Consider the following 72,089-nt stretch of genomic DNA (forward strand, 5'->3'; position numbering starts at 1 on the left):
TTGAGAAACGACTACTTAACCACGTTTTAACGCTTTCCATACTTGGTATATCATTTCCAAATAAAAGTATATCATCGACATACAAAATAAGGAACATGACTATACTCCCACTAGCCCATTTATACACACACGCCTCATCACCGTTTTGGACGAAACCAAACGCTTTGATTTCTTCATTAAAACGATGATTCCACATCCGTGATGCTTGTTTCAACCCGTAGATTGATTTCCTTAACTTACATACTTTGTCAGGATTAGATGGATCGACAAAACCTTCAGGCTGAACCATATGGACATCTTCCTCAAGATATCCATTAAGAAAAGCGGTCTTGACATCCATCTGCCATATCTCATAATCAAAATGAGCTGCAATGGCAAATAATATCCTGATCGACTTAAGCATCGCGACCGGCGAGAAGGTTTCATCATAATCAATCCCTTGAGTTTGCGTGAAACCTTTTGCTACAAGTCGTGCTTTGTAAGTATCTAAATTTCCATGCATATCGGTCTTCTTCTTGAAGACCCACTTACATCCAACCAGTTTGGAGTTAAGTGGACGATCAACCAATTCCCAAACTTGGTTATCCTGCATGGATTGCATCTCGGCGCTCATGGCTTCAAGCCACTTGTCACAATCAGGTTGTGACATAGCATCTTTGTAGGAGATCGGTTCATCCGAATCGACCAAGTAGCAATCATCCACGAGAAATCCATATTTCTTGGGAGGTCGACTAATCCTACTAGATCTGCGAGCAACGTGTGTATGATCAACCATTTGATCACCTTCAACATCCTCGTGTTGAAAACTAGTATCGACCAACTGTGTATCATCCAGTGATTCTTGAACCTCTTCAAGTTCCACTCTCTTTTCACTAGGTCCTTCCATAAGGAACTTAGTTTCTAAGAAGTATCCTTTGCGTGAAACAAACACCTTTTGTTCACTAGGATCATAGAATATATATCCTATATCATCCTTTGGGTATCCTATGAAGATACACCTGATGGATCGAGCCTCAAGCTTATTTGGGGTGTCACGTTTAACATAAACTATGCATCCCCATACCCTTAAATATGAAAAGGATGGAACCTTTCCATGCCACACTTCATAGGGTATTCGATCCACCTTTTTGGTCGGGGCCATATTCAAAATACGAGCCGCTGTAAGTAGCGCATATCCCCAAAATGATGGCGGTAGTGAGCTTCGTGCCATCATTGATCGAACCATGTCCAACAGTGTTCTATTCCTCCTCTCGGATACTCCGTTATGTTGAGGAGTTCCAGGAGGAGTGAATTGTGAAATAATTCCACAATCTCTAAGATGACATTGAAAAGCATCACTTAGGTATTCGCCTCCTCTATCGGAGCGGAGTACCTTGATTGTTCGGTCGAGCTGATTTTGTACTTCATTTTGAAATTCCTTGAACATTTCAAAGGCTTCATGTTTGTGTTTCATTAGATACACATACCCATATCGACTAAAATCGTCGGTAAAGGTAATGAAGTACCTTTCACTATTCCTACTAGTGGGCTTGAGAGGTCCGCATACATCCGTATGTATGATACCTAACAAGTCCTTAGCCCTTTCATTTGTACCTTTAAAAGGTTCTTTGGTCATCTTGCCTTGAATACAAGATTCACACTCATCAAACGAACCTAACTCATTTGTTTTCAAAAGACCATTCTTTTGAAGAGTATTTACACGATTCTTGTTTATGTGTCCAAGACGACAATGCCAAATGTAGGAATCACTCAAATCCTTTTTGAGTCTTTTAGTAGAAGTTTGATATAATGAGCTATTTGAGGTATTGTCATGAACCAATTCATAAATACCGTTGTTTGGTACAGCTTTAAAATAAAAGATACCATTAGATGATACATGCATTTCTGATTTTACAAATTTAAAGTCAAAGTTACATTGTCTAAGAAGGTGCACGGAAATAATGTTCCTAGTCAAACTAGGAGCATACAAAACATTTCTCAAAACAACTTCCAAACCACTTGGAAGCGATAAAGTGAAGTCTCCTCTAGCGACCACGTGCACCCTTGCACCGTTGCCCATGAAAAGACTCACTTCGCCCTTCTTTAAGTCTTCATTCCTTTTGAACCCCTGCAACCAATTGCAAATATGAGTTCCACATCCGGTATCCAATACCCATGTGTTAGAAGAAATAAGATTTAGCTCAATATTAATCATAAAGACATTACCCGAGGCATGCCCCGCATTCCTCTTGTCTCTTAGCTCTTTTAGGTAGACCGGGCAATTGCGTTTCCAATGTCCGGTCTCCCCACAACCAAAACAAGGATCATCCTTATGACCCCTCGGTTCCACAACCTTTTGTTTCTTTGCCATAACCGGTGATTTGCCCTTACCCTTAAGATGCACAGGAGGACCCTTTCTTTTTGCTACCTTAGCCTTAGGATTGGGTTGAGATCGATTCTTGGATCTACCTTCATTGATCGCAAACACGGGTAAAACCCTTTTACCCATGCTCGCCTCGGCTGTTTTAAGCATTGAGTGAAGTTCTCCAATGTTTTTGTCCCACCCGTTCATGTTATAATTTAACACGAAAGTGTCGAACCTTTTCGACAAAGAGTTAAGGATCAAATCCGTTGCTAACTCTTTTGAGATGGGACAATTGAGCTTGGCGAGGCGATCAATGTAACTTTTCATCTTAAGCACATAAGTTGAAACTGGTTGATTATCATCCATTCTACATGCATGCAAGGCTCGAACCGTTTCGAACCTTTCAACTCTTGATTGCTTAAGGAACATTTCCTTAAGTTGAGTAATCATGTCGTACGCATTATGGTTTTCGAAATCCTTTTGGATTTCGGGAACCATAGTCGCCAACATGAGGCATGACACTTGAATGGAATCTTCCGTGTGTTGGACCCAATTCATATATTCGACCTCACTTCCCTCTTCCGGTTCATTGGGGATAGGTGTTTCCAAAACATGATATAATTTTTCTTGTTTTAGAACAATCCTTAAATTTCGGAACCAATCCGAAAAGTTATTGTGGTTAAGACGGTCTTTAGCGAGAATCAAATCGGAGAGATACATTTTGGACGTTAGGGATTATGTTGTCGTCGACGTGTGCGGCCATCTGCAGAATTTTAATTAAGTTCATTTTAGTGTTTTACCTTTTTAATTATTAATACCCTTCTATATATACCAAATATAATTAATAATTAAAATCTAGAATCCAACGATAAACCCGACTCCGGTTAGGTGACCTTTTTCCCATTGTTGGTTTATCAAGGTAGTTATTCATAACAATTGCAAACCCTTTTGCAACCTCTAGATTTTATGGGACCGGTTCGAAATCATATTTCGTGTCGGCATGTTTATCCCATCAACACCTATTAGACCCCATTCTTGGGTGACCCTCTTCACATGGTTCTAATTTAAGTCGTCCTACTTGTATCAACTTGTAATATCAACATATAAATGGTTAGGTGACCTTTTTCCCATTTATATGCCAATATTACCTCAACATATTAATTTACTCTACGCGGTTAGGTGACCTTTTTCCCACTAAGAGCTTACTAATATGTTAAGCGTTATACAAAAGGATGGTGTTTAACTTGTTATCCTTAATTTTAAAAGGGATTTTTAGTTTTAACAATTCTAGTTGTAAAACTTTAAATCATGTTCTAACATGCATTTAGTAACATGATTATTTTGAAACCATTTTCAAAATTCTAATTTATAATAAAACCATTTTATTATGGGCGTGAGACGGCTAGTTAATAAATCCATTTTATTAAACTATGTGTCACGTAATTACCGATAATTATTAGAACCCGTTCTATGCTTTGTTAATTAATTCTATGTGACGAAGTTGATATCCTAATATCTAGCAACCACATAATCAAACAATCAATTAACAAGCATACATAATTATACTAGACACGAGCCACTAAGTTAGACCACACTTGTTAGCCGAAACAAGTGTGTGTCTTAGGTCCGATCCTAAGGGACACATGACACATGGATGTTGTAGCTCCCACTCGATCCCGCATCCAAATGCTTCGAGCATCTTCTTCAACCCCGTTGTGATCCATTGGGCTTGAACTTGGGCCTTAGCTTCCATAAGCTTCCATTTGGGCTCAATGGGTGGGCTTAGGTCCTTTTGGGCTTGAATCCCCTTAATGGGCTTGTGAGACCCATTATCACCATACCCGGCCCAATAAGGCCCAAACTTCCAATTTTGCAATCTTCTTTAAATTTACAAAACAAATGTCCTAATACATTTTTTTCTATAAAATAAAGATATTACAAATAAACTATTTATTACATACCCATATGAATAAATAATTACAAAACTGCCCCTAATTAATTATTACAAACCGAAACTTTGAATAATTAATAACAATCACAACAAACATCCATTTGGTCTACGGCTCGGTCTAGTTTTAACAAACATAACCCGTTATGTCTTAGGAACCCGTTCCAAAAAACCCTCGACCTTATCGGGCCTAGCCCAACCCATTTGGGCTTGACCCAATAACTAGATTATGGGCTTCGGCCCACATGTGCAAAACACATGGGCTTCGGCCCAATAGAAAGTCTCATGGGCTTCGGCCCATTTAACCAAAATGGGCTTCGGCCCATTTCACTTTCTCCCCTTTTTTTTCGGTTAGCCCATTAACCAAAACAAGTGGGCTTCGGCCCAATTTCACCCGAATTGGGCTTCGGCCCATTTACTCGGTTTTATATACTTTTTTTTTTTTTTTTGAACAAAGCCAAAAAAATATAACAAGATTAAATACAAAAATCATGCATGTTAATTTTTGTATAAAATCTTTCAAGGGGAAAAATATAAAACCGAAAACCCGAAGCTTAGTTTCCCGTATCCCGGCTCTTGATGCCATTTGTTGGGTTTCTATGGATAATTTATACTTAATTAACCATTTAACTAGTCACAATTAAGGCGGAAGCGTGATATTTACAAACTAAACATATGTATCCATGTGTTTATATATGTATATATTACAAGTTTATATAAGATATGTTCATGAACAACCTAGTTTATTCATGTCATAAGATTACCAATAATCTATTTATTAGAAACCCGAAGCAAGGATCAAATGATACGGAAAAACTAAACTATCAAAGCTATAAACACTTACATTCTTAACCTTTTAAGAGTGTAGTTGATGTTGAAGAAGATGATGATGTTGATGCTAGACTTTCAAAGGGAAAATCCTCAAACGGAATATACCCCGAGCCTCCAACACACACCGAGCTATGTTAGGGAGCTTGAACACGAAAAACCGAGACCCGAGCCTCTTCTTTTGATCTTGGCCGAAAAACAAGAACAAAGAAACGGAAAGAGTTGTGTGTGTTATTTGTTACTTGAAAGTTTTTTTGATGATTATAAAATCTTCCAATCAATATCATATATTGTGTTAGGTTTTTAGTCAAGTAACAAACACTCAACCTTTTACCAAATCCATGACAAAACTTGACCAAAACCTTGGGGTGTGGGGCCCACCCAAAACCGGCCCCAATATATATATATATATATATATATATATATATATATATATATATATATTTTATTTATTTTATACATTATAAAATATATAAACACCCCATCTTTTATAAACCATTTTATAAAAGAACACATAGTTAAATAATCATTCCAATAATAATTATTTGAATAAATAAATTAACCAATTAATTTATTTAACACTTTCAAGTAGGTATTCAGAAACCCGATTTTCTGAATGTATCGTGTTCTGTATTTGTCTCATAGATCTTATCTTAACAAATACATTATTGGTGTGTGTCTAACTCGTTATTGGGTATGACCCGACTTGGATCAAACACAACTAGCCACATTAACCTAATTATGTGTCTCGGGCATACGGTATTCCAACAGAATCCACAATTCAAGACACGATGCCCCGTATTATGTCCACTAAAATGTCCACCACATGGTGATGAATGAGCATGATATAGGACACTCTTGACTTCCTCCTCCGGAATGCACCTTCTCATCACTTGATCAGCACCCACCCGAAACAGGTCCGGGTCTTCCCAAACGTAGTACGTTACTTGTGATAAGAAGTGTTGCTTATTCTTCATCTTGGGCCAAAATTAAGGAACTGTATCTAGAACAAGAAAATTAAGAATACCATTATAGTAAGGTAAATTTGAAACAAAAAACAGTTGTTCATCCAGAAATGACTCACTGATGGCCCTAGCTTCTTCTTCCTCCTCTCCAATTAATTTGGAAAAATGGTCTACAACCACATTCTTGCTCCCTTTCTTGTCCCGAATCTCCACATCAAACTCTTGAAGTAGCAAAATTCATCTGATCAAGCACGACTTTGCATCCTTCTTTGCCATCAAATATTTCACAACACTATAATATGAAAACACAACAACTTTGCTTCCCCAAATATAAGATCGAAATTTATCCAATGCATATACTACCGCTAGCAACTCCTTTTCCGTGGTGGTTTAATCAATTTGAGCATCGGAAAGAGTTTTGCTCGCGTAGTATAAGGCAACGGGTTTCTTATCCACCCATTGACCCAAAACAGCCCCGACAGCGTAGTCACTCGCGTCACACATAATTTCAAACGGAAGTGACCAATCGGGTGACATCAAGATCGGGGCTTCAACCAATTTGTTTTTAAGCACATTAAAAGCATTTAAGCAATCTTCATCAAAAACAAATGGTACATCTTTTAATAACATATTACACAACGGTTTTGTAATGACACTAAAAATTTTTATAAACCGTTTGTAAAACCCGGCATGTCCGAAAAAATGATCGGATTCCCTTAACATTAGTAGGAGGTGGAAAATGAGATATAACATTAACCTTAGCCCGGTCAACCTCAATCCCCCTACTCGAGATGACATGCCCCAAAACCATTCCCTCTTGCACCATAAAATGGCTCTTTTCCCAAGTTAAGACCAAATTCGTTTCCACACATCTTTTTAAAACTTTTGATAATTTAGTTAAGCGTGATTCAAAAGATGAGCCGAAAATATAAAAATCATCCATAAAAATTTCAAGTGAATCCTCGACCATATATGAAAAGATACTCATCATCCACCTTTGAAAGGTGGCTTGGGCATTACACAAGCCCAAAGGCATTCACCTAAATGGGAAAGTACCATATGGACACGTGAAATTGGTCTTATGTTGGTCATCAGGGTGAATAGAAATTTGATTGTACCCCGAATAGCCATCTAGAAAGCAATAAAATTTCTGACCTGATAATTTTTCGATGATTTGGTCAATGAACGGTAGAGGAAAATGGTCTTTGGATGTCACGGCATTCAACTTCCGGTAATCAACACAAAATCGCCACCCGGTTATCGGTCCGGTAGCAATTTCTTCACCTCTCTCATTACGGGTTCTCTGAATACCCGCCTTCTTCGGAACCGTTTGTGTTGGACTCACCCAAGTACTATCCAAAATCGGGAAAATAATTCCCACATCCAACCATTTCAAGACTTCTTTCTTCACAACTTCCAGCATGTTTGAATTTAACCGTCTTTGTGCATCATGTGTGGGTTTCACCTCGGGATCTGTGATACTCTTATGCATCACGATAGAGGGACTAATTCCCCTCAAGTCTGGAATCGTCCACCCAAGTTCTACCTTATGTTCTTTCAGCACTACCATCAATGCCATTCATTGTTCTTCTTCTAAATTTGAGGCGATGATGGCGGGTAACGTATCATTTTCTCCCAAAACACATATTTGAGGTGTTTTGGGAGTTCCTTCAACTCGACTACCTGAGTACTCTCAAGTAGAGGTGCACAAATCGGTTTTTTTGAAAAAACCGGTTCGGTTTTTAACCGGACCGGTTTTTTTTATCCAGAAAAAAACCGGTTCGGTTAATAACCGGACCGGTTATTAACCGGTTATTATTGCTGAAAACTCAAACCGGCCAAACCGGTTTGGACCGGTTTAGAAACCGGTTAGAACCGGTTATTAAACCGGTTTTTTTATAACCGGTTTTTAAAAACCGGTCTAACCGGTTAACCGGTTTTTTTTTTTTTTTTTTTTTTTTTTTTTTTTTTTTTGCTTTAGGGTTTAGGGTTTCGTTGTTAGCATTCTTTGCTTGGAAGATTAAAAACACATAACTTTCATTTATAGCTTTTACATTAAAAATACAAACATTAAATCGTTATCGCATATTCGTAACTCAAAAATACAAACATTAAAGAATGTTTAGACACGATTACATTAACAAGTTGATGTTTGTTACTCATTTTCTTCGCTACCCGATCCCGAGCTATTCCTTAGGTAATCGTCGTACGCGGCTTCTTCATCGGTCATTGGTTGAGTGTGTCCTTGATTGACCTCGTCTTCATACAAGGCCGCCTCATAGTCCATTTCCCCCTCGAGTGAGCGTTGATGTTGTGCCCTGTCTAAAGAGTCCAAGTAATCCTTGTAGCAAATCGACATCTCTACAGCTGGTGGAGTGAGTCGAGTCCTCCTAATCGATATAACCCTGCCAGAAACAGAAAAAGCAGACTCCGAAGCTACCGTGGAAGCTTGGACCGTTAGTAAATCTTTGGCCATGGCGGCGAGGATCGGAAACTCATCCTCCTTACCTCTCCACCAAGCCAGCAAATCAAGACTTCTAAATTCATCCGGAGTCATGTGTTTCACAAAGTTGGTACCACCATACCTTCCAAGTTCACTGCTTGGGGTGTTTACCCTTTGACGTTTACCGGCGTCTTCCCAAATCATGTAGTACATCCCCATTTCAAGGTCGGTTTGGGATTGGGATTGGGCAACAGCTCTTAACGAGTCATGAATTTGGGAAGACGACCCGTATCTTGTAAGGTAAACATCATACATGTTTGCCAAGGTGGTGTTGAAATCATTCTTTAAAGTTTGGCTATAATAGGGGTTTTGATCGTCGTTTAACCCTAGCTCATCACAAATTTTTTCTATTAAAGCTTCAACACCACCAACATTGATGCAAGGGTTTAACGCAGCAGCACAGGTCAAAACAGCGGGTAGTTCTTGAAAATATTTTTTAAATTTTTCTTTCATTTTTACACCCATATCAAAATAAGGTGCACCCCTACAATGAAGGTCACTCAACTTTGTGCACATGACAGCAATTTTTGGTAAAGCAATGGGGCTTGTTGGATAGTAAACCCCGGATAAACTACTTGTGCAAGATTTAAAAATTTGAAGAACCTCCGTAACGATCTCAATCAATAACCAGTTTCTAGGATCGTACGGTGCACATTTACCCCTATTTGACAAAATTTGATGAAACGCAATTAACGATTGTTTTTGTTGGATGGCTTTCTCAAACATTTCACAAGTCGAGTTCCATCTTGTTGGACAATCCCAGTTAGGCCCCAACCATTGACAGTTAGCTTCTTCACAAAATTTTTTGTATCTTGAAAATGTTGAATTGTTGCTAAAAACATCTCGTAACATTCTTTTAAAATTGTTTCTTTGCGTTTCGATCACGTTTAACCCATCTTGCACGGCCAAGTTGATAATATGTGCAATGCATCGGCTATGAAAAAACGCTCCATCACAGATAGGTTTATACTTTAATTTTAAATGGCCAACCGCGGCCGTATTGTTGGACGCGTTATCAAACGATATTGAAAAGATTTTATCTTCAATCTTGTATTGTCGAATGACTTTATCCAAGAGTTTAAAAATATTTCTACCCGTGTGCGGGTAATCAAACAATTGAAACGCAACGGTTCGTTTCATCATTTGCCACGACCGGGGGTCAACCCAATGAGCCGTCACACAAATGTATGAGTCGGGCGAACCATTAGGTACCGACCACACATCCGTGGTTAAGTTCACACCAGTTTGTAAGTTTGAAAAGTATGAAATTAGTTCGGATTTAGCGTTTTTCCATGCTTTAAGCATATCTCTTCTAAGGGTCGAACGACTTACGTGTTGGTAGCGTGGTTGAACATACGTTTGCATCATCTGCGTGAATTGAGGGTTGTCGAAGTGGTTGAAAGGAAGTGATTGTTGAATCACAAAGTTGCCAAACTGTTGACGTACCGCTTCAAGGTCGTACGTAAACACCGTTCCTTGATTCGTCATCTCCGGCTGCGAACTACTTCCGGATTCGTCCTTCAAGACCTTGCAAGAGGGCTTTTCTACATGAGCTCTTAAACTGGAGTTTGCTTCTTTGTTATAAAACTTCAAACAATGTTTGCATCTAGCTTTTTGGGTTCCGTTAGACATTTCGCATAGGTCGAAATGTTGCCAAATATCTTGGTTTCGTTTCGTGGGGATGACCCGAACGACGGTTTCTCCCGTGTTCGAGGCACCCATGTTGACCGATGAAGCAGCACTTTGGGAGGCCATGATAATCGACTACGAATTAAGAGTGGTATACTCGAGTATGAAATAAACGACTACGAAAGAAGAGCGTTTGGAGTTGTATAATCGCGTATGAAATAAACGTTTAGAGCTTTTGGAGTTGTATAATCAAGTGTGATCTAACCAATACCCAACCTAAACTATATATAGATGTTTGTGGGGGTAAAATGGTAAAAAAACCAAAAAAAAAACGGCTAAAAAACGGTCAAAAACACAAAAAAAACGGCTATAAGGCCGTTTGGTAACGTTCGAAAACCGGTTAAACCGGTTAACCGGTTATTAAAAAACCGGTTAACCGGTTTTTTTTATAACGGTAATAACCGGTTATTTTAAAAACCGGTTAACCGGTTTTTTAATAACCGGTTATTAAAAAAAACCGGTTTTTTTTATAACCGGTTATAAAACCGGTTTTGGGTCCAAAACTTATAACCGATACGTAAACCGGTTACGTAAACCGGTCAAACCGGTTTTTAAAAAAACCGGTTTTTAAAAAACCGGTTTTCGGTTAAACCGGCCAAACCGGTTCCGTAACCGGTTTTTTTGACCACCTCTACTCTCAAGTGAAGGTCTCAATTTGGAGTCATTAGTGTTTGGTAGGTTCTCCACCTGTTGAGACCATGGTGGTTTTCCCATACTTGCAGCATAAACTTCAACTACTATTTCCTCTTCCTTCAACTGATGTGTATGCTCTACTGCTGACCTACAACAAATAACACACTCCTCTGTGGCATCTTCCTCATTTTCATGAGGATTCAACCCGTCAGTGATTTCAGCTGCGAAGCATTCATCACTCACCAGAGGGTTAGAAATGTTTGAAAACATTTAATCGAAGATTTTTATTCCCGAAAGCCATGTCAACTACCCTGGTTCTACAGTTTATTAAAGCATTTGAAATTGCCAAAAATTCCCTATCGAGAATCACGTTCGGTTGCCATTTTGGGTCAACTTTAACATAGTCTAGAACTAGAAAGTCAACCAGGTAATAATAATCCCCGATCATAACAATTACATCAGTAACAATTCCCCTAGGAAGCTTAAGTGTCAAATCAGCCAACACCACGATGGTGTCAGCTTTTCTAAGTGGCGAAAATCATATTGGTCATATAAGCTTCCCGGGAGAATACTCACCCCGACTCCAAGATCCAATAACGCCCTCGGCATTTTAAAATCGCCCACTTGAATGGGTATTATCGGCGTTTCCGGGTCTTCTAGCTTGGGTGGGAGGATTCCTGTCAAAACTGAACTCACATTAGCCGTTAAATCGACCTGTTTGGGCATCTTATGAGTTCTCTTTTGAGTACAGAAGTCCTTCAAATACTTAGCATATGGGGGACTTGTTTAATAGTATCAGTTAGGGGTAAATTAAATTTTACTTGTTTAAAGACTTCCCACATTTCCTCCTGTTGTGGGCCCCTCTTTTTCAGTGATGATGTTGCGTGTTTCACCAATGCCCTAGGAAATGGAACGGTTTTACCCGTGGGACCCGTCTCCTTGGCGTTCGATGTTTCTTTTTCCTTTACCGGTTCATTTAATTTTTTATTAATAGATTTTTTCGGTGTATTTATTAGTGCAGTTTCCACCTCATCATCACTGTTCGCATTTTCCCCCAAATCTTCCACCATTCCTTCAACAAAGAAGGATGGTGAATTTACCCCGTTATCATAAACCTTACCATTCCTAAGGGTACTTACCTGGTTAATGTGGGTATTCTTCCCACTTGAAGAACTGTTGAAGAACTGTTGTTCTGATGGCTAGGATTCTTCAAAGTGTCACTCGGTAACATGGATTGATTTCGCTTTAGGCTCGCCATTTCTTCAGCTAATTTACTCACCTGTTTATCTCTCGCAGCATTTGCTTTCTCTTGAAGCTCCAACCTCTGATTCAATGCCTTATTCTGGATCTCTTGATCTGCCTTCATTTGCTTCAAAAAATCCATAACATCTTTCATAGACTCGTCTTTGTTACCCGAACAATATCCTTGTCCCTGCTGATAGTTCCTTTGATAACCTTTGTTATAACCCCAGAGGAATCGCTCTGATTGTACCCACTCTAACTGCTACCCGAGCTATTACCATACTGCTTCTGGTTCAGCTGATAGCCTGTCTTCTAATAATAACCCTGAAAACTCGGGTTTTGTTGCGTGTTCGGATTTCCGTAACTGAAGTTTGGATGATTTCTGAGGCCCGGATGATAAGTGTTTGAACTCATATTATTGTATTTCCTTTCACCCTGCACACAATTGACCTCTTCTTCTTCAGTTTCTTCATCTTGCACAACCCCACAACTCGCAACCTCGTGTCCTAATTCACCACAACCTTCACATACCGGATATGTTTTTCCCGAATATCCGGCTCCTTGTACACCTGCAACCAACAAACTATCCATCTTCTTTTCCAGTCTATCCATTCTATCATCTAAACCATGACTGTCTACTGCTTTTACTACCGACATTTTTAATATCATGTTCGACTGTGCTTGTCTCTTTGAACTACTCGCATGTCTCTCCAAATGTCTCCAATCCTTGTTTTCGCCATTTGCAAGAAAAGATCCATTCGTGGTGGCTTGGAGGTCACGAACATCATCATTTGAGAGACTATCGTGGAATGCCTTTATCAATTCCCAAAAGGCGATCCATGATGCAGACAAGTCCTCAGCAACCTTTTAAACCTTTGGAATGATTCATAAAAAGTTTCACAGGTGATTTGCTGAAACTTTCGAATGTTGTTGCGGGCCTCTGTGGTTCTCTACGGAGTATAATACTCATTTAAAAATTGTTGCGCCAAGTCTCCCTAAGTGAAAATACTAGCTGATGGCAACGATAGAAACCACTGTTTTGCCACATCTTTCAAACTAAACTGGAAGACTACCATCTTTACCTCTTCTCCAGTAAAGCCTTGGCTTGAGATGAGTGTGCATATCGAGTTGAAGTCACTCAAGTGTAGGTATGGTTCTTATGTAGCCTTTCCATGAAATGTAGGTAACCCCATCAAACTATTCCGCCTTACCGAAAAAGTTCTTCCACGTCTGACTGGAATGATGATCGGTAGAGGATTCGTAGCCACTTATGGAATGAAGTGACTTTGAACGCCTCTGACTGGTGGTGGAACAAATGCCCTTGGAACTCCTTTATCAAAATCATAGTACGGTTGTTCATGGTTTGGTGGCCATCTTGGAGCTCGATCTCTCGGATTTTCTGGATTATTCTGTCTAATCTCTTGGTCATGACGGAGATCTTGTTGCTGATATTGACCCCCTTGTTCATCTCTAAGCTCATCCTCATCCTCAGAATCAAAACCAAAATCATCCCCTATCTGCCAATCTTCCATCCGTGCACGAGCACGATTAATCTCGCGTCTTTCCTCTCTCAAATCAGGTTGTCTTTGACGGTTTACTGGGGTGGATCTGATTGACAAGTTGTCATCCATGTTAAACTGCCTCCTGGGGTTACGGTTACCATCTCTTTGGGTGAACAGATTGCAGTTTCTGTTACGGTTAACGTTATGGTTTTGTGGAACTAGTTACTCTTGGTTATTTGGTTGGTAAATATTCGGGTTCGTTCTGTTTCGGGTACTCATAGACTCTTCATTTGGTGTTATGATTTTAGGTATTTGGTTTAGTATGGGTTTTAGAGCTGCTTGGTTTTGTCTTGTTGTTTTCTCGATTTCGGGGTAAAACTGAAGCGGCTCTTTCTCACAGGAATATCTCGTCTGCATCAACTTTTAAGGTTATCTGCACAGTCAAAAACACTAGCACCCCGTGTAAAATCAACGAAGAAATAATTAAAAACAAAAATTAAAAACTAAGTTAAACTAGCACTTTGCGCTTCGAGTCCCCGGCAACGGCGCCATTTTGATGTAGATGTCGTGATCTATTCAAAAACAGGTATTTATAAGACTTAAATACCTATAACTAGTATGGGTAAGTAAGGTCGTCTCCGCAGGGAATCAATGGAAAGTGTAAGTAAAGTTCATAATTATTAATTAATTAACTACGGTGGACAAATGATGTCAAGCGGTTTATAAAAGAGTTGATTTATATGAACACACGATTATAAGTTAAAGGTTGTAAACAATTATGGGAAAACTATTCACTTCAGGTTCAGGTAATGTGATGACCGACTTATCACAGATTCATAGGAATTAATTGCGCGATAATTACTAAACCTAACAGTTGGGTTGGAGGACAAACAATAACCTAACCGAATTGTTGACACAACTGAACCCCGGCTTACTCAATTACCAGTTAAGGTATGAAAACCAGTTTTAAGTAATGACTAAGGATTACTGGTTCAATGACATAAGAGGTAACCCTACATGTGATGAGCACAGCCAGAAAAGTGATGCAAAGTTTGATAATCAAAACCATAAACTGTTTAAACAATCAATGCTAATATAAAAAACATTAAAGACATTAAATTAAGTTTATAATCATTCAAAACATAGAATTTGATCAAAGTTAGTTTACACAAAACCTAGCCTAAAGTGAATATAGTGGTTTAGCGTGACATTGACATCACAAAGGATTCACTTATCTGATGAGAGGACGAAAGCATGCGATGAACAGACGAGCCGGAGGCTTCGGGATGGGGGAAAATCGTCCTAGGGCTTGTACTTGGTTGCTAAAATGAAGGTTATCTCGAATGGGGGCTCAAAACTCAATATATTAAAGTTACGTTTAATTTTCCCGTCTAAAGGACTTTAGCGCGGCGCTAACGTCCAGGGGTGAGACCTTAGCGCCACGCTAAGGTCTACTTTCCTGATGTGAGACTTTAGAGTAGCTCTAAGGTCCCTTAGCGTCGCGCTAAGGGTGTCTGACACATCCTCTTCATTTTTCTTCTATTATTTTGCATAGGAAAGTGTGCCAATCATCATGAGTCTTCTATATCTTCGTTCCAAGCCCGTAATTCATCCCGATAAGCATCCTTAACGTCAAGTATCCTGAAACACATAAACACGCTTGAAGTACCAAAGTTCACTTATTATTGAAACTAAAAGTAAACAAATAATATCATATTATACATGACTTTTACCCGACCATCAACGAACGTAATGAAAACCTACCAAACGTCAATCTTATTTTATTTTGTTTAGTTCCGGTACCATAATGAAGGTGACGAAACCAACTGAATTCGCGTAGACTCGCCGCCTCAACGATTGTGACTTTGGCTTTACCAAAGCGCGAGTTTTCGACCCCAATCTCGCTCCCCGATTGGTCATTGGTACCTAAAAAAAACTTTCTTTTTTTTATATCTACTACCGTAACGAACATAATCGAACCCGACAGTATTTGTGTCGAGTTACCGCCTCAAGCCCAAGACCGACAATGCTTGGATTTTACCACCTGCAAGGTTTGCCGACCCAATAAATATCGTTATAAATATTTTGTTTTTATATATGATAGTCTTTTTATATGTTAATTTGACGAATTAAAATTTTAGGTTTTAACGCTAAATTTTACCAATGGTTTCTATACCATAACGAATGAAACCGATATTGGCCGAATTCACGTCGACTCACCGTCGTAAAGCTCGGGTTTTACCAATGCCCGGCTATCAACGCTGAGGTTTTGTCCGCTGCTCACCGCAACACGCCGAAATTTTTTTATTTTTATTTTTTGTTTCATTTAGTACAGTTATAACAATTAGTCTTGATCATATTTCATTTCTTCATGTAAATGCAATCTAGTGGAGCTTCAATTCCTTGGTCCTTATAGTTTGGTTTCAATACTTCTTTCAAACGGTGGGTGTTTTCTAAATTGTTTCTAAAATCTTATATACCACTAGTCTTTCGTTGCTAAAATATTTTCAAACAATATACAAATTTCGACAAAAGGTTCATTGTTGGAAATCTTTTGTTGCGTGCTATTTCCTATAATGGTCATTCTCAATTACGATTATATATTCTTATATTTAAAACATTTTTGTGGTTCTTGGTTTAGGTAAATAGCATTTATCGATTACACAAATTATAACCGCCCATCCCAATGCGATTATTTTATCACATGGGTATATCTACTATGACTTTACTCGTGTAGATCCTCCACCGCAAGTTGTTGGGTTATTCGGTTTGTTAACTGGTTACGAATACGAGTCAATGGCTCATGGTTTGGATAGTGGAAAGTGGGTTATCCATGTTAGTTACGTATGAGGGAAAATGGACATTGAGTTTGACCGAGTTTGTTGGATTTGGAATATGCGTAATGCACGTTGAGTAAAAGAACTAGTCTTTTAGTTGTACCAGATTGTTAGGAAAAGTAGTATTTTATTATTTTGCATGTTCCCACGTTGTTATCATGCATGGCTATATAAAGCCTTTGTTTATTCAATAAAGTTGTAACCCTTCATTAGTAAATATAGAGTGAAATTCTGCAAGCTTTCTCTATCTTCATATTCACATATACATAATTACATACATACATAAATTTGTGTTAGTGTGTGTGGAGTGGGGCCTGTAACCAACACAACACAGGTCGCCTACTCCACATCTGGTTGACTACTTATCACCACTACTTAGGAATCATGGGAGCTATGGTATTCACGCTTAGGACATCCGTGAAATTCCTTTTTGTCTAGTCATTTCATTTTACACATGTCAAGTAAGTCTTAAACAATATTTGTAACTTCGTCATATTTTTACATCTAATATGCTTCCATTTAATAAGTTGATTCTCCTTCGAATTTTACTTTGCTATGATGTTTAGGGACTAAATCCCACTCTTTCTTGATCTCACTAATGCTATTTTTGAATCTGCATTGACTTTAGACGCTTTTATGGAAGTGCTATTTATTTCATCGTTTATAAGCACTACTTGCTTCCGCCACTTGAAATCATTTGAAACACATCTTTCAGACTTTGAGTAGGATTTGTAATCCATTCTTCTTTAACTTAAATTTTGACCTGGCTATTTGCTTTCTCTTTTTCTTCAACAAAGCATTAAAGAATTTTGAAATTTCATCTCCTTCCAATGACCATTCGCATCCTATTTTTCTTTCTCTAAACTTGTCACACCTCCACCCCACCGGCTCAACAAGTATCTTTAAAAACATATCTTGCTATACAAAATGGGGATTCACATCAAAGAGTGGATAGGCTGATTAACATTCCAACTCTAAGTTTATCTCCTAGGAAGTCTTTTTCCAGGACATCTTTTTCCTAAACATTGCATTTCTCTAACTTCCACAGCAACCCTTTATAACTTGGTTCACGTAGCAGTCCTTTGTTCCGAGTTCCAATAAAATGATATTTCTCAACAAATATGTGAGAATAACAATAACAATTGACCAATGAACTAGTGGAAACTACTACCCTCTCAGAACAAGATGAATATAATGTTCAAGGTATATTTGATTCCTTGAATGATGTGACAGAAACAACCACTACTACTATTGAAAAAGAAATATTTCACAACAGTACAGTGGTTTCATAAATCAGACTCCACCATAGGCAATAACTCCTGGTGTTCAAGTATCATCCACAACCATTGAAAGTCCTCGGTGTTAAACAAGTTTGCAAGACCTTCTAACGATTGCCCTTCCTTCCGGCTCAATGCGCCAACAAGCTCATTGGCATTCCTGGGTAATACATGATTTCACAATTATAATTCTTATTCGATTCTAGGCAATCTCTGTCTCATGTTTAAGTCCTGCTCAAAAAAGTACTTTAAGCTCTTATGGTCCGTGCAGATTATACATATAATGTCTCCATAACTTCATAATAACACCATGGTAGCAAGTTCTAAGTCATGCATAGGATAACTAACCTCATGAACCTTCTAGCTAGTTTAAATAAGGTTTGCAAACTTCTTTTGTAAAGAACAACTATCACTTGTAGTTATCGCATACAAGTTTTCTTTCTGTTAATTCAAATTTTATACAAGCGTGATTGCGTTTGTGATTATCATGATTTCAAGGAGAACAAGATGAATCACAGATAGAATAAAGATCGGAGTTGTATATTAATTTAACTTGATATATAGTTTCTAGTTTTTTAGCCAAAGTTCATGAAACTGCTTTCACTTACTTCCTTTTAGTGTTTTCTCCTTCCTTTTAGTGTTTTCTCCATTAAACTTGCAAATAGTTTATGAGTCCAAATTCTTTTATGATTAAATAAAATAATGTTTGCGACGCACCATATATTGTTATAAGTTAACACTCGCTAATTACTATTAGTAACTACTAATAGATATAAATAAGAACTTTGGTGCTACAAGTGCGTTATAATTGGGTCACCTCGTGACGTAGTAATCCGTGAATTTTATTTTGTTTTATTTAGTTCAGTGACCACAACGAATATACTGAAACCAATCAAACGTCAATTTTATTTTATTTTTTTGTAGTTTCGGTACAATAACGAAGTTGACGGAAACCAATTGAATTCGCGTTGACTTGCCGCCTAAATGATCTTGACTTTGGTTTTACCAATGCACAAGTTTATCGATTGACCCGATTGACCCGATTGGCCATTGGACCACCTCAAGTTGTATATTTTTTTTCGTATTTTTATCTCTAGTACCGTAACAAACGTAATCGAAACCGACGTATACGTGTCGAGTTACTGCTCAAGCCCGAGACCGACAACGCTTGGATTTTTCGACCACCAAGGTTTACCGACCAAATGAACATTGTTTTAAATATTTTGTTTTATTGTATGTTAGTTTGAAAAATTAATTTTTTAGGTTTTAATGCTCAACTTTTACCAACGGTTTCTATAGAATGAACCGATAACGGCCGAATTCGTGTCGACTCACCATCGTAATGCTCGGATTTTATCAACGCTCGGGTTTCAACGCTAAGGTTTAGCCCGCTGACCAGAGGAAGCACCGGAAATTTTTATTTTTATTTTTGTTTCATTTAGTATAGCTATCACAATTAACGTAATGGAAGCTGACAAAACGACAGTTTTTTGTTTGAGTTCCGGTACCATATGGAAGCTGACATAAACCGATCGGATTTGAGAAGACTCTCCCCACCTGAACTAACTTAACCGAAAATGCTCGCTCGGGTTATCCCAAAGCGCTATTTTACCGACAACGCCCCTTCCCCCCAATTGGCCATTGGTATACCTTAATTTTTAATATTTTTTTTTTCTTTTTCTAGCTCCTTCGCCTTAATGGCCAGGATCGACAAAACTTGGATTTTACCGTCACATGGGTTTGCAGTCCATATAAACATCTTTTTAAACATGTTGTTTCTTTTATGTTGTTTTTTCTATATGATAATTTGACAAAAAAATTTTTTTTTTTTTTTTTGTATTTCAACGCTCAAATTTTACTTACGGTGTCTATACCAATCGAATTCACGTGTTATCATCGTAACGCTGATGTTTTACCAACGCTGGTGTGTTTATTAGCTTATGTTTATGTCCAAATTATATACAGTGTTTCATAAATTCTGAGATACGTTTTCAAAATGTTGATGAAAATGTTGCATATTATTTTATCAATATTTTATTTTTACTTGAGTCGACTAATTAATTTATAACGTAACACAATTTTATGTCCGTGTAACAAAGATTATGGATTCGTCAATAAGTTTAGGTCCTATAAATTCAAAGATGGGAAGTTTCGTTTCTTTTTCTTCTTAGGTTCCTTCTTTGGACAAATGATTTTATTATAGTTGCTTTATTTGACAAAGAATAATGAAACTTTTTTGACTAACCGAATAATCAGACAACAACGTCAACAGGTTAAAGTGAAGCATGGCTATAATTAAACAAACATTATCTGACTGAGAATAATCAAATTTGGTGTGACATAAGCTCCTTTATTTTGCACTATAAATATATGGATTTAATTTGATCAGTTTACTCACACCCTGAATTCAGTTAATATCTCCCTCTCTCTATTTCTCATCATTCAATGGAAGTTGCAGCGAATACTTCAACATCTATGTCATTGCCTTGGAAAACACGAATTTCACTATGGGCCGTCGACATTATAGTCAACCAATTAGCCCGGAAAGACGGTACAGTTAACCGCCGTCTTCTCAACCTGTTAGACCCGCGGACCTCTCCGTCATCCAAACCCATCAACGGTGTCAAGACATATGATGTGGTGGTGGATCCAATTCGCAAGGTCTCCTTCCGTGTATATGTCCCCATACAGTACGCCTTAGAAGATCTTCCGGTGATGGTGTTCTTTCACGGTGGAGGTTACGCTGTCTTCTCCCCCAACGCCAGGTACGACGATCTCTGCGGGAGGTTTGCAAGAGATTTGCCTGCCATAGTTGTTTCTGTTGATTATCCCCTTGCACCAGAGCATCGGCACCCTACGCAACATGAATACGGGCTTGATGTGTTGAAATTTCTTGACATTAAAGAAAACAGGTCAAAATGGTTACCACAGAACGCAGATATTTCACGTTGCTTTCTCGCCGGTGATAGCGCTGGCGGAAACATGACGCATCATGTTGCTCACAGAGCCTCCCAACTAAACTTTCAACAACTTCAGGTACGGTCCCTACATACATCACTGACTTAATATATAACTACCTAGATGTTCCTTTTAAATGATTATGCAACTAATTAATTAACATAATGTTTTGAAGGTAATTGGGCTGGTGGCAATCCAACCATTCTTTGGTGGGGAGAAGCGGACAGATTCTGAGATACGGCTGGATGAGTCGGTGCCTATTCTGTCACTGAAGCGGACAGATTGGTTATGGAACGCATTCATGCCGCTTGATGAACCCTACAACCGCGACCATCCTATCATCAATGTTAGCGGACCCAATGCTGTTGACATGTCCGAAATTGATTTGCCACCCACCATGGTTGTTGTTACTGGGTTTGATATTCTACGAGACTGGCAGCTAAGGTACCACCACTGGCTAAAGAAAAATGGGAAAGAAACATACTTGGTGGAGTACCCAAATACGTTTCATGGTTTCTATCTCTTTTCAGAGTTGCCAGAATACGACCAACTTATATTTAACATGAAGGGCTTCGTTCACACGGTCTTAAATAAGGTACGCTCCCGTACTTTTTCCTATGAATTTAAAAATGTATTTTCAGACATGGGTGTTGGAGATTGTTCGTGTAAGAAAAAAATATATGTTAGACCCGTTTTTTATTTTACTATTACGACAAATTTCCCAATAATATGTGTGTGTATATATATAAATTCATCATTTGCCTTTTCTGTTTAATAATATATGTATTCTTTCATATTTTTCATGAATGCATGCCATCACCTGAATAAATCTCTTAGTTTTTTTTTATACTCGTTTTTTTCCCTGTGATAAAAAAAATATAAATATGTAGTACAAACCTATCAAGTAGACAATAGCAAAAACACTTTAATTTATGTGTATAAAATTTGTTTTAAAACATTTATTTGGTGCTAATTGCATGTGTTATTTGGCTACAGGTTTAGAAGATCAAGATTGAAGTTAGTTCAATAAGAAGGATATTAGAAATTGTGTAGCCTATTTTGTTTGATTCTTATTAAACATCAGTTTAAACGTCATGTGTTATTTTCAAAATTCTTTTTTTTCTTTTATTTATGTATCATAAATTGTAATTATAACGAAATCATATAATCATATTTAGTCTTCTATTCTTTCAGTATAATTTATTATTATGTAATAAGCACATTAAAATCCGCAAGATTTAAAAAAGAAAATACAAAAAAGAAACTAAATTTCCTGGCAACATCTTGAAACTAAAGTGAGGCACGTGCAATTTATTTAACTTGAAAAGCAAATTAGTATTTTTGTCCATGTGTTTGGTTATTTGATTTATATATTACTAAACCTTATTACCACCATAATTCATATCGTTGGTTTAACTTTAAATGTTAAAAATTATACAAAACATATGGGAAAAATATTAATATTTAAAAATACTAAGATAATAACTTAATTTATTTTTTGTAGTTGGTGAAGTTAATTTGAAACAAAAACTTTTGTATACACATGCATACTCGACGTGTTAGATGAAGTAATTAGATGTGAAATATATAAGACTTGAGAGCTTCATCATCATCATGATGGGATATATATGTTAAACCTTCTTTGGTGATTTTCATACTATTATCTTGCACTATCATCATCTCTTACATTTAGTGTTGAGCTTTACATCAATTTCGGCTAACACCTTGATCAGATTTATTTGTTTGATTAGATGCAATCTGGTGAAGCTTCAATTCCTTGGTTTTTATATTTGATTTCATGGCCTCTTTCAAACGATGGGAGATTTTATAAATGTTCCTAAAATCCTATATACGGCTAGTCATTCGTTTCTAACATATATTCAAACGATATTCAAATCTCACCAAAAGGTTCATTGTTGGAAATCTTTTGTTGCTTGCTGTTTCCCATGCTGGCCATTCTCAATTACGATTATTTATTCTTAAATTTAAAAACATTTTTGTTGTTCTTGGTTTATGTAAATACCGTAACAATTGACCAATTTACTAGTGGAAACTACCATCCTCTCAGAACAAGAGGAAGATAACGTTCAAGGAACATTTGATACCTTGAATGATGTGATTGAGCTAACCACTACTACTATTGAAAAAAAAACGTCTCACAACTGGATAGTGGTTTCATAAATCAGAATCCACCATAGCTAATCCTAATGGCCAGGAAAAATCCTCAGCCATTGAGGATCCACTACAAATATAAAGCCATTTAGTGGCACACAAAAAGTGTCATAAGAAACCAAAGAAGTGTCACTAGAGAACCTTTTTGGAATGAGTGGCACACAAAAAAAATGTCACTAGAAGCGCTACCACTAAAGCCTTTTAGTGACACTTTTTTCTTGTGCCACTACAAAACTTTTAGGCTTTTAGTGGCGCCTTTATTCGTCTGCCATTAAAAAAATTAGGCTTTTAGTGGCACTTTTTTTCTCCTGCCATTACAAACGTTTGTACTTTCAGTGGCACTTTTTTCTTTCGCCACAAGAAACCTTTAGATTTTTAGTGGCGCTTATTTTGTGTTGCCACACAGTTTTGGAGTTAGTGACACTCTTTTACCGGCCATTAAACTTTAACCTTTAGTGGAGTTATTTGTTTGTGTCACTACAAACCTTTAGCCCTAATGACACTTTTTTGTTCACTTTATCCATTAAGTAATTATGTGTTCACTTTATCCATTAAGTAATTATGTGTTCACTTTATCCCTAAGAGGTTTACAAACGTATTCCTTTGGAATCTAAATGCTTTTAAGTTATAAGAATGCATAAGTGTATATTAAGCCTCATGATGTCAAATCCAACATATACATATAAAAAAAATTAAAAACAATATCCAAAACAACACAAAACATTCCAGACATACAAAGCTTTGAATCATTTACATAATCAACTTTAATCGAGTAGTCCAAATCCTAATAAATCTGTGAGTCACTTTATTCTCTAAAATCTTATTTCTAAAACGTTGTAATCAATAATCATCTTAAGTTAGTCATTAATCTAAGTTCCAAATACTGTATAATCATGGCTCTAACTGAAACATGTCATGAATCAAACTTTTGACACCATTTGGGCTAATTTATTCCCATCATGTAATATCCACTGTTCACAACATCATATAATGACTTAGAGATTTCAAAATAAATCAAGTACGAATCATTGCCATCAAATCAAACGAATCAACTAAAAATTATTAAAACCAATCAATTATGAATCATAAGCAATACTTTGACATCACTCAAAAGCAACTTGTTTTTTTGATACCAATCCATATTGAATCAACAATAAACCTTTTAACATTTTATTATAACAAGTAAATAGCAAATCTTTCTCACTGGTTCATAGCTTAGGTTACAAGAAAATTTTTACTCCTATCAACACAATCATGAATCTTATGTTTCCTTCCAATCGAGTTAATCGCACGGCCTGTGGTTTTAATGCTTTTTACTACAAATCTAAGTGAAAATCTAGTCATAAAATCCTAATCATATGATCAAGCATTCTAATATAATCTTATCATACATGTAAGAAATCTTTATGGGCAACGGAACGACTCAAAACCTTAAGATCCAGTGATAATATATATTTATATATATAATATCCGTGGGTCTTTTCTTGCTTGTGCACTCCTTGTAACTAACATCACGAATCACATTTAAATCTTACTATTTTCATTAAATCATTTTTTTTTTGCATAGAAATCCTATGTCATTTATCAAATTCGATGTAACATATGATCTTTCAAAACAACTCGTAAATAATGTCTTACAATATTCCTATGAGTTATGTATTCACCCTTAGAGACGTTCAACGAAACCGGTTCCTGGAACCGAACCGGTGGACCCGAACCGGACCCGAACCGGTTCCTACCCGTTTTTTGTAGGAACCGGACCCTATCTGATTCAACCCGATGATCCGTGACCGGTTCTTGCATTTCTTAGTGGGGGCGGGTAGGAACCGGAACCGAACTGGAACCGGTTCTGGAACCGAACCATCCGGAACCGGTTCCTAACCGGTTCTAGCCGTTGGATCGAATATAGCCGTTGGAAATCGTTTTTTTTGGCCGTTTTTTGACCGTTGGGGTCAAAAATAGCCGTTTTTTGGCTCCCCCAAGCACCCCACTACTAGTATAAATAGGTATTTGGTGTCATGGGTTCATCACAACACTCAAAACGCAAACCCGAACGCAAAAAAATACAAAAAAACGCTATTACAACGTTTTGAGTTCTCTAATCTCTTGTTTTCTCTTCTTCTATATTCATATTTGTTGTTATGGCTGCCTCACAATCATCGGTTGGTCAAGGTTCCAACGCCGAACCAAGTTTCGTTCGTATTGTACCTCATAATCGTAATCAAGAGATTTGGTGCAATTGGGATTTGGTTGAATTGAGTGACCATTCATTGAAGGCTCGGTGCAAGTTTTGTGGGATTTATTTAAACCCACTTTCGAATTCAAATTTGAAGAAATACATCGAAAAACCGTATTGCAAGGCGTTGAAAAAGAACGTCGATTCGCAACAAACGCAAATGGATAGTGAAGGCGGAATATTTACATACCAAATTGATCGAGTTCAAGATCGTATGGCGAAGTTTGTGATTCAAGAAGCTTTGCCGTTTAGCCACTTCGACAACCCTCGCTTAACCGCCATTATTCGAGATACGCTTCAACCACAATACACTCATGTAAGTCGTCATACTCTTAAACGTTATTGTTTAAAATTGTGGAAGAAGGCCAAAGAGGTACTAATTGCATATTTTGAAAATATAAATACGGGAATAAACTTAACTAGTGATGTTTGGTCGGCTCCACATGGTCTACCCGAATCTTATCTTTGTGTCACCGCTTATTGGGTAGACCCGTCATCGTGGGAAATGATGAAAAGCACCATTGCTTTCGAACTCTTTGAGTATCCACATACGGGAGATAATTTGTTTGAAATTTTAGATTATGTTATAAAAACTTATAAACTAGAAAATAAAATATTTTCAATGGCATTTGATAACGCGTCGAATAATACATCGGCGGTTGATAAATTAAAATTAAAATATAACCCGATTTGCAATGGTGTATTTTTTCACTAAAGGTGTGTTGCACATATCATTAATTTAATCGTGCAAGACGGACTTGCTTCGGATGAGGTTACATCGGTTATAAACGATTTTAGACTAATGATACATGAAGTTTTTCAGAAAAGTAAAAAAAGACAAATGGAATATAGAAAATTTTGTAAAGATACGGGAAGAAAAGCTTTGGGAGCTAATTGGGATGTACCTCATCGATGGAATTCCACTTGCATAATGTTTCAAAGTGCTTTGAAACAAAGAGAAACTTTACAAATGTTTCATTCTAGTCTTGCCGAGAATGATTTGGCAATCCCCTTTTCAAATGAGAAATGGGAAATTATCAATGACTTATCGACTTTTCTTGAAGTTTTTAAAACATCAACTACGAAACTATCGGGAACGTATTATCCGACAAGTCCCTTGGTTTTTTCGGAGTTATTTTTAATCGTTAACAATCTTAAAGAATTTGAAAATAAAAGTCCAATGTTTTCAAACATCATATTACCAATGAAGTTTAAATTAAAAAAATACTTTCTTGAATTGCCACCGGTTTTTACTTGCGCCGCCGCTTTAAACCCAATGTTAAATGTTACGGGGGTTGAATGTGTGATAGACGAAATTTTTTCAGCCTTAGATATGCATGAAGTTGACCCAAACTTTTCAACAGAGGCAAAAAATGATTTTAACTTGAATTTTAAATTTATGTATGACTTTTATTTAAATAAATATGGGTCAAACATACACATGCCTATGCCGGGGGGTCTTTATCAAGTTCAAGTGCTACTAGAGTACGAGATCCCATGATTAGTCTTATGAACACCGTTCGCAACGTAACGGCTAAAAAACAAAGGGGTAACACCCCTTCAAGCGAACTAGGAAGGTATAGTGCAAATGATTACTCTACCGGTTTATCCGAAGAGGAATATGGCACTTTTAATGTTTTGGCTTGGTGGAAGGTAAAGGAAACCGAGTTTCCGATTCTTGCCACCATGGCCCGTGATTTACTAACCGTCCAAGCTTCTACGGTAGCTTCGGAATCCGCTTTTTCTCTTAGTGGCAGGGTAATATCGGTGAGAAGAACAAGACTAAATTCGGAGTCGGTGGAGATGTGCATTTGCTTAAAGGATCACTTGGACTCAATCGATCGTATTCAACACGTAACCACTCTCGAAGATGAAACACCACTTGATGTTCGAGTGCACGACGAACAAGAAGGCATTTCTACAAGTAATTCCGAGGAAGAAGTCACAACTTTCAGTGGCAACCTTCAGTAGTTGTCTTCAGTGGCAAACATCTTCAGTAGTTGTCTTTTCTTCATCAGTTAATTGTTTATTTTTATGTTAATTGTTTTTTTTATTTTTCATGTTATACAAATACGAATCGTAGTTTAGAATCCAAATCGCAAACGAAAAACGAAAAAAAAAAAAATTTACACTGTAACCGGTTGGAACCGGTTACGGTACAGGAACCGGGTTAGGAACCGGTAAGAACCGGTTAGATAGGTTAGGGGTCCGAGGGTGGGAGAACCGGTTCGGTTCCCTAACCGGTTCGAGCCTGGAACCGGTTTAAAAGGGGGTTTTGAATATAGGAACCGGTTAGGAACCGGTTCCGGTTCCTAGTCCCAAACCGTTTTGAACATGCCTATTCACCCTTGCCACTTAATAAAATGTATGGTATAAAATCATCAACTTTTACAAGTAATTTTATCGTTTAGAATCATCTACATTTATAAGTGGTTAATACCATTTGGAATCCTTCACTTAAACAAGTGATTTAATCGTTTAGAATCCCCCACTTTTGCAAGTAGATTAATCATTTAGAATCCTCCACTTTTGCAAGTAGATTAATCATTTAGAATCCTCCACTTTATCAAGCGGTTTAGTCATTTACAATACTTGACTTTAACAAGTGGTTTAATCATTTAGTATCATCCTCCTTAACAAGAGTTTAATATTTCACTTTTGGGGTTCACCTACAACTTTGTGTCATTTATGATCTTTATGATACGTCACATAAATCTTGTATTCACTTAACAAGCTCACTCGTATCATAATCCTATAAAAATAACTGCCATAACTAACTTACCAACACATATACTCCAACAAATAAGGATCCCTATTCCACACGACTTCAACAAAAGCATGCCCCCTATGGTGTGTAAATCCTCATACTACATTTATCTTCATAATCATCTTATAATCACTTAAGTAAACAAATAAATAAGACGATATTCTCATAGATTGAATTTAAAAGCACACTCATAATCTCATAAACGTTCAACTTTCGTCTTATCATCTCAACTTAACTTCAAATCAGATTTAATGAAATTTGCGTTCACTAAATCTTGTTCATATAAATCGATATCTTAAAATCTTGCCTCATGCTTTTGTGTATGTCATATATACACACACATTAAAAAAAACGCTATAAATCAGTTTCAAATCTCATGGATATAACCAAAATACACATTATTTCTTGCAAATCATACGCATTTATCTTGTAACACACTGCCTTCATTAAGATTTCCAATACACTTCAATATAAATCATGTTTGGTAAATCTTAATCGTATCAATAAATATCTATTAATCTTTTATCTTTTCACGCATGCCAATTTTATACACACAATCAATCACTTCAAAATTCGAAGTCAAATAAGCATACATGGTGTATACATACATGTTATAAGTGATATGATGGATTTAAATCACATAGGGAGCCTAAAAGGGTTCACTTAAGATTCATAAATCTTTTAATCTCATACAACTGAAGTTCTTTATTAGAAATCCATATTCAATCCTTATATATATATATATATATATATTTAAATCCTTTATCACAAAACATCTTGCGACTACAATCTCACCAACTAGTGAATATCCAATAATCCACATGATTACTCATAAATCCTCGTGACTCATGTTTACAATAAGTCACATGCAACAATTTGATTCATGTTAAAAATCCTTAGTCACTTCAAATTTTTTGGCCCTTGGTCTTAAAAGAGACTATTTAATCAAAACTTTGTTATGTTTTATTTTAATATTTAATCATATAAGTATCTTAGTCAACTCAGAAATTTAAATCAAACATGTTTAACCCACATGTACATTTTTGTAAATCGTAATCAGTATCAAATCCGCAGTTAACCTATGCTTATGAATTGAGTTATCGAGCACTTAACCTTCAACGCAAATCTTTAATTTATTCACCTTTGGTGTAAAAGGCTTCTACATTTAATCCTACCATATTCACATATTCTTCGTTACCTCAGATATAGCAATGATAATCCTAGGAACACATTAGTTACATTAGTACCATATATGTGCTACCACACTGGCCAAATGCTATAGTCCACACACTATAAACAATGTATTCCCACGATTACCACATCATATACTAAGAAAACAAACTTAAGTTCACATATAATTTTACCACACGTTAATCACATGCTAGAAAATCATCAACATTATACCACTAGTGAAACTATTAAATTAATTGCATACCTTATCTTCTTGAATCAAGTCTCATACATGAAATCCAGAATAATACACCTCATTGATATATGAATCCAGCAGCTTGGTAATTTACTACAACACAACTTGTTTAGAAACATTAAGAAACATCAATCTATTATAATTGAAAGTGTCTACTAATCTTATGTTTCTTGATCAAGCCTCGGACGGAACACACATCTCACATCAAGAGCACAAGGTTTAAGTCCAAGCATTATCAACAACACTTGATCCCTTAAACCATAGATCTAATACCAACTTGTAACACTCTAAACTTTGAAAAGACAAAGATAAGTTCAAATGTCTCAACGTTATTTCAAATCACGCGGAAATTTGGTCCCAAAAATTTTCTTTTGTTTAAACAATCATAACTTGGTTAAATCCACTAACTACTATAATACATTTTGTATAAAAACACAAGTATCTACTGTAAAAGAAAATGGTAACATATCAATATTTAGCACCACTTGCAAATCATTTAAATAATCTTCGTGATGTGTGTGTCCGTATATCATCCCGAGCGCTTGATCATCAAGAACATTACCTATGGCAAAAAAAAACCCACAAGTTAGTATTCATCATATAAGAATCCTAGTATAAATGCATGTATATGAAAATTAAATCAAAATACGGCAAGACAAAACCAGCCGAAAAATCTGAACAGGCGTATGTCGTTACAACAGTGTTGTTAACAAATATTCTTATTAATAAAACACCATTGTAAACACATCAAACAAATCATTAAATATCTATAAATTTTACTAACGACCCATTATGGTGTTAACTAACTTCTGATCAAAAATCATGTAAAAATAAAATGGTTAAGACCTTCAAACAGCCTCTGCGAGTGGCTGACCTGATTGCTATCGATAATTATTTTATGGACGAATCAAGCGCAAAAACACATAAAAACATTTCAGAAAAATCTATAAAAATTATCAAAAGTATATTATGATGTTAGCAAGGTTCTCACAAAAATTCATGTAAAAATAAAATGGTTAAGACCTTCAAACAGCCTCTGCGAGTGGCTGACCTGATTGCTGTCAATAATTATTTCATGGACGAATCAAGCGCAACAACACATCAAAACATTTCAGAAAAATCTATAAAAATTACCAGCAATCCATTATGATGTTTACTAACTTCTGGCCAAGAACCACGTAAAAATAAAATTGGTTAAGACCTCGAATCAGCCTCCGCAAGTGGGCTGACCTTTTTATGGCAGCATGTGTATATTAATTTCTTTATAGTTAATAATTTTGTAAAATCTATATAATAAGATTTTTTTTTCACACATAAAACAATATAATTATATACATATGAAAGAATTGTTGATGATGGCATTATATGAAAAATAGATATTACATCAACATAGCAGCAGGTACGCGGGCAACAAGTAGAGATGGCCAAAAAAACCGGTTCCCCAACCGGTTTATCGGTTTAAACCGGAAACCGGTTTTTACGAAAACCGGTTTTTTAAAAACCGGTTTGACCGGTTTACAAACCGCCGGGTCGTATTTCGGTTACAAGTTTTAGATCCAAAACCGGTTAACGAACCGGTTAATGGAAAAACCGGTTTTTTTTGTTAACCGGTTATGGAAAAACCGGTTAACCGGTTTATAAAAAAACCGGTTTTTGACCGTTGTGGAAAAACCGGTTAACCGGTTTCTCCATAACCGGTTAACCGGTTAAAACCGGTTTTTGAACGTTGTAACGGCTATATGCCCGTTTTTTTTGTTTTTAGACCGTTTTTTTTTTTTTACCATTTTACCCCCACAAACATCTATATATAGTTTAGGTTGGGTATTGGTTAGATCACACTCGATTATACAACTCCAAACGCTCTAAACGTTTATTTCATACGCGATTATTTTGTTATCTCACGCTCAATTATACCACACTACCACTCCATACGCTCTTATTTCGTAGTCGTTTATTTCATACTCGAGTATACCACTCTTATTTCGTAGTCGATTATCATGGCCTCCCAAAGTGCTGCTTCATCCGTCAACATGGGTGCCTCGAACACGGGAGAAACGGTCGTTCGGGTCATCCCCACGAAACGAAACCATGATGTTTGGCAACATTTCGACCTATGCGAAGTGTCTAACGGTAGCCAAAAAGCTCGATGCAAACATTGTTTGAAGTTTTATGGCAAAGATGCAAACTCCACTTTAAAAGCACATGTACAAAGGCCCTTTTGCAAGACCTTGAAGGACGAATCGGGAAGTAGTTCGCAGCCGGAGATGACGAATCAAGGAGCGGTGTTTACGTACGACGTTGAAGCGGTACGTCAACAGTTTTCAAACTTTGTGATTCAACAAACACTTCCTTTCAACCACTTCGACAACCCTCAATTCACGGAGATGATGCAAAACTATGTTCAACCACGCTACCAACACGTAAGTCGTTCGACCCTTAGAAGAGATTGTCTTAAAGCATGGAAAAACGCTAAATCCGAACTAATTTCATACTTTTCAAACTTACAAACTGGTGTAAACTTAACAACGGATGTGTGGTCGGTACCTCATGGTTCGCCCGACTCATACATTTGTGTGACGGCTCATTGGGTTGACCCCGAGTCGTGGCAAATGATGAAACAAACCGTTGCGTTTCAATTGTTTGATTACCCGCACACGGGTAGAAATATTTTTCAAATCTTGGATAAAGTCATTCGACAATACAAGATTGAACATAAAATCTTTTCAATTTCGTTTGATAACGCGTCCAACAATACGGCCGCGGTTGGCCATTTAAAATTAAAGTATAAACCTATTTGTGATGGAGCGTTTTTTCATAGCCGATGCATTGCACATATTATCAACTTGGCCGTGCAAGATGGGTTAACCGTGATCGAAACGCAAAGAAACAATTTTAAAAGAATGTTACGAGATGTTTTTAGCAACAATAAAACATTTTCAAGATACAAAAAATTTTGTGTAGAAGCTAATTGTCAATGGTTGGGGCCAAATTGGGATTGTCCAACAAGATGGAACTCGACTTGTAATATGTTTGAGAAAGCCATCCAACAAAAAGAATCATTAATTGCGTTTCATCAAATTTTGTCAAGTAGGGGTAAATGTGCACCGTACGATCCTAGAAACTGGTTATTGATTGAGATCGTTACGGAGGTCCTTCAAATTTTTAAATCTTGCACAACTAGTTTATCCGGGGTTTACTATCCAACAAGCCCCGTTGCTTTACCAAAAATTGCTGTCATGTGCACAAAGTTGAGTGAACTTCATTGTAGGGGTGCACCTTATTTTGATATGGGTGTAAAAATGAAAGAAAAATTTAGAAAATATTTTCAAGAACTACCCGCTGTTTTGACATGTGCTGCTGCGTTAAACCCTTGCATCAATGTTGGTGGTGTTGAAGCTTTAATAGAAAAAATTTGTGATGAGCTAGGGTTAAACGACGATCAAAACCCCTATTATAGCCAAACTTTAAAGAATGCTTTCAACACCACCTTGTCAAACATGTATGATGTCTACCTTACAAAATACGGGTCGTCTTCCCAAATTCATGACTCGTTAAGAGCTGTTGCCCAATCCCAATCCCAAACCGACCTTGAAATGGGGATGTACTACATGATTTGGGAAGACGCCGGTAAACGTCAAAAGGTAAACACCCCAAGCAGTGAACTTGGAAGGTATGGTGGTACCAACTTTGTGAAACACATGACTCCGGATGAATTTAGAAGTCTTGATTTGCTGGCTTGGTGGAGAGGTAAGGAGGATGAGTTTCCGATCCTCGCCGCCATGGCCAAAGATTTACTAACGGTCCAAGCTTCCACGGTAGCTTCGGAGTCTGCTTTTTCTGTTTCTGGCAGGGTTATATCGATTAGGAGGACTCGACTCACTGCACCAGCTATAGAGATGTCGATTTGCTACAAGGATTACTTGGACTCTTTAGATAGGGCACAACATCAACGCTCACTCGAGGGGGAAATGGAGTATGAAGCGGGCTTGTATGAAGACGAGGTCAATGAAGGACACACTCAACCAATGACCGATGAAGAAGCCGCGTACGACGATTACCTAAGAAATAGCTCGGGATCGGGTAGCGAAGAAAATTAGTTAAAGAAACAGCAAACATGGAGGCAAATCATGAGTAAGAAACAACAAGTTGTTCATGTAATCGTGTCTAAGCATTCTTTTTCCTAATATGTGCTCTTATTTACTTGTTGATTTGGATTTTTCTAATTTAGTTAAAGAAACAGCAAAGATGGAGGCAAATCATGAACAAACTGCAATTGGGAACAACAGGAGCATCTGCTAGTTCACGATTTAATGTTTGTATTTTTGAGTTAAATCATGAACAACAGTTCTTGGCAGAGATTTCTTCAGTGTTAATGATTTAATGTTTGTATTTTTGAGTTACGAATATGCGATAACGATTTAATGTTTGTATTTTTAATGTAAAAACTATAAATGAAAGTTATGTGTTTTTAATCTTTTGTTTGTTGAAAACACATTCACCAACACACACTCATACTCATCTTCCAAGCAAAGAACCCTAACAACGAAAGCAAAGAATGGCTTCGGTCAGTCCGTTTTGCCTTGTAGTTACCGTTTTGCCTTGTAGTTACCGGTTTGTTTATACTGTGAAAAAATAATGGTCTTCATTAAGTACAAAATATAAAAAAAAAATATTCGTATTTGAAACCGCGAAATTTATAAAAAAAAAAAAAAAAAACCGGTTAATAAAAAAAACCGGTTTATTAACCGGTTCTAACCGGTTTCTAAACCGGTCCTAACCGGTTAGACCGGTTAGGGTTTTGACAGCAAAAAACCGGTTATTAACCGATCCGGTTATTAACCGAACCGGTTTTTTTCCGGGCCAAAAAAAACCGGTCCGGTTAATAACCGAACCGGTTTTTTTAAAAAAACCGGTTTGTGCACCTCTAGCAACAAGCTGCGCCGCCACCCCTTTCTGAATAGCAAACCCTAACCTGCTAAAGACATACCCGTGCCCTTTTGGAGTCGACACATTGCTATGCACAACCCGTTGGACCCTGGTTAGGAAACGGATAGCTTCCGGTGCCAAGGAGCCAAAGGTATCAAAAGCCAGAGAGACAAAAACATGTTGGTTCTCTTCGCAGGCTTTAGCATGTTTCTCCACCTTCTTCGTTTAATGAACAAACATAAATAAACAAACATAAATAAAGATTTGAAGTTATCGTTGGCACCGGACGAACATATAATAATTTTAAAGTTATCGTTAGACAGATTTGAAGTTATCGTTAGAAAATAAAGATTTGAAGTTATCGTTAGAAAATTCATTAACAAAAATATTAAATAATAATTTTAATGAACAAACATAAATAAACAAACATTAACGAACATATACAGACGCTCACAAACACATTATCGAACGTTCACAAACAATTGAACAAACATGGCCTATGTCGTGTTCGTTCATTTAGTTAATCGAACGAAATTTCTTGTTCATGTTCGCTCATTTATTAAACGAACAAACATATATGAACTTCCCTGTAAATGTTTGGTTCATTTACCATTTACAGCCCTCAGTTTTTTGTTATTGTATATGAAATAATCATCAAAACCTAGGTCTATCAATGATTTAATTTGTATGTTTCATCTCTCAGCGATTGTTCCGGATGATTGACGGGTTGAATTTCAAGGAATTTGTGGCCTTTTTGTCTGCATTTAGTTCTCGAGCCATCGTACAACATAAAGTGGAATGTAATTACTAATTACCTTCTCTTATTTATATGACAGTTTGAGTTTATTGAGGTTTATGATTTTGTTTGCTTGCAGACATATTTAAGGTTTATGATTCTGATGGGAATGGGAAGGTTGCATTCTCTGACTTGTTAGATGTTTTACGTGATTTGACCGGTCAATTTATTTCTGAACAACAAAGGGAGGTGAGTTTATAACCTGAAAGGAAATTAATTAGCTGTCTACTTGTCATAACCTACAATTAATTATTAATCTTTGTTGATTCTGCTTTTATAGCTTGTTCTGACCCAAGTTCTTGAAGAAGCTGGTTACAAGAAAGATTCTATATTAGTTCTGTCCGACTTCATGAAGGTGAACTGAACTTCTATTTTACTTTTCAGTTGATACAAATTACAATTTTTTTTGCACATGTTCGACAATCCCATTAACTTTGTCACTGTTTTATTTAGAAAACAAATGACTGTAAAACGAAAGGCTGCACTTAAATATGTTGTTTTCATTTGCATTTTACTTTAATCTTCAAAAAACTTGTGAAGGTTACAAGATTTTCTCATATTTTAAGGCCATATATATTTGCAGATTCTTGGCAACTCTGGCTTGAAGATGGAAGTTGAGGTTCCAGTTGACTAGTCAGTTGGAGTTGTAGAAGATTTGAAGTTATAGTTGCTTTTTTTTTAATTATTATTAGGGTGTTTAGCTTCTGGTATTGGACACTTGTTGTAAGTTAAAATAATTTGATTCTTAATTATCTTGACAAAAACTGATACAATAGATTTTCTGAAAGAGCGTATACACCAAAATGCTATTTAAAGCTATGTTTGGTTTTCATACTGCAAAACTCTGCATCTCATTGCAAGTGTGAAAAAAAAGGGAAAATGATCTTAGCTAACCATATATAGTTGAACATCGATATAGTAATTACGTTGATTATTCACTAATTCTGTTGGATTTTTATTTGAGCCAACTGGTTTAAGTAATAACCTAACCTCGATATATGAATCTGTAATGTTTCTTATTTATATTTGAATCTTCGTTCTTCAACACTCATTAGGTGTCATGTATCGGTTTCAGGCAAACTTCTCAAAAACTATAGTATAAAAAAAAGCAACAAAGAATGGTTTAAAAGTTGGATATGTGCATAAAAAATGCAAGTAAGCTTACATAAAACAATTTGCAATTATGTAAATATAAATATAAATATACATTTAAAGCAAATTAAGAAAGAAGCATTACACAACAAAAGCAAGGACAAAACTTGTCTGTCTTAAGCCAACAACAATCCTGAGAAGATAACTGATAGCACTCGAGTCAACCTAGACCACTTGTACCCGTTCCATTATTCTTTATATCTACATATTAAATCTCTCGTGAATCGACCAATTTTACCTTGTTGACTTGTTTCCATCATGTCATTTTAGATCTTTATCCTGTCTATCAATACAGCAATCCCTCTTAAATTGAGCAGTTTTGCCTTGTGCCAACATGCCCACTTTAACCTTATTAACTTGAACTTTATTTTGTTCCCTTTAAACTTGTTATATATGGTTTTACCTACCTCTACAATGTTCATAGGGGAAGGTCTACAAATCCCTTATGTTAGCTTCATCATAGGCCTCAAACCAACAATTTTGTTAAAGAAATATACTAACCAAGAACTTCTACCTCAAAAGCACATTCGACATCAAGTAGAGCATAATATTGTCCAATATGTGTCCTCTCTAGATATAGTCATCGTTTTTCCATTTATGTGCCTTATCGCCATTAGATGCCCATCTTCTGTGACTTATGGTGTTATGGATATACACAACAAATAGATAACCTTGAAACACTGTGAGAAGAAGATGCATCTTCATCTGCTAGAGTAGCTTTTATACGAATGTGCACTCCTTGTGCATTCAAAGATAACCTATAATTTTCTTTGATCTCTCCTTTAAATATCAATTACGTCAGATTGAATTGAATGATCCATCTCTCCTAGGGTTCTTATCTGAACCATGTGACTGGTTTATCGTTTACCCAAGTTCATCATGCAATTCATCTCAAAACTTAACTATTACTCGTATAAGTTAATGACTAATGGGTCATCATAGATTTGCCTTCATCATGTCTGCAGAAAAAATGTAATCTGAGCATCATAAAAAAAACCTTACATAACACAATATGTATCACGACGAAGAGTCTATGGAGATATTTCACCAAAAAAAATGCTAACTTAGATTACCAGGCTCAAGCTATAGATACAACTATCAATCATCGGACTTGAAATACTAGTCACAAAACAAAATTTCACAAAAATTTGTTGCAGATTAGTGATAGTCTGCAACAAATTGAACAGTTTATCTATCAAATTCTGATCTCAAATTCAATCAACATGCGAAAACTCAAATACATCACCAGAACTAGTGCAGCATCTGATTCAATACATCAACATCATAATACCGTTTCTATACAACACCAAACAAAAATATCAAATGAACCTAGCTCGTGGATGCTCCGTGATCATCCTTCAATCCACCGCAATCATGATCATTGTCGCTGGAGTCTTCATCGAACGGCTTTTGTTTGTGAAAGATGCAGCATTTCTTGGAACTCTTTTTCTCAAGGAATTCGTTGTCGACGGTGCCTTCTTTCCACGTCACCTTCTTCTTCTTCCTTGGAATCAGCGTTAACGTTAGGGTTCTTGGAGCTGGGGTGGCTTCTAGGGTTGATATGGTGGTTGTTGTTGATGATTGTCTCGCCATTTTTGCCTGCTAAATTCTAGGGTTTGATGTTTACATGATTTGGGGAAAAAGAAGGTTGCGTAAATTCGATCTTCCAACACGTATAACATGCCACGTCAGCTTTTATTTTATGTTATTTTAGCAAACTTTTCATCTTAGTCCTTCTTGTAAATAAGAGTTTATGACATTTGAGCCACTAAAATTTTTAAATTAATTTGCTTGCATGTTTTTAAATTAATCCAATACCAACTCGATCTGGTTGCCCTGACAACAAACATTTGCATGAAGTGTGTGTCCGGATAATCCAAAGCCTTGGTAGTTAGTTGTTGGTCATCCGGTTGAAAAAATAACGTTGATGAAGCTGCCTCAGATGCTATGTTTCATTTATCGATTCTAGTATTGAACGAAAGGTTATACCTATGGTTCGGTGTTATAGATCAATCCTAGTCCACTAATACTAATAGGTAGAGGGGAAGAAGCACTATGGTTCGGTGCTGTTTGTTTTTTCAGAGGTAAAACGTCTGCAGTCTGCGGACCACATCTGCAGACATCTGTAGCTGAAGAGGTGGACCCAACATCTGCAGTCTGCAACAAAAAAACTGTTTGTTTTTTAACATCTGCAGACCGTTACAATAAACTCAAATTTAAATAATCAGAATATACTAAAAAATTAGACAAAACAGCATGAATAAACAACTATCAAATTACTAATCTACCCTCCAAATAATCAAACAACTACTTTAGATCACAAACCCTAACAAAAAAACAAACAGTTATAATAATAATAATAATAAGCAAACATGCCACACAAATCATTAATCCTCTCAGCCATATCCTTCACATCTTTTTCAGCTTTCTTGATGATGGTAGAATAAGACCCTAAACCCTAACAAAAACCAAATCGGACACAACTTAGCATCAATTAACCAATAATAATCAATAAACTGGTATGAAATCTAGCCATTTGAGTTTTTTAAAAGCATTGTGTCTTACGTAGGTTTTGAGGAGAGCAATATCGTCTTCATCTAGAGGCGGAGTGTTCTTCTCGTCTCTGATCTCGTCTTCAATGTCGGTAGGCTTCGTTGATTGATAATAATAAGATTATATTATTATTATTATTATCGCCGGAGAGATGTAAAATTGGGTCGTTGGCGGCGACGCAGATAGCCGGCGGCGGTGGAGGAGGTGGAGCTATGGTTGGGGTGGAGAAGGAGGAGCATGTGTTTTGTATCGTTGATAATGAGAAAAAGAAGAAGAAGAGGAGAAGAGGTGAGGAGCGACAGGGGCAACACATTTAGGAGAAGAGGACGCGTAGACGTCTTCAGAAAAACAAACACACTGCAGAGGCTAATGTCTGCCCGTGGCAGACAAAAGAGGTGGAGAAGTGTTTTTGATGAAAAACAAATAGCACCATATTATCCCTTTCTTTAGCAGGCTTGGGACTAAAAGAATGGTTCAGACAACAAACATTTCATCTGTTGTTCATGAAAAGATTAAATGAAAATAGTAACATTGTGATTTAAAAAAAAGTATATTCTATAGTGAAAGATAACATGAATTTTTGGTTATGTACCTTATTCTTACAAACTTAAATTCATATAATACACGAGCATTTCATTCTTACATCATCATATCACATTTATTTGGTGTAGATAAGCTTAAGTTGAGTATCAAAAACTTTTTCATCATGTATCACAAAAGCAAACATTGTTACTCAAGGGTGTGCAATTTGACGGACGGTTATCACTAAACATACTCATTTGAAACCATGTATAGAGCAAGATCACAAAGACAGTGGTCTAAACATGGTAATCGATGAATTAATTAACAATGCCTTATGGATCATAAGATTGATAACTGCTCGTGCTTGTTCATAATGCCTAAATTATTTACTAGTGCAAGTGATGATAAATCTGCTTTTATGACCTATCACCCATTAAGTGAAAATTGCACTTGTTGATGGACATTGGTTAGCGGTTGCTAGGGTAGGATTAGTAGAACTTCCTTGTTCTGTTAGTTACACCGTAATCTTGAGAAGTGTTTATATTTCAACGGTTGTACTATATGTTAGTGAAGTGGTTGAAGATGGATGCATTACACATTTCGGACATACAGTTAGAACCCAGGATAGAGATGAGAAAAACAAAAGGTAATAACATTATCAAATTTATGGCAATTTTATTTTCTTCTTTCAACTTAAAAACACTCGTCGCAGAAAGCTTATTTGTGTTGGCACAAGTATAAGTCGCCAATCACAATGCTTTAGAGGATATAAGGAATCATTAGAAGCCATTAACTTGTGAAGTAGAAGTTCTAGACTCTATAACTTGCTCAATAGATGGTGCCATCGATGTTCCTGCTAAGAAAGACTTGACAAGGGCGAGTGCTAGCTTTGGTTTATGCAAAGGTACCTCGTGCCCGGCTCCTCTTACTGTTACAAAAGTTAATCCTTCATACTTTTGTGTCCATCCTCCTACCTATTTCAAAAATCAATAAAAATTTCAACTTCCTAAAACACTCAAGAGAGAAAGAAAACCCATTATTTGCCCAATGTGAGACCACATGTTCCACAACAGGCCCACACATGTTATTGATGAGGTCCCATGTTCGACCCACAAAATAATGTATGCGATGACAGATATAACTACCTGGCCATCTTCATACCAGGCGTGCCATGGGTCAATTGTGGTAAGGTTGAGAGCATTTATACTATGACGCGTAGAAGTAACAGGAATCACTGCATCAGTATCACCACTATAACAAAAAAAACGTTTTAAAAAGATAAATAACAAAATTTTGAAACACTATATTAATAAATTATTTAAAAAATATTAACACTAACCTGTATAACCAAATACGAAGTCCAGAACTTATAAGTTCTCGATGGACATCAAGCATCGATATAGGAGAATCTTTCCAGTTCATCTCTACAACATCACTACACAACAACTTATGACATTAATTTGTAATTATTTGCTAGTAACGCTTAATTTGTATGCGCTTATCTTAATATACATCTAGTACCTGCAGGACTCCCATTTTTTTGAATTATTACCGTGATAAACATGAAGGGTACTTTGAACTTCGGGTAAATTAAAGTAAACTGCAGAGTGTTGTTCGGTGCAAGGATCATAACTCTGCCCTATATGTCCGACCTTCTGTCATATAACAGAACGTTCCAATAATTATTAAACAACCAACACTTCAGATAATTAAATAAAACATTATAATACGTTAATACTTACATGCCATCTTTTTAGAAACCGTGGTGACACTGTTGGTGGGGCAAGGAGGAGTAAAGATGCTATAAGGATCAATGTGACCCATTTCTTGAGAAGCAATATCAGTTATTTTGTCACACTCGCTTGATGGATGAATAAATGATTCTCGGTTGCATAATTCGTTTGCTTTCTTGTATGTTTCGTCAGAAATCATACCAGCTGTCCACATAAATTGAAAAAGCCCAAGGTGATCATTATAATCATCAGTCAGACCATTTCCCACCTGCATTTTATATTTACATTATTTATAAAATGCACAATAAAAATTGGTCAAAAAGAATTTTTGTACCATGTAACCCTTGAGATTAATTGAACTTCCTGCATTTGCTTTGTTATATCTCACAATGGCTTGGCTCAGTTGAGGAACATGAGAAAGGTTTAAAGTTTAAACTAATCAAATACCATAGATCACACTCTTCGACTTTTAAGGTCAAACAGTGTAACTTATAAAATAAAATTTTACATCAATTAGGTCGCAAAATTAATATAAATTTTTCATCATCTGTTATAAGTGCAATAGGCCACTAGAATATGGAAATTAGTTCATTGATATCAAAGTCAAATCTTTGACTACTTATCTAGTAAAATAGTACCTGCATAGCTCTCGCCTGCTATATAGAAATCACTTCCTTTAAATTGTGGAAATCGTTCAAGCCATTTTAATAGAAACTGAAGTGAATCCGCAGCTGAAAACAGAATAGTGTAAATCAAGATAAGCGCACAGGTATTATAGTTCATAACTATACACAAAAACTTTTATGCACAGATAAGGTGTTACAATAAGAATTAACTGCATGAGTAGGTGGTTTGGATTTAAAAGTTGTGCTTCTAGGTTGTTTTGGTGAAATGGAGCATTTCTAGGTAGCCCGCTAATGGGACAAGCGGGATTCAACCGAGATTATATAGATCTTGGCAACGTGTTGCACGAAAAGCCCTGCCATGTCAGATTCCATAATGGGACAAGCAAGGTTCTATAAACAACTACAAATAAATGCATAGAGTACAAGGTAAGAAAATGCAAAAGAAGTATATATTGATTTATTAACATAATATTTTTTTTTAATTTAATTATTGGGTTTAATTATTTCTCAGAAAACATCAAATGAAAAGGGTTTGTAAAGTTGGACCCTGCTTGCCATACCAGCGGGCTTTGGAACCCCGCTTGCGCTACAAGCAGGCTTGACATGTGGCACAACTACTCTGCAACGCATGCAAAAACAATTCCCCTAACCACCTAGAAACACCCTTTGTTTATTTTTCCTAACCCTTGTATTCATGCGAAAAAAACTGTCACAATAAATGCATGAAATTGTAAAGCTTGAAGTTATACCGGTTCTTTTATCCCCATTGCTTGTAATATCTGAAGAGGTATTAGAGTAAGAATAGCCAACACCAACCGGAGATTCAACAAACAACATGTTCGCCACTGCATCTCAGTCATCCAATAAAACAAAGCTCTTCCGGATTCTTTATTCACAGTTACATAGCCAGCATATTGAGCAAAATCGACGTTGAAATTTTGGCCGGGAAGGTTTGAAACTTGGTCCAGCTTCTGTTGAGTGATCGGGTTTGAATCGGATGAAGTTACAGAAATGAAGACGAGAAGAAGGAAACTCCATTTCCATAATGGCATTTTGGTTTGGAGTTTGATCTGAAACCGGTTGTACGTGTGAGCCGAGGGAAAGGAAAGTTATATATTAATAGTGATAGTGGGAAGGTATATTAGTTTGTTGGGATGTTATAACGTTTACTTGCCGTTTAAGAATGTTGGCGTTACCCATTCTTTGCACGTTAATCTAACTTTTTGTTTAAAGATAAAGAAGAAAAAGAGATTTTTGATTGAACACTTATCTGAACAACTAAGAACAATAACAAGTTTATAAGCAAAATATATGGATTCTTTCTAAACACATAATTTGATAATAATCTGTATCTATATATATATATTAAAACAATTAAGTTTTATTGGACAAACTCTATTGTTTCCATATATAACAATCACTTCTATGATTTTTTTAATAATTAAATAATTCAAAAATTAATTAAATTAATCAATAACCCACAATTAATTCACATACTAAGATATTTAAATCATCTATAAACTAATTTTTAGCTAAAACCGACAATTTTAATATTCAAATTTAAATTTTAAACTTAAATTGAAACTAACACAATGAATGTTCAATTTTAATATTCAAATTTAGACCAAAACTAACAACATAATTAATTCATATCCTTACTAAATGTATTTACTTTAAATATAAATCATCTAAAAATAAAAACCGTGTAATAACTATTTTCAAACCCTCAAGTATTAGATGTCCAATTGATAATTCCTACTAATTTTTTCAATAGTTCATTGTATCTAACATTAATTTATTTTTAGTAATTTCAATTTATGGTCGTCCAACTTGGTATATTGGCTAATTGCATGGAAAAGGTATTTGATGGAGATTAGGTTGATTATGTTTGTTTTCGTCACTACGAATGTATTTTAGTTGTTAATTTTCTATCATTTTTTATTTTATGTAGCTTGTACAATTCATGTAAATTAATTCATTTTTATATGAACAACAATATTTATTTTCTGTGTTAAAATTTTTTAATCTTATCTTGAAAGTTTTAACAATTAGTTATTAAACTTCCCAAAAAAGGGAACGTTTTTTTATAATAATATTTATAATTATTTATTTCTGTTTTTAAAATTCAAAGCTGACTACTATTGCAACAATCTTTTGTAGTTTTTAGTAGTATTCAACCTCAAAAAACGTTCCATCTTTTATATTTAACCAAATTTTAATTAGCATAAATGACAAATTTAATGTAGCTGGAAATTTTAAATAATTTGCTTTTGATTATACTCGAAAGTTAATAAGTTTTGTATTAAAAACTCATTAATTTATTTAACTGATTTAATATGTGTTGTATTACTTATTTCAAATTTACCTATAAAAAATCTTAGATATTTACTATAATTGCTTATTTATTTTAAAATATTCATCATCTTTAATTTTACTGATACATTCCAATCATTTATACATTAATTTATTTTTGTTTTTAAGAACTGAATTTGATCACTCTTTTTTAGTTTTAATATTTTTCGATCTCAATAAACTTTACATCTTTTATATTTGGCCGATTTTTAATTAGGCTTAAATGTCAAGAATTACCGATTCGTATAAATTATTCTGGCCAAATTAAAAAACAAATAAACTAAATAGAAAATAAAAACTTTCTATATTTTATATTTGACCAATTTTTAATTAGGCGTAAATGTCAAGATTAATGTATAAAATTGAAAAAAGAATTATCTAATGAATTTATTGTTAAATAAGGTAATGATGCTAAAGTGTTGACAATAATTTCGTGATAATTAAAAAAATTAATAGTATATTGTTTAGTTATTGAATTTTCAAGAAAAATGGAAAGTTTTTTATAATAATATTTACATTTATTTATTTTTGTTTTTACAAAAGCAAAATTGACGACTTTTGCAACAATCTTTTGTAGTTCTTAATAGTATTCAATGTCATCAAACTTTCCATCTTTTATATTTAACCAATTTTAATTAAGCATAAATGTCAAGATTAATGTATACAATTGAAAAAATAATTATATAATGAAATTGATTTTAAATAAAGTAATGATGTTAAAGAATCTGAAACATAATTTACTGCAGATTGCAATCACTTTAATTAAATTTTAATTAGGGAATGACCTCTATTTAATAAAATTAAAATTAACCGGTTTACTTTTAATTATCTATATATTATTTTAATTATACTTAATTAGTTAAATTAGTAGAATAAAACTTTATTGTTTCGATTTAACTTAATATATTTAACTAAAAAGTCTTTAAATCGAAATAAAAAATAAAGTTTAATTACAAAATAATTTATAATAAAATATACCTTTATTTATTTATTAATGTTGAAATGAAACTCATAATACCTTAAAACTTTAATTGTATATATAATCAGGCTGCTATGGTTTATTTTGTTTTTTAGATTGTGAAGCAAAATGACTTTTTTTTTATGAAATGTCGAATAAGTTGATGGTGGGCTAATATGATTATAACATGTTCATCTCTTCATTTGGTTTTTTAATTTAGGTGTATAGTAAGTTTGTGTAAGTATTAACTTCTTATGTACACAAGTTAAATGCTTAATATTTTGGTTACAAACTTATGTTAACTATTTCTGTTGGTTTAAAATGTTAGTTATGAAATTTTATGGTTGTTTATATGTTTTCAACACATGTCTAACAGGGGCTACTATTCTAGAAATATATTGGTGGGTTAGATACTTTTACATAAATGAATTTCTGATCATTTATGTCGATTCAAGTTAGCCGATAGTCTACATATACAGTAGAGTAAGTTGTGTTATTGTTGTTTTCTGTGTAATATTTTTATTTTCATGTCTTTAATATCTTTATGAACACCAAATATAAATAACCTACATTAATTGCCACTAAAGTTAATAGTATTTGGTTTCCAAGTTTTCTAATTTTTCTGTTTTATGTATTAAAATCATCCATTAAGTCAGAAAAATTGAAACATCATGCTCTATAAAATTCTGCTTTTATATTTATGTTGTTCATCGTTTTCATATGCTAACCATATTATATTATATTATAGATTTGTTCAAAATTAAAGGAAACAGAATTTTGGGGTCAATCAACGTCTTCCAATAAGAGGAGTTATTCAAACGGTTAGTCATTTTAATATTTTTTCAATTACCCTTTAAATGTTTTTTAAGAATGCATTTTTTTAAACGTGCAGCTTCAATGCCAAGAGAACTTCTTATTAGCATTTTGAACGGTAACGTTTTATTTTAAACGTGTTAATACACTATATTGTATTAATATAATTTTTTTTATTAACTAAAATATAGTAAATAAAAATTAATATGTTATTAACTAAAAATTAGACACTTGTAACAGAAAATTATAAACGATTTTTAATATAGTTATTATTAACTACATTATACCTTTTTTGTTAAACAAAGTTTTAATAACAATAAATGTATGTTTATACATTTCTTTTTTCTATTTTTTTAGAAATGATACGAAACATAATTTTCAGTTATCCAATACTATTTTATTTTCTTAAAAACCAATTAAAATATGTGTTTTAATTAAGATGTGTATACGAATCAGTTTATGTTAATTAGAGGCGCAAAGATATTCTCCATTATTTTTTTTACTTATATTTGGTTTACTCAATTTATATTATTTTCATATTTAGCAATAAAATTCACAAATTTAGTTGTGGTCTATATAAAAAAACAGTTTTTTGGTTTTTAAGTAAGATCATACCAATTTTTTTTTATATTTTAATTTAAACTAGAACTTTCATAAACACATTATGCTAAATAAAATCAAAAAGGCCGAAACTATTTTGACTCATAGATTGGTTCTAAAAGTCGGTGTGCCAATAATGTTACTAAGCAATATGGATCAGAATAATGGTTTGTATAATGAAAAACTAAATTGCGAGTAATTAATTTGGGTAGACGTTTTATTGAAGGTACTAATACTGGTTATCGCACTTGTATAATTCGTTGTGGTCTAACACCTTCAGATAAGAAATTTTCGTTTAAATTGAAGAGAATTTAGTTTTTTCCAGTTGTAGTCTGCTTTGCAATGAACATTAACAAAAGTCAAGGTCAATCTCTAGCAAGAGTTGACATATATCTAAAAGACCCGATGTTTACACATAGACAACTCTATGTAGATTTATCAAGAGCGAAGAGTGGTATTAAAATTCTTATATTAAACAAGGAAGACAAAGTTACAAATAAAGAATAAATATGGTTTATAAGAATGTCTTTTTTGTAGCTTATAAATTTTACATTTTTAACCTTTGATTTTGTTTTCAAAGATTGTAATTTGAATGTTATTTGGGTTTATCTTTGTGTTTCACAATCATTTATTTTCGTACCAATATCATTTACAACTTTAAGTATGCTGTCGTCCCGAATAACATATAACAACTTATGTTGTCCTTTCAAATGACATGTGTTTGTTCAAAATTATCAATATTTCCACCCGTGTCGTACACGGGTTAATAACCTAGTAGTAGTAGTAGTAGTAGTAAAGTGTCATTTTCATACTTGTGGTTTGACAAATAATGCAAATTTAGTCCAAAAAGTTTATTTTTCATGTGGGCCCTCCACGTTTCCCAGTTCTTGTCAGTTACATCCAAATAACTAACCCAATTAAATTTAATCGTTAAGTCAGGGATAGACATGTTTTCACTATTTTTTTATTATAATACTTATTTCAATGTACTCTGGTTTTCGTCCTTATGGTTTGTCTAAATTTGCGGTTTTAGTCCAATAGTTTCAAGTTTGCGATTTTCGTTCTTGTAGTTTCATTACAATTTTCGTCCTTTCATTCTTGTAATTTTCGTCCTTAACGTTTAAATTTAACGAGGTTAGTGATTTGGATGTAATTGGAAAGAACCGGGGAACATGGATGGTCCATATGCAAATAATAAACTTTTTGGACTAAATTTGCATTATTGTCAAACCACAAGGACGAAAATGGCACTTTACTCTGATAATGATAATGATAGTGATAATAATAATAATAATAATAATAATAATAATAATAGAAAGTATGATTTTTATACGAATGATATGATCGAAGTAATCTGGTTTATTGATTTTGGGTATGGATGATTGAGGTTAATTTAAAAGTGAAATCAAGTGTGAAACAAGGGAAGGGCATAAAAGGAATTATGCATAAAAGGCATAAAACACATGTCAATTCCTCAACATTTTAAAAAGTCCATAACTATTTTATACGACATTTTTTAGAAAAACAAAAAACATATTAACTAGCGTTTTTTATCTTTAACATGAGTACCATATTGTTATAGAAAAATAAAATAAAAAATTGTGAGTTTTTTATACATTGTGTTATAGGTTTTGGTCATTAGACCATGACCATTAGGTGTGGATGTCATTTTGCTTCTCACTTTATAGTGTCACGTCAACGCCACATCATACCACACTTCACTCCACCATTTTTCACAATACTATGGAAATGGTCACCAATTCACCACTTCCTCATTATTCAAATAAAATAATATATATATATATATATATATATATATATATATATACAATAATTTAATATAACTAAAATTAAAACTTAAATAAAAATAAAGTTACATTCATTGAGAAATATAACAAAAAATAAAAATTATTTCAAAAAAGGGCTGAAACGAAGAAAGTGGAGAAACATGCTAAAGCCTGCGAAGAGAACCAACATGTTTTTGTCCCTCTGGCTTTTGATACATTTGGCTCCTTGGCACCGGAAGCTATCCGTTTTCTAATCAGGGTCCAACAGGTTGTGCATAGCAATGTGTCGACTCCAAAGGGGCAGGGGTATGTCTTTAGCAGGTTAGGGTTTGCAATTCAGAAAGGGGTGGCGGCGCAGCTTGTTGCCCGCCTACCTGCTATATTGATGTAATATCTATGTTTCTACATATTGGAACCCAATTTTTGACACATCTAAATAAAAAAAAAAGCATAAAATAAGAAAAAAAACCCACACAACTAAACATATTTGTTGGCAATTTGAGCTTGCAACGCCTTCAATGCTCGTTTACACTTTTTGCCAGTGACTTCGATGCTAGTTTGGAGGATTTTAAGGTCCTCTCTCATCGGCGTCTCCTCTTCCCGCTTCCTCACCTCCTCCATCATTTTTTCTTTCATTTTGAGTTTCTGCTCTTCAATTTCCGTATAGTTGGTGTTCAACGCATCTAACTTGTTTGACAATGATTCCAATCTATCTGTCGTAAAATTCGATGACGAGCTTCCAGCCGCTCGTTTGCTTTTGTCCCGCCCGGGAGGGCGGATAAGTTCATTTATGTCTAGGATGTCATCAACATCATCCACGTTGAGATCTTGTTGACAACGAGCGTCGGAATCGATAGAGACGAAATCATTGTATTCAGATGTCTTTGTACGTTTCGAACCGCCAGTAACACCACCACCATTAATATACTCAGCCACGGTGGGTACCACTCTCCATTTCGGTTTATCCTTTACAACGAGCCAAAACGAAAAGTGAGTAAAATTTGCTCCCTCAATGCTTAAGTTTTTCTCTTTCGCTTTCGTCATAATGTTGTCAACACTCCAACCGATTTTGGGGTTCTTGCGAAGTTGGTATAAATACTGGTAAACCGAGCAGCTCGTCTACTCAATTCACGCCACTTCGTATTGATTTGATGAACATATCGATATTCTTCACGGTTTTGAACTTCATGAAACCGTTTAGTGACGGTTTTGTAAAAAAACGGTTCGTTTTCGCGAGTTATCGATCACCTACACAAACAATGTATATTTATGCTATGTTCAAATTTAAAACATTATTAATAAAGATAACAATAAAGTTACGGAGTCTCGATACGTTGACCCATGCTTTAGCTAACGTTTCTTCCTCCGTTGTAGTCCAATGTTGACTCACGGCCGGGGCCAGATCCTTCAGGTGAATCTTTATTTTTGGCTTTTAGTGATTTTTCGTTTAGTAACTTTAGATTGTTGAGTTTTGGGTATCGGTTGAGTGTCGAGTGTCGGTTGAGAATCGGGGTAACTCGCTTGCACCGGGCATCGTTGTTATTCCGGATGCTCGTTGTTGTTGCGCCCATTGAAATGACGGAACTTGAAGCCAAATAGGCGACTCAAAGGCCGGTCGATAAACGTCGTTTCCAAATGGGTGTTGTGAGTTGCTTAGATTCACTGAAAGTAATTTGTTTGAGAATGATTGTAGTTTAGAGACAAACGGCAGGGTGTTTGATTTTTAAAAGGGTGTTTGATTTTTTAAAAGGATTGGAATTATCCCGTTATACAACCGTTGAAAATAAATTAAATGGAGGTGGATTGTGGTTGAAATCAAATTAAGTGTGTTGATATTTTCTATTACAATAATATATAACCAAAACTAATTAGTATAACTAAAATTAAAATTTGAATATAACAAAACTAAAATTACATCCATTAAACTTAGTTTAAATAAAATAAAATATAACTAATTCATAGGTAGGTCGTAAATATGATCAACTAAATCTGACTTGAGGTTATGATGCGTTTCCACGTCACGGATATCTTGATAGTTTATGGTTCTGTGTTCATCGCTAGCTTCTTGTTGTTGATTATACATTTCAATGTACGTACAAATCGCCTTGTCTTTTTCTTCTATCATCATTGTGCAATACAATACACGCATACATTACAATTGTTAGTCTTTTTGGTTCCCAAGCTTGTGCTGGGTTAGCTATTATATGCCAATTTTTAAGCACGCCAAATGCTTACTCAATATCCTTTCTCGCTGCCTCTTGAGCTTTTATGAATACCTTCCGTTTTTCACCAATTGGATTTGAATATGAGTCTATAAACACGGCATAATCATGGTAAATACCATAAATAAGATAATAACCGTATCTAAATTCTACTCCATCAATCTCAAAATAAGAATCAGGTGCTACCCCGCTTTCAATGTCATTGAATAATGGTGACCGTTCCAAAACATTTACGTCGTTATTCGAACCGGCAAAACCAAAATAGACATGCCATATGTCCACAGATCTTGTGAAGCTACTGCTTCCAAAGCCACTGTTGGATGACGATGATCACCTCTCATGTACTGACCTCTACAAGCAGTTGGACAATTAAACCACTCCCATTGCATACAATCCAAGCTACCAAGCATTCCCGGGAAATCGTGTTTAGATTCATGTGCTTCGTATAATTGTTGAATGCCATTCAAATTGGGTTTCCTTAGATATTTGTTCCTATAAATCTTGATGGCACACTTACAAAATTTGTAAATGAGTTCTCGTGTTGTTCTCTCGGACATTCTCAAATATTCGTCCCAAGTGTCACACCCCAACCTACGGCGGAAATGTCGGGGCGTGAACTGATTGTCACAGCTCTCAAGGTTACTATCATGCATTATTAAAAGTTTCGATATCTATTAAATAAATTTCCAAATAACAAACATCCATACAAATCCAAATAAACGAAGTACATATATCAATCAATAACAATATGTCTCATTAAGTTTTCTTCTAGCATAAATCCTTAAGTGATCTTGTACTTCACATCAAACGATAACCTGCATATGCGCTGAAAATAAAGAAGTTTTGTCAACATAAGGTTGAGTGAGCAACACACCAGTTTAAATGTTCATCTAGAAAATAAGTATTTGCAACAAGTCATATGAGAATAATAAATTAACCAAATGATCAATTATAACTAAGATGTCGAGAAGCACAAAGCTATAACGACTGGCGTATGATCATACTATTATGATATTATGTTGGACCTCTCTGAATGCGGAAGCGTATAAAGCAAGTAAGCACATAAACAAGTAAGGTATAAGTTGTTAACACATAAGACAATAGTTGCAGTTTTGAGTATAACTATATATGAGAAATACAATTTACGCTTATGTCCCCAAAACATGGAAAACGAGTAAAAAGTGGGGAATGTGGTACTCACCTTAACAGACGAGCAAACGAGAAAAACAATATAATAAGAATGTTGATGATAGAATAAACGCTTCAAGGAATACTAACGAGATGTCCTATTAATGACTAATTACGTAAACGAATATAAATAAGAATTCAACAACGAAAATAATTAGAGGTTCGGGATTTAATGATCTAGTGGGTTCTTGCGAAAGTTAAAAATAGATATATTATTAATTTTATTACTTTTAATTTAACAACGGTTTATCGTAAATAATATTATTTTAGTTATACAAATTTACATAAAAAGTACTTAAGTAAATGTTTATAGGACTTTGGATAAATTATATAAAGAGATTAAAATCTAAAAATGCGTTAAATGTATATATATATATATATTCACTACGGGAGGGTTATCCTAAAAACAAGTAGTTCCCTATGAAGACTAAGAATAAATCATAGCCATTGGATCATGTTAATCAATGGTTGAGATTTAAAATTATCAAAAACCGTCATAGTTTCATAGAATTACTCTTTTACCATTATAACCGACATAGTTTCCTAGATTTGTTCTTTCACCATATGTTGTAATGCCACACATGTCAAAAATCTATTGGTTCTTACCATTCCTAGGAAACTCTTTCTTTTTATTTGAACCCTTTTCATATTCACTATTAGTAAAGATTTCAATATAAGTAAATATCGTAAAAAATAAAGGATAAATAACAATAATAATAATAATATATAAAATATGATTCTTTTTATAAAATTCTGAAACTATATTTTGAATACATTAATTAACAAAGATTATATGAATATATATATATATATATATATATATTAGATTACAACCTTATCAAAATAAATTTATTTATACATAATTCATATTCATAAATATACATACATATATATATATACACACACAAATATATACATATATATAGTTTTTAACAAGGATTCGAAAAAGTGATCAGTTAACATGTCGGTTTTTAAGTAAATACTAATTAATTATTATATTTTTAATATTATTAATATTAATTTTGATTATTATATGTATTATATGGCAATTAAACAAAAAAAACAACCAAAAACACGAGCCGGGGGGTTTGAACCCGCGACCCCGAGCCACCCAAGTTTAACAGATTCACCAGCCAACTGGGCTAGCTTGTAACTCGTTACAAACACGCAAACAAATAACTATAAACAACACAGGCGCAACCCAAAAGGCTTATGAACCCTAGATCGATCAAACAATTAATCCCGTTTGTTTTGGGTAAATTAACCATAGGGGTTTTATACAGTGACTAACGAAGAACTCAACAATATATCAGAATACCTGTAACAACGATTGTATGAAGGTTAATTGGTCGATATAAGGGTCGACCAGAAGAGGATCAAGAACACATTAGAGATGATCGAGAACATATAATTAATTATGGGGGTTATGTCAGCAATGGTTTGAGGATGGTGCGTGTATGTTTTATCGAATTATAATGTTTGTTTGCTTGTATAATAAGAAACGGGTTAGTTTCGGTTATTTAAACAGGAATTACAAATCATTATTGATTGGTATAACATAATTAGAGTGTCAGCGAGATCGTTTATGGCAATATTATCAAGCCTATGATTTGATTTCCATGTATATTACGAGAATTGAGGCTGAAGCTATGAAAACGGGTCATGGGTGGAGGGTTCGGATCCAGATATGGATACTGGGTTAAAGGATTCAGGAGGGAAAAATAAATATATTAATAATATTAATAGTATTTGCGTTTTAGTCCCTAGAGATTTAAGATGGAATTATATTTGGACAAACGTTTAGTTCGGGGTGATTTTTTGCCAAAGTAAGAAAGTTATATATATATATATATAAGTAAATAGTAATATAATAATAATTAATCTTCTCGATAAATGCAATAAAAATAACCCGAACATCAAAACGAGTCTGGTATTTAATAAAATATAAATCCGGAAAACCTGAGTTGTTACACCAAGCGTCGGATGTTATCTCGTACCCCATTTGACGTAGTGCAGTAGTGCATTTTTAGTAGGTTGTAAAACCTCGACGTCCTCTCGCATCCATTGATTGTCTAAAAAACGGGTGGTACGGTTCTAAATCTTTAGCTATCTTTATGAATAATTCTTTGCTCAAACGGAAACATCTCTTGACATTTTTTTCATCATATCCCGGATTGTCGTCAAAGTAATCAGCTACTAGGCGCTCATGACCCGATTCAGGTCTCTGTTCGAAGCAGCTCTTTTGTTTCCGGTGTCGATTTTCGCCCTCGTCAGTTACTATAGTGGCTGCAGCAGACGATAGTGTGAATAAAAAGCGGAACGACCGAACTCGACTCATCATCTGATGAAAAATCCATCTTAGTTTAGAGATTGTATGGGTAGTACTATTTGGAAGACCCCCACGCACAGTGACCCTATGTTGAGTAAACCACACTAAGATCTGCGGATCGTTGCGGCATATAACCTACGTGTTTGATTATTGCTTTTAGCATGGTGATAGTCCGAGGCGGTTTAACTTCTAGTATGAGTTGGGGATACTTATGCTAGTTGCAGGTTTGATTGTGGACTTTATTGATGTGCACCATGCTTTATACTTACATACACGCAAACTTGCGCGCTTTTATAAATTAACTCTTTAATGTGTATCTGAGATAAACTCAAGAACTCACTAAGTTTTTAGTTGACGCTTTTTAGCATGTATTCAGGTACGTTGAGGATAGCAAATTTGGATTAGCATTGTAATGAGTTTGACTAAGGGATAGAGGCGTATGTCAAACATGAAAAATGAAGATTAGATGACAAGAAGATTAGTAGATCCTAACACGGGATTGCAGCAGTGTTAGAGATGAGATAGTTTTGTAGTTGCACCTTGTCTTAAATACATAGTGTAAACATTATACCTTATTTTTATCAATAATATTCCACTGCTTGCATTTGGTACCAATTTATCCATTAAACTCCCAGGCCCATGGCAGGGTGTGACACCTTCCCTCCACTTTGCTGTCGATTTGTACCATATCAGGTCGCTGGAGGTGGGCAGAAATCTCTTCAATCGAAAATACATCTTGAATTGGTGTTTCAGTTCCACCCTCGTTTTTTCTTAATTTGGCGAATCGTTTTTCCGACGAATGGGAGGGAGGTGGTGATAACCTAGTTGCAATGCTTGGCTATTTTCTGGTGGAGGTATTTTCCGATGAGATGAAGATGAACGATGAAGATGAAACATAAAAGAACATGATAAAAGAAATGAAAAATGTTAAGATAGTCATTTAATTAGTTAATTTTAATGGCATGGGTAAATATGTAATTTATGTGGTTTAATAAGGGGAAATATGTAATTAAATGTTTAACATTGGAGAAATATGTAATAAAGAAAGTTAGAGAGGGAATATATGTAAATGCCCATTTTTAACTCACAAGGAGTTACGAACACATGCTAGAAGACGTTTTTGAAAATGTAAGAACAACAACAACAACAACAACAACAACAACAACAACAACAACAACAATAATAATAATAATTTTGGCAGACCAAGTTTAAATTATGCAGAAAAAATTTCTTTTGCTCATTTAGTGAATTGGTGATTTGATTGTTTACTTGTTTGGTGAATTGACGATGCTTCACATGAAAACCAAAGTAGGCGAAAGGCAGATTGTCGGCGTACAAAAAAAATTTGTATTGTGTCCCACGTACAAAATCTTTCTGTATCCACCTCTTTACGGCTCCAAGATTTAATCTAACCAAAACCTAACTAACCTTGATTTTCAATCTTCGAACGAGTCCGTAGCAATGATATCAAAAGTTTTTCAACAATCCAATCGGCAAATCCAACCGGCAATACTAACCTAAAATGCTTCAGATCCTCGAACGTGATAAGAAAACCTATGTGAATCGTCACAGTGCAAAACCATATGTAACGAACCTAAGCTCTGATACCACTTGTTAGGAATAAAGTGTCACGAGGAAGCAAAACAACACACAAACGAGCACACACAATATAAACACGATGTACAAAAAATAATAAACAACACAAGAGTGGTTCGGCCCAAATGAGGAGGCCAACATCAACGTCCAAGAAAACTAGGGCCTTTAATTAATTTAATGAAATCGACTCATCATTAATATTCTAACCAAAAGCATAACAACCAAGGACTTCAAAGTTCAAACCAACAATATTATTGTTAACAATAATCAACATACCGGTTGTGAAGAGGTAGGTCCCAGCAGGGCTCAGTTGGTCCCGCATGACTCACCTTGAACAGGGATGTCTGCGCAAAGACCATCTACTCCCGCAGGACCCACCATGCTCAGAGAAGCCTACGCGCAGTATGCAAGCTGCATACGCAGGGAAAAGCCTCCCAATGGTAAAGTAACCCGCCTGTTCCCGCAGTTGCGGATACAAGCCATCAGGGAAGGCTACCCGCACAGCATAGCTACACGCATAAGGCTTAACACTTACAAATATTCAGTGTCACCTGAAAGAATGAGCAAAGGCGGGAGGGGGAAAACTCCCGCCAAAATGGGCCAGTCCGTATGATGGAGGATCTTTTGCGTGATACCTGACGAGGTAAAGACAAAAGATCTGACCAAGAATGCGACAGCTCACTGACAGCAGCGTGGCAGACAGCACGCCACAGCACTGTGACCAATAGCCGCCGCCTGCCCACCAACTCCTGCCAGACCACGTGCCTAGCCTGCAGTTGGTAGAAGACGAAGAGTGCACGGCACGCCTGCTCTGTGTCAGCCGCTACCTATCCACCACTCACAGGTAGGGCACGTGCATAGGTTACAGTTGGTAGCGTGTTGGGCCGGCTAAACCCCTTGGAAACCCACCTTCGGCTATAAAAGACAGCAAATGGTATTATCATTTCATCATCTACTATCTCGTATAACTTACTTGATAATTGCTCTAATAGTATTCATATACTTTTATATTTAAAGAGCAATATAGACTGATTCTCACGTCGGAGGGTGGTCACAAGGAGGAACCCCCCCCCCCTTCTCAGTGACGAGCTCACGGTGTCTGTTTTGCAGGTTCCCTGAAGTACAACTTACTCTGCTGGACCTAACCTTCGAGGGAAACATTACTTAGCTCCCAGATTACCCATAATCTGCCCAGGGTCACTTAGTGTTTCTTCATTGGCGCCATCCGTGCATAAAGCTAGAACTACATCTTTCTCCAGTTTTTCAAAACTTCCAAGATGACTAGAGAAATTCCGGTAACCATAACCCCAGCCACTGGGGTAAACACCGGCAACACAATGTTTACAAACACTACCCCAGCCACCCAAGCTGGGGCAAGTGAATTACATTTTACGAACACTACCCCAGTCACTCATGTAGGGGCAAGTGGAGTAAATATTCCACTGGAATTCACTGATGCCCAGCTGGAAAAACGAACTCGAGCCCCTCGCCAAACACTTGATCAAGTGAAGGCATGGGCCGAGGCACGTCAAAGAGAATTTCAGGCTGAGTTGGACGAACGCTTGCGTTCAGTCCAACAAGCTGAGGAATTCGGTAGTACTCGCCAGCACCTCAACATGAGTAGTGAGTACGAGTACTCAGACGACGAGAGGGAAGACTCCGACACCGACGCGAACCCTCGCCATAGGGCGAAAGGGAAGCGTAAGGAAACGGATCCCCAGCCAAAAAGGAATTTTGGGGAAGCATTCCAACCAGTCACGGAAAAAAGCCCGCGTGACTTCTCCAAGGCCTTTAGACCTACTGCCACAAACGCAGGAAGGTCAAAATTTGCAAGGGACATTGCAGAAGCAATCGCCCCGAGGAGTGCCAAACAAATGTCCAATATTGGCACATACGATGGCCTATCCGACCCAGATGACCATCTGAACAGGTTCATTGCGGGGGCAACCGTCAGTAACTGGACGGAACCCACGTGGTGCTACATGTTCCAGATGACTCTGGTAGGAGCAGCCAGAGCATGGTTCGACCGTTTACCGGTCCACCACATTTATGACTGGGCAGACTTCCAGAACAAGTTCAGTCAACAGTTTAGTCAACAGAGGAAGCACACTGAGGAGCAGTGGACGATCCTCAACTGTGTGAGAGAAGAGGATGAATCCTTACTGGACTTCATCACCCGCTTCAACTCCAAGAAGCTGAGTCTGGGCAACATCAGCGAAGACCTCGTTCGCGCCGCTTTCATTCAGGGCGCTGAGTACCCAGAACTTATCCGCACTCTGACAGGTAAAGACGGCATGCCATCCACATGGGATGCCATAATGACGGCAGCCAAACGCTTTGCCGAAACGGAGAAACAGCTGGGAAGAGATCTCCCCCAGAATACAAACCTCTACACACAGAGGACAAGGGAGAACAATGTGAGAACCGCCCGGCTAAACAAAAAGAGGCGGCAAGGTATTTGGCAGTCAAGGATAAACTTTGACACCCCCTCAAGCTCTCGCCCTCTGGTTGGCGGAAGGGACAACACGCACCCTTCGAACCGGAAAAACCGTTGGACGCCACTCACCAAGAGCGTCACGGAGATATTTGCCACGGAAAAACTGCCATGGCCAAAAGCCCCAGCGATCCGACAGAAACCCAATGCCGATCAAAGCAAGTCTTGTGACTTCCATGGGACAAAGGGCCATAGCACTGAGGAGTGCACATCCTTGAGGGACATCGTCGAGACATTCGTCAAGGATGGGAGGCTCGCACACCTCGTGGCATCTATCAAAAAGGGAGGAAGGAACGACAACAGGTACAGGGGTAACGGACGAAAGCCCGTCGACATCAGCATCAACATGGTCCATGGTAAGGTCAGAGGAAGAAAGAGACCGATGACCGAACCATGCGCATGGAAGGAAGCAGAAGTGCGCTTCCCGCGAGTGCCGGGAGGCCCAAACAAAGAAGGCCCCATTGTCATTAAAAGCCAGCTGGGGCACTACATCACCTCCCGCACCCTCGTTGACAATGGCGCATCGTCGACAGTGATGTACAGGCAGTTCTTCGACAAGCTAGACGATGAAGACAAGGAACGCCTGGAGACGGTCTACGCTTCAATGGAAGGGTTTGACGGCAGCATGAACACTCCCTTGGGCACCCTATCTTTCCCCGTCACTCTCACCGATGGGAATTATTCACGCACGGAGGATGTGGATTTTGTTGTAATGAAAAAACCACATCATACGTATGACATCCTATTCGGGAGAGACGGGATGGCAAGATTCAACGCCGTGGTATCCTCAGTCCACGGCATGATGGGATGGCCAACAACTGAAGGCGTAGCGATGATCACGGGCATTCCCCAGGTATGCATCGCATCTGTCTCCTCTAAACCCAAACCGAAGATGGCCAAACAAACCATCACTGAACCTGAAAAGTGGGCATTCAATGGGAAATATCCCGATCAGGCCGTTACCATTGGCCCGACAATTGTTGATCCAACACGCACCTTACTCAAGCGCTTACTGCAGCGAAACGCAGACATCTTCGCGTGGACACCAGCCGACATGACTGGTGTACCCCGGAGTAAGGCAGAGCATAAGCTCAAATGCGATCCGGCTGTTACGCCGATCGTACAAAAGCGCAGAGTAATGGGGCCCGAGCAAACCAACGCGTGCAGAACCCAAGTCAAGGAACTCCTTGACGCGGGCATCGTGCGCGTTAGCAAATATCAAACATGGGTTGCAAATCCCGTAATGGTACCGAAGAATAACAAACAATGGCGCATGTGCATAGATTTCAAAGATTTGAATAAAGCATGCCCCAAAGATTGTTATCCGTTGCCAGAAATTGATCTCAAGGTGGATTCGGTGGCACCATTTCGCCTTAAATGCTTCTTGGATGCGTATAAGGGGTACCATCAAATCCACATGGCTGTAGATGACCAGGACAAAACCGCCTTTCGGACGCCCGATGGCACATTTTGTTATAAAATGATGCCATTCGGACTTAAGAACGCGGGGTCCACGTACCAACGACTAATGGACAAAGAGTTTCACGCCCAAATTGGGAGAAACTTGGAAGTCTATATGGATGATTTGGTCATCAAAAGCCCCGAGCCAGAGGCGATGTTGAAAGACATTGACGAAACTTTCAACACGCTCAGAAAGATAAACATGAAGCTCAACCCGAGCAAGTGTTCATTTGGGGTGGAAGAAGGGAAGTTCTTGGGAGTCATTATTACTAAAGATGGCTTCAGAGCGAACCCTGAAAAGGTCGAAGCCATTGTCAAAATGGAATCACCTACCACCATAAAACAGGCTCAAACACTGAATGGACGACTAGTCGCGCTTAACCGCTTTTTGGCAAACCATGCGGATAGGTCGTTCCCTTTTGTGTCAACGCTAAGAAATTGTTTAAAGAAAACGCACTTCCGCTGGACACCAGAAGCGGAAGCAGCTTTTCAGGAGATTCGATCACGCCTGATCGAACTCCCAACACTCACAGCACCACAAGCGGGGGAGGAGTTAATCCTATACCTCTCCGCAACAGATAGAGCAACCGGGGCAGTCCTGCTTGTAGAACGAAAAGGCATCCAGATGCCAATCTATTATGTTAGCCGCGTGCTGGCAGACGCGGAAACCCGGTACTCTACCCTGGAAAAACTAGTCTTGGCACTTATACACGCTTCACGCAGGTTGAGACGATATTTCCAGGGTCACCCAATCACTATTCTCACCAACTTCAAACTCTCAAATGTTCTAGGCAAACCCGAGTTATCGGGACGTCTAGCCAAATGGGCAATTGAATTGGGAGAATATGCGATTCAATACAAGCCGAGACCAGCCATTAAAGGCCAGGTCCTGGCTGATTTTATTGCAGAAGTCCCCGCTTCACGGGAGAAAGAGTGTCAGGAGGAGGTTCAACCCTCCCCAGCACACGAAATCAATGAGGTCTGGCGACTCTACACTGATGGAGCAGCTAGTAACGAGGGTTCAGGCGCAGGGTTAAAATTAACAAATCCAGCAGGCCAGGAATATACTTATGCTATTCGGCTGGATTTTCCAAGTACGAATAACGAAGCTGAATATGAAGCATTCCTGGCCGGATTGAGGATTGCGCGTAAAATGGGTGTAAAAAATTTGGAAGCCCATGTAGATTCCATGCTAGTGGCAAACCAAATAAACGGGACGTACACGGCTGTGAACGACACAATGGCCCTGTACCTTGCCCAGGCCAAAGCCATCATGCGCGATTTTAATGATTGTAAAGTGATACACGTCAAGTGCAGCGAAAACAAATCTGCGGATGCGTTAAGCAAGCTTGCATCACTGGCCTTCACCCACTTGGGAAAGGACATCCGCGTTGAACTCCTCGAAACACCATCAGTCCCGCACAAGGAAATTTGTGTCATCCAAACCGGTACAGAAACATGGATGACCCCAATAATAAAATACCTTGAAGCAGGAACGTTACCAGAGTCAAAGTCACAGGCAAGAAAACTACGCTGTAAAGCACTGAATTATCAGCTGGTCAATGACACCCTTTACAGACGTAACTTTCTTGGCCCATTGTTAAGATGCGTGGACAACCAAGATGCTGACTACCTCCTAAGGGAGGTTCACGAAGGCATCTGTGGAGTACACGCAGGCCCCCGCGCTGTGGTAGCCAAGCTAAACAACGCGGGATACTTCTGGCCGGGGATGCATATGGACGCGTTGGCATACATCAGAAAATGCAGATCTTGCCAGCTTTACGCACCCAACACGCATCGCCCGAAAAATGAACTTGTTCCTGTCACTTCCTCGTGGCCATTTCAGAAGTGGGCCATTGACGTGACAGGCCCATTTCCTACAGCAGCTGGGAATGTTCAGTTCCTAGTGGTAGCCATTGACTACTTCACCAAATGGATAGAAGCGAAACCTTTAGCCCAAACAACCGCAAAGCATATCAAAAAATTCATTTGGGAATTTATTATTTGTCGTTTTGGACTTCCACAGAATTTGGTAAGCGATAATGGCACCAACTTTGCTGACAAGAAGCTACAGCAGTGGCTGAAAGAACTTCAAATCACCCACACCTTTACCTCAGTGGCACACCCGCAAGGTAACGGTGAGGTGGAAAGAGCAAATAAGAGCATCGTCGAAGGCATAAAGAGAAGACTCTTGGAACATAGATCCGGTTGGGTGGACGAGCTTCCACACGTCCTTTGGGCAAACAGAACGCTGAAGAAGACCAGTACGGGAGAAACCCCGTTCAGTCTCACTTATGGCACTGAAGCCATGATCCCAGTCGAAATCGGTTTACCCTCACCAAGGGTCTTAATCCAACCAGAAGACAATGATGCGGAAAGACGGTTAGACCTTATGCTAACCGAAGAGCGCAGAGACTTAGCCGCCGTGCGTGAAGAAAACTACAAACGACAAATGCAAAAATACTACAACACGCGGGTAAAACTCTGCAATTTCAATGAAGGAGACTACATACTGCGTAACAACGAGGCTTCGAACCAACAACGCCCAGGAAAGTTGGCCCCGATTTGGGAAGGGCCATACGTTATCAAAGAAGTTCTGGGAAAGGGCGCATACCGGCTCGAAAGGCTCGATGGCACTCCCATCCCTAGAACATGGAATGGAGCTCAATTACGCAAATGTTATATGTAGATCAATTCCAACTTGTAAAGAAAAGGCCTAGAGCCACTTCTAATGGAAATGATTCTCCTTTCATGATGTATTGATAGCTTGTAACCTATGAACTTCCCTTACGGGAAGAAGTAGTTGCGTGTGGAAGGCGGCAATACCCGCATAAACACAACGCCAAAATGTTAAAAAGTTCTAAGGAAAACCTACACGCAGGTCAGATGTAGGTAAAGTTTAGCCATCCGTGTAAGTGCAAGTGACGGTCTTACCCGCACAATCACAAACAAGGAAGCCAAACTTAACTTACCATCTACCAAGTTAAAAGGTTAACTTATGAACACTTAAAAAAGGATAAGAAAAACCTACACGCGGTCAGATGAAGGCAAAAGTTCAGCCATCCTACCAAGTGCAAGTGACGGTTATACCCGCACAATCACGAAGGAGGAAGCAAAACTCTAACCCATCATCAACCACGTTCACAGGTTAACTTATTCTAAACACTTGGAAAATTGCTAATTTAAACTAAGTATGCAAGTCATAAGTTTATAAAGCAAAGAATCCAATGAAAGGAATAACAATTGTATATTTCAATGATATATTACAACAGTGGCCGGGTAACTACCCGCCTAAAAGAAATCTATACAAAGCTAAGTCTATCCTAGCAGTGGGAAGGGATCTTCAGGATCAGGCTTCAGGACCACCTCCGCTTGGACCAGCACCGTCAGAGCGCGGCTGTCCAAGGAAAGTCTTAAGGATGTTTAGCCCATCATCAGCAGCAGCAGCTTCATTCACCTTCTCCACCACCGGATGCGGGAAGGCAGCGTACTGGTTCACTGCTTGGTCATAAGCAGCTGCAGTGTTAACATTGAATAAAGGGAAGTTGGAGGGCGGAAAGCCTCTCTCAGCAAACCCTAGACCAAGCAGGAAGCCAGTCTTCTCCCCATCCTCATGAGAAGCGTTGAGGGCTGCGCTCATTGCATCGTCGTAAGAGGTCTCTGAAAGGACCCGACGCACAACCTACAAAAGAATACAAGTTAGAACATTTTCTAATTACGAGCGGAAAGCGTAAAGAAAAAGATAAAGATACCTGAGGCAACGCTTCTCGAAGCAGCCATTGGAGGGTAGCTTGACTTTCTTCGTAAGCACGTTCGGCTCCGCTTTTATCAAGGTTGGCAAGTTGAACTTCCTTGGCGGCAGCCTCTTCGACGCTTTTGAGTTTCCTTTCAGTGCGGTCAAGCACCCCCCTCTGGTCAAGGATCTCCTGCAGCTTCTTGGCATCTTCCATTGCCAAGGCGTCATGAGCATGCTGAAGAGCCTTTAATTTGCATTTAAGCTGCTCATTCTCTTCGCGAAGCGGCTCAGCAACAGCTTCAGCCTTGGCAGCCCTCTCAGTTGAGTTTCGCGCAGTCTCCTTAGCCAGCCGAAGCTGTTCATTCACAGCTTGGGCAGCCTTGGAGCGGGCCTCGAGTCGCGCCTGGACTTCAACCTCGAGGGCCTTGAATGCTCTCTCCTTCTCGGCGGCGGCAGTGGCCAACTGCCGGTTCTCCTCCCGCAGAGCCCGCGTCTCAGATATTTCTTTGGCGCGAGCTGCTTTTAACTTGTCGTTTTCACGACAAAGCAGCTCGACGCGGGGCTGCATCCGGGCTTGGAGAACCCGAAGCTCATTGGTTAGCCTACCCTCCTGGTAGCTAGCCATGGCTTTCCCCAACGCACCATGAGGAGCAGCGTGGCGAGCCCAATCCACGCACTCCACAGGGGTGCGAAGGGTTGTTCCTCGGCGTATGTTCCATCTTGGAACATACACTTCATTGGAATCCGACACTGCAAAAGAAACAAAGGCAGTTAGGAAAAGATGACAAAAATATACAAAGGAAAAAGAACCCTACGTACCTGTAGGGTCAATAACAGGCCGATAGCCGCCAAACCCATCACCTGAACCTAAAGGAAATCCATCCAACAGGTCAGGCAGACGGGAAGGTGGCATAGATCGGCGGGAAGCCCGGCGCGTACCTGATGGTCCGGCCGTCGGTGCCGGTGGCGCAGGTATAGTGGCAGCCGCTGTGGTAGCCATTGTTGGCGTCGCCTCAGCAACAGTAACCGCCGGCTCCGTGAAAGATGCTGTAAAAATTGCACTCACGGCCGGCGGAGACACCTTCTCAGCTGGAACAGCCTCAGGAAGGCTGGAACCAACGGAAGCAGGCGCAGACGCCTGGGTCGACGCCTCGGGAAGGCTGACCGAGCCTTCCCTCATTGGCGGGGGAATACTTGCTCCAACTCCACCCTGGAATGCGTCAACATCCACACCTGCACAAGCAAAAGTGTTAGAAAAATTTATTTGAAACAACAAATCTAGACAAGAATTATGGGGGTACTTACGGGGTTTCTTGAGCTTGAACGTACGGACGAGCGGGGGCGAACCCGATGGAGCCGGCCTCTTGACACCGGTAACCGTCATCGTCGCTGCCTCCCCGGAGGTAACAGCTACAGCCTCCGGAGCGGTGGTCTCCTCACCACCGGGCTTCCCCGCCACCTCTGCACTATCTGACTCCGAGTCAGATAGGACTACCGGGTCGGCCGTAGAGGCCACCTTCTCCTTGCCTTTCCCGACGGCAGCCTTTTTCTTCCGCACCAGTGGAGGACCTTCTGCGGATTCCTCAGAAGAAGAAATGTCAACTCCAGCAGCAGGCACAGCATTGAGAGGTTCAGGGTAGAAGATAGGCTTACCTGGCCGTCGGTGGCTCAGGATCTCTTGGCCTGGCGGGTAAACCTCCACGAACCGACCCGCGGTCTGCTCTAAGATGGGCAACTCGTTCTCGTCCAGAGCACGAGTACCCATCCGCGCGGGACCATCTTCCTCCCGCGGGTTCAGGAGCGACTGAAGATCGTTCCCCTCTGAAATCAACAAGAAAGTTAGAAAAAATCGAAGTCAGCAAAATGAAACAAGACGTACCATAAGGGACAGAGTTCGAACCATATTCAAGGACTATCGGAACCTTATCCGCATTCGCCGCCTTCCACACCCGGCTCATCCCCAGCATCACCATCGCCGACTCCGGAAAACGGAAAACCGGGGACTGGACCCGGGATATCTTCGAGAACCATTCCGCCTCCTCGTAGTTGAGGGCGGGAAGGTTCGGAAGCGCCTGGCCATTCTTGAACTTCATGGCGATGGGGATGGCGCGAGCGGATATGAAGAAGAACTCTCTTCTCCATGAGCGAAGACTCCGCTCGGTGGTACAAATTTTTAAACCCTTGATACTGGTTGTAAGAGTGTACCACCCCTGGATGCACCTCCAAGTGTAGAAGGTCATCAGACGGTCAACGAGGGGCTCAAGGCCCAGTATCCGGCACACCCACTCAAAGTACCGGACCTTGGCAATGGCCATGGGGTGCACCTCTGTCAGGTGCACACCGTGCCTCTCCAGGACACGGTACACAAACTTTGTCAACGGAAACCTAAGGTTTCCGTAGACAAAGAATGCAGCATAAACCCCGATCTTGCCACTAGGGGCATCGTACACAGTATGGTGGGGCTCAGGAAACTCAGGCTCGAGAGACTCGAGCATGAACTTCCTGACGATATACTGGTACAGCTCGACAGGAAGAGAACACTGGCATTCGCCAGCAGTCTTCTGATCATCAGCATCGTGAGAAGACATGGTGGAAGAAAGAAGAAATTTCAGAGTAATGCTTTACCGAAAAAGAGAAATTCGTCGGAAATTACTGGAGAAGAAGAGATGAAAGTGGAAAGTGTGAATTGCAAATAACCCTCTCCCCCTTTATATAGTAATCGCAATTAATGCGATGAATTTAATACGGAAGAGAGAGAAATCAAAGGTGCAATGAAACTATGACGCGTGGCAAAGGCAAGCTGGCAACAGCTGTCATAAGGACGTGTGCCAGAGATTTCGCGGCCACGCGCCCGAAATCCCGTGCCCACGCGCCTGAAAAAGCAACTGGAATGACCACATAATGTCATGTCGCCATAAGTTCTGGCACGTCCTGACACAGTCAGAAGAAACCGTCGCACGACGTTTGAGGTATTGGGTTGTTATCCATCCACCAACTCTTCAAATTTCAAAATTTAAAAATTTGAAGACTAAGGTTCAAAAAAGTAAGCGGGAAAATACCCCTTACCTTGGCAAACAAGTAACCATAAGCCGGGTGTGGGTACAGTGTAAAGGCAAAACCCTTCACATACCTAACACCCGCAGGGAATTGAAGCCAAAATATTTGGCAACTAAGTAACCATAAGACGGGTGCGGGTACAGTGTAAAGGCAAAACCCTTCACATACCTAGCACCCGCAGGGAATGGACGCCAGGAATACCTTGGAAGTAAAGTAACCGTAAGACGGATGCAGGTACAGTGTAAAGGCAAAACCCTTCACATACCTAGCACCCGCTGAGAATTGAAACCAGGAAGGATCTTCTGGGCAATGCTTGCGAAAACGGAAATAATATCCCCGCATAGCGGGAACATCGAGTACTACGTTGTTTGAGGCTCCAAGATGGAATTGGTGGTTTAAACATAATTGATCACTATGTTCAAAAACTACCAGAACCACAGGGAGAATCCGCACAACTAAGACCCAATGCTCCTGACTTGCGAGGAGGTTACAGACCTACCCGCATCATACCCAAAGACCAAGCAGGAAACTCGGGAATTTCTGCAAGTGACAAGGACTTCCGCGGGAAGAACCCCCATGGAAAACCTTACAAAAACCCCTTTTCAAAACCCTTTGCTTAAGTCCAAAAGTTCACCTCACTTTATTAGACATTCGTGAGAAGAACATTGGACTGGGGGGACTTGAAGAGGTAGGTCCCAGCAGGGCTCAGTTGGTCCCGCATGACTCACCTTGAACAGGGATGTCTGCGCAAAGACCATCTACTCCCGCAGGACCCACCATGCTCAGAGAAGCCTACGCGCAGTATGCAAGCTGCATACGCAGGGAAAAGCCTCCCAATGGTAAAGTAACCCGCCTGTTCCCGCAGTTGCGGATACAAGCCATCAGGGAAGGCTACCCGCACAGCATAGCTACACGCATAAGGCTTAACACTTACAAATATTCAGTGTCACCTGAAAGAATGAGCAAAGGCGGGAGGGGGAAAACTCCCGCCAAAATGGGCCAGTCCGTATGATGGAGGATCTTTTGCGTGATACCTGACGAGGTAAAGACAAAAGATCTGACCAAGAATGCGACAGCTCACTGACAGCAGCGTGGCAGACAGCACGCCACAGCACTGTGACCAATAGCCGCCGCCTGCCCACCAACTCCTGCCAGACCACGTGCCTAGCCTGCAGTTGGTAGAAGACGAAGAGTGCACGGCACGCCTGCTCTGTGTCAGCCGCTACCTATCCACCACTCACAGGTAGGGCACGTGCATAGGTTACAGTTGGTAGCGTGTTGGGCCGGCTAAACCCCTTGGAAACCCACCTTCGGCTATAAAAGACAGCAAATGGTATTATCATTTCATCATCTACTATCTCGTATAACTTACTTGATAATTGCTCTAATAGTATTCATATACTTTTATATTTAAAGAGCAATATAGACTGATTCTCACGCCGGAGGGTGGTCACAAGGAGGAACCCCCCCCCCCTTCTCAGTGACGAGCTCACGGTGTCTGTTTTGCAGGTTCCCTGAAGTACAACTTACTCTGCTGGACCTAACCTTCGAGGGAAACATTACTTAGCCCCCAGATTACCCATAATCTGCCCAGGGTCACTTAGTGTTTCTTCAGGTTGGTAGTAGAATGATTATTATTAGTTGTATAGGATTATTGAATAGTTCTCGTTTACTAGATTTAAGTCAAAATGGAAAATAAAAATGACAATTAACACCTAACACGCTTACACGGCTTCCGCTAGCTCCACAATATTCCTTTTTTTTCTTTATTTCCTAATGTAATCCAAAGACATTAATTATCCGAACGATTTGAATCATTTGATGGTAAAGATGTTATAGATTTTTTAAGATTTACTTTTTAGTCATTCTCATCAAAGCTAGCTTTTTGTAACCCATCCATGATACACAGCAAATGTGAAGCATTACTCCAACTATAATTTGATTGCTTATCGTAGTCATCAATGTAGCCATAAATAAGTGGCGAAACTTGGACAGATCTATTGAGGGGGCGGACACAATATGTATAAAAGAAATTTCATTAATAAGAGGAGACCGGGCTCAATATTTCAGTCAAAAAGGATAAATTTACACTATGTATAAAAAAGTGCTTGCCGAAAAAGGTTAAAGTTACATTACTAAGCGGAAAAGCGAATAGGACCGGAGCCACCCCTGGCCCCAACTAAGCAACGCCCATGCGTAAAATATCTCTTCCACCGTGTTTTCCCTATAATTAAACTATGAATCGTACTTTTCAAAATTTATCTCTCATTTTAAAAAACATTTTCTATCTTATTCCCTATTTTTATCTTTTTCGTAGTCGCTTACGCTAAGTTTATTATTTTCTCAATTTTGTACACTTTCTTAAATTTGATAGATGATGAGTAGTAACTTTTCATATATATGAAAAGTTAAATAGCAACTTTTTCTAATTCAAGTTTAGATAAATAAAATAATTGAGAATGGATAGAATGTGTTTTTGAAAGAATATAGTATTGGATATAGTTTGATGAATGAATTGCTCTTATGTGTTGCGGCATGTCTACAATGAACGTGTTGAAACTTGAAAGATATGTATATATATGACACCTAACAAACGCATCATGTGGATGCTTTATTTTTTATTTCGTATTTTATTTTTCAATTTTCTATTTTTTAAAAACTTTATTCAAGTTAAATATATTTAATATATATAATTATTATAACATAAATTTGATTTATGTTAAATAATTGTAAAAGTAGGTGATGATGTAGAGATCAGTGAGGTAGAGCTTTATTGTTGTGAGAAAAATGAAAGTTTATTAAGAAGGTTTGAAATCTGATTTGTCACACAAAGATGGAGGTTTGTGAAATTAGCGTTGGAGATGCTCTAAGAGTTATAACATTTGAGCGACTTAAGTTTCCTTATTAGTTTAGTTAGTTATCAAAAACATGAAAATGTAGGTGTTATACTAAATTAACCACATTGTGCATCAAAGTTGTTCCAATAATACAAACTTAAATATATGAACAATCGTCCATTGAAGAGACGTGTTACACTTATTGATGGTCCTTTATGAGTGATTGCTCAAGTAGGATTAACAGATATATACTAGTTAATTGGTTGAAGATGAAGAAAGCGCGCATTGACAATACCAAATTCTCATGGCAAATTTCATCTTTTACTTTCAACGAAAAAACGCTCTTCGTAGAAAGCTTATCCATATATGTCAACACAAGTGTAAGACCACCGAACACCATGCTTCAGAAAGGCACATGGAATCATTAGAAGTTGTTAACTTATGGTGAGGACTCGACCACTTTATCAACAAATGGTGCCATTGAGGTTCCGGCTAAGAAAGACTTGACAAGGTTCAGTGCTTGCTTCGGTTTATGGAAAGGAACCTGGTGCCCGGCTCCTCTCACCACCACAAAAGTTAACCCTGTATACTCTTGTGTCCATCCTCCCACCTATTTCAAACACCATCACAAATTTCAATTTCCTTAAAACACTCAAACTACAACCATTAACTGCCCTATGTGGGACCAGAGATCCCACAATAGGCCCGCATAGGTTATTGGTGAGGTCCATGTTAGACCGGCAAAATAGTATGTGCGGTGATGTACCTGGCCATCATCATACCAGGCGCGCCATGGGCCGATTGTGGTAAGGTTGAGAGCATCAATACTTTGTCGTGTAGAAGTAACAGGAATCACCGCATCTGTATTTCCACTGTAAGAAAACAAAGTTTAAAATAATCAATAACAAAATTTTAAGCAATGTCTTCAAAAGTTTATAATTATATATAAGAAAAAAACACCTGTATATCCAAATTCGAAGTCCATAAGTCATAAGTTCTTGATGGACATCAAGCACCGATATAGGAGAATCTTTCCAATTGTTATATACAGCAGCGCTACACAAGTACACAACAACTTATGATATTAATTTGTATCCATTTATCTTAACATATATGTAGTACCTGCAGAATTCCCATTTTATTGAATTGTTAACATGAAGGGCACTTTGAACCTCGGGTAAATTAAAGTAAATCACAGTGTATTCTTCGGAGCAAGGATCATAACTCTGCCCAATCGGTCCAACGTTCTGTCATACAATAAGAACTTCCAGTGATTATTAAGCAACCAACACTGTAAATAATTAAATAAAACATTATGATACATTAATACTCACATGCCATCTTTTTAGAAACCGCTTGGTGACACTGTTGTTGGGGCAAGGTGGAGTAAAGATGCTATAACGATCAATGCCACCCATTTCTTGATTAGCAATTTCAATTATTTTGTCACACTCGCTTGATGGAAAAATAAACGATTCCCGGTTGCATAATTCGTTTAACTTCTTGTATGTTTGGTCAGAAATCAAACCAACTGTCCACATAAATTGAAAAAGCCCAACACGATCATTATGATCATCAGTCAGGGCATTTCCCACCTGCATTTAATATTTAAATTATTAAATAAAATGCACAATAATTTGGTGAGAGATAAATTTTGTACCATGTAACCCTTGAGATTAATTGGACTTCCTGCATTTTCTTTGTTATATCTCACTATGGCTTGGCTTAGTTGAGGAACATAATGTCCTGTGAAAGGTTTAAAGTTTTAACTAATCAAACACCATAAATCACACTAAGGTCAAAACAGTGTAACTAATCAAATATCCGTTTTTCATGATCCGTTTTAAGTGCAGTCGGCTTAAATGTATTTTTTATTTTTTATTCTTTTATACCTTAAAGAACTACTTGAATACCTAAATTAGTTCTTTGATATCAAAAGTTAAATCATAGACTACTTATTTGGTAAAATAATATTAGGATAAAAGGAACAACGTGTACACTCATGTACCTGCATAGCTCTGGCCTGCAATGTAGAAATCCCTTCCTTTATATTGAGGAAATCGTTCAAGCCAATTCAACAGAAATTGAAGTGTATCCGCAGCTGAAAATAGAATAGTGTAAACTGAGATAAGTGCACAAGCATCATAGCTCTATACAGGAACACGTTTAAACATACATAAGGTGCCACAATAAAATTTTATTATTGCATGAGTAGGTGGTTGGGATTGAAGTTATACCGGTTCTTTTATCCCCGTTGTTTGTAATATCCGAAGAGGTATTAGAGTAAGAATAGCCAACTCCAACCGGAGATTCAACAAACAACATGTTCGCCACTGCATCTCAGTTAACGAACAGTTCAACCCCGTACTAAGATTAGTGAAAGAAAATAAAAATAAATCGATAGCCCCTACCGGTGTTCCAAGAATACGGATTCAAATAAACAGACTTTCCATCTTCATTAACATGAAATGGCCCGCCGTTGACCATGGCAGACGCAAGCGATGAACATCCCGGCCCTAAATCATGACAACATGATAAAACTATTAATAATCTAAATTTGAAGCAAAACATAAACATAAGTTACTAAATTAATAAATGAATAAACTGGCCTCCTTCAAGCCAAAGAATTAATGGTTTGGAAGAAGGATCATTAGTGGCCTCAGTCATCCAATAAAACAAAGCTCTTCCAAATTCTTTATTCACAGTTACATAACCAGCATAATGAGCAAAAGCGACATCGAAACTTTGGCCAGGAAGGTTTGAAACTTGGTCCAACTTCTGTTGGGTGATCGGGTTTGAATCAGACCAAGTTACAGAAACGAAGACAAGAAGAAGAAAACTCCAATTCCAAAATGACATTTTGGTTTAGAGTTTGATCTGATACAGAGGAAAGCTATGTATTAATAGTGATACTGGAAGGTGTATTAGTTTGCTGGGACTCTTTGTGATAAGGTGAAAAGAAACAAACGGTCCCGTCTATCAGAAAAACATATACATACATAGTAGGTATAGAAAAATGAAATA

The 72,089-nt window shown here is 37.6% G+C and overlaps 3 protein-coding genes and 2 pseudogenes across 4 annotated transcripts in view; 2 read left to right on the forward strand and 3 right to left on the reverse strand.

Annotated features, from left to right (window-relative positions):
* The first annotated feature begins 20,187 nt into the window (after positions 1-20,187).
* Positions 20,188-21,904, forward strand: LOC143624148 (putative carboxylesterase 18). The gene is made up of 3 exons (XM_077094874.1): positions 20,188-20,804; positions 20,902-21,321; positions 21,723-21,904. Exons 1-3 carry the CDS (start codon positions 20,214-20,216, stop codon positions 21,726-21,728), a joined length of 1,017 nt encoding a protein of 338 aa, XP_076950989.1. The 5' UTR covers positions 20,188-20,213; the 3' UTR covers positions 21,729-21,904.
* Positions 21,905-34,934: 13,030 nt separating this feature from the next.
* LOC143624149 (uncharacterized) lies at positions 34,935-35,805 on the forward strand. The gene is made up of 4 exons (XM_077094875.1): positions 34,935-35,053; positions 35,129-35,238; positions 35,330-35,404; positions 35,633-35,805. Exons 1-4 carry the CDS (start codon positions 34,969-34,971, stop codon positions 35,681-35,683), a joined length of 321 nt encoding a protein of 106 aa, XP_076950990.1. The 5' UTR covers positions 34,935-34,968; the 3' UTR covers positions 35,684-35,805.
* Positions 35,806-39,931: 4,126 nt separating this feature from the next.
* On the reverse strand, positions 39,932-42,704 carry LOC143624225 (serine carboxypeptidase II-2-like; annotated as a pseudogene). The gene is made up of 8 exons (XR_013152064.1): positions 42,385-42,704; positions 41,647-41,740; positions 41,344-41,428; positions 41,019-41,277; positions 40,798-40,931; positions 40,616-40,711; positions 40,422-40,527; positions 39,932-40,250 (listed from the first exon to the last, which is right to left on the reverse strand). The product of XR_013152064.1 is annotated as a serine carboxypeptidase II-2-like (transcript).
* Positions 42,705-50,096: 7,392 nt separating this feature from the next.
* On the reverse strand, positions 50,097-53,893 carry LOC143624186 (uncharacterized; annotated as a pseudogene).
* A 15,097-nt stretch (positions 53,894-68,990) lies between these two features.
* The window catches only part of LOC143624224 (serine carboxypeptidase II-2-like), a 3,121-nt gene continuing 22 nt past the window's right edge, over positions 68,991-72,089 (reverse strand). Inside the window, exons 1-10 of the mRNA XM_077094942.1 lie at positions 71,675-72,089; positions 71,477-71,581; positions 71,303-71,398; positions 71,074-71,166; positions 70,726-70,811; positions 70,400-70,660; positions 70,188-70,312; positions 70,026-70,121; positions 69,832-69,937; positions 68,991-69,675 (exon numbers count right to left, since the gene is read on the reverse strand). The exon at positions 71,675-72,089 is cut by the window's right edge and continues 22 nt beyond it. Coding sequence (XP_076951057.1) covers positions 69,505-69,675; positions 69,832-69,937; positions 70,026-70,121; positions 70,188-70,312; positions 70,400-70,660; positions 70,726-70,811; positions 71,074-71,166; positions 71,303-71,398; positions 71,477-71,581; positions 71,675-71,924 — 1,389 coding nt within the window. The 5' untranslated portion in view covers positions 71,925-72,089 and the 3' untranslated portion in view covers positions 68,991-69,504. The remainder of the gene's footprint in view (positions 69,676-69,831; positions 69,938-70,025; positions 70,122-70,187; positions 70,313-70,399; positions 70,661-70,725; positions 70,812-71,073; positions 71,167-71,302; positions 71,399-71,476; positions 71,582-71,674) is intronic.

The sequence above is a fragment of the Bidens hawaiensis genome, unplaced genomic scaffold (genome assembly GCF_021521415.1).
Source record: "Bidens hawaiensis isolate Kalapana, Puna unplaced genomic scaffold, B.hawaiensis_p1.1 tig00003698_1, whole genome shotgun sequence".
NCBI lineage: Eukaryota > Viridiplantae > Streptophyta > Magnoliopsida > Asterales > Asteraceae > Bidens > Bidens hawaiensis.

Excerpts from the sequence above, each read along its gene's own strand:
- LOC143624148 (XM_077094874.1), top strand. The coding sequence starts at position 20,214 with ATGGAAGTTGCAGCGAATACTTCAACATCTATGTCATTGCCTTGGAAA. Across the intron at positions 20,805-20,901 it reads TAAACTTTCAACAACTTCAG|GTAATTGGGCTGGTGGCAAT; the intron begins GTACGGTCCCTA and ends AATGTTTTGAAG.
- LOC143624149 (XM_077094875.1), top strand. The coding sequence starts at position 34,969 with ATGATTGACGGGTTGAATTTCAAGGAATTTGTGGCCTTTTTGTCTGCA. Across the intron at positions 35,054-35,128 it reads CGTACAACATAAAGTGGAAT|ACATATTTAAGGTTTATGAT; the intron begins GTAATTACTAAT and ends GTTTGCTTGCAG. Across the intron at positions 35,239-35,329 it reads TTTCTGAACAACAAAGGGAG|CTTGTTCTGACCCAAGTTCT; the intron begins GTGAGTTTATAA and ends CTGCTTTTATAG.